The sequence below is a fragment of the Physcomitrium patens genome, chromosome 14, assembly GCF_059467195.1.
Source record: "Physcomitrium patens ecotype Gransden chromosome 14, ASM5946719v1, whole genome shotgun sequence".
NCBI lineage: Eukaryota > Viridiplantae > Streptophyta > Bryopsida > Funariales > Funariaceae > Physcomitrium > Physcomitrium patens.
Window position 1 is genome coordinate 12940733 of NC_143423.1, and position 70189 is coordinate 13010921.

Consider the following 70189-nt stretch of genomic DNA (forward strand, 5'->3'; position numbering starts at 1 on the left):
CATGACTATTTTTTTTATCTTTTTTAGAAATACAAGCTCTAATTAAAATAACATAATTAAATAATTAAAATAATACAAGTTTATTTGAGATTAGGTATGATAATGATGGATGATGTGGTGTTTGAAAAGAATGAAATAAAAATTATAAAAAAGACATGTGTTAAGGACAACAATGTGCCTCTCGCAGGCAGGGTTGTTGCAATAGCTGTAATGCTGAAAAAACGTAAAATCAAATTAGTATTTAAAATTAGAAACTGGAAAAAGATCTCAGAAACAAACTTGTTTTGAAGCATTATAAGAAATTTGTATAGCATATAAATATAAATCAACGAAGTTTCTAAATTTCATATAATGGATTTTTTTTCAAGTAATATATATATATATATATATATATATACATACAGTGACAAACAAAACTGAGTACAAAATCTGAAGTGCCAACTTTCAAGAGCAATTACAGAAATTTCAATGATTGCTTTATAAATCTGAAAGTTACATGGAATAATACACACAGTCTTGTACACATGTACAAAGTTGCACATCAAATTGATAACTAAACATCCTTCTACAAAGTCAAATCAACAACTATGTCTTGTACTCAGTATTATTCAAAGAAAATCTTCAAACTTCAATATTTAGTCCAATAACCTTTTGCTTCCAAAACAGCTGAAATCCTTCTTGGCATACTTTTGTATAGTTTCTCACAATCTTTTGCATCAAAACTAGGGTAAATACTACAAACATTCTCCCACAATTCTTGAACACCTCTTGGCCTTGGAGTGACTTGGCTTAAACGTTGTTTGAGAAGGGCCCAAAAATGTTCTATTGGATTCAAATCTGGAGATTGAACTGGCCATCGAAGGAGCTGAAATGGCTGTGAAGAGAGCCAAAACTGAACACTTTTTGCCGTATGTTTGGGATCATTATCATGTTGAAAAACCACCTTAGTAGGATCTAAGTTGTAATTCTGTGTGGTACTTTGCAAGTAGGTTTCTAAAATTTTTTTGTACAAGTGTTGCTCCATTCTACCTTCAATTTGATACCAAGCACCCAGCCCAAAAGCAGTCATACAACCCCAAATCATAATTGAACCACCACCATGTTTGATAGTTTGACTAACATGTTTAGGTCCAGGTCGTTCTCCTTCTCTCAACCAACACCAAGACCTACCATCTGAGTTGATTAGGTTAATCTTTGTCTCATCACTGAAAATAACCCGTCTCCAATCATCAACGGTCCAATTTTTGTATTTATGAGCAAAACTCAACCTTGCAAGAACATGTCTTTTGGCAAGTAGAGGCTTCTTTTGTTGCACACAAGCACCCAAACCAGCTTCTCTCAAACCACGCCTCAAGGTGATGTCTGAGAAGTGTTTACTTGTTTTTTCTCGAAGTTGTTTTGCAGCTGCACTTGCCATTTTGAGACAACCAGCAGTGACAAGGTGCACACCAAGTTGCTTCTCTTGCTCTCCTAAAACCTTTGGATGTCCTCCTCTTTGCTTTTCTATTTCACCACTAATCTCCCTCCTCATATGAGCTACTAAAGACTGACTCATTCCAAGTGAGTCTGCAACTTTTCTTGTAGAAACACCACTCCTAAGTTGCACCAATGCTTGGTGCTTCAATGATTCACACAACCGAGGCATAGAGATACAATTGACAAATCAACTTTCACTATAGATAGTATACAACAAGAGCAACACAACAAACAAAAAATGCCCTCAAATCTTGCAACAAGGAGTGTACATTGAAATTTTGAAATTCAGCAAGAAGAAGTAACCAAAACTGAGTACGCACGTCTGTGTGCTTCTACAACACTTTTCTCATAAACCCTACCTCAAATGATAATGAGATTTTTCATCCATGTAGAGGACTGGATGAATACACACAATAAAAAAGTAATTCTATCAATTGACTTATGTGTCAGTTGGAAGGATCAATGAACTATGAGTGTTCAGATTTTGTACTCGATTTTGTTTGTCACTGTATATATATATATATATATATATATAAGGTAATAAGATGTATTTTTTTAATAATAGTAGTTTATATTCATTCTATATTAAAAAAAAAAAAAAAAAAACATATATATATATTTATATATTTACATGCACAACAAGAAAATTAGGTTAAATTTTTTCTTTTATAAAAATTTAATATTTAAATTAAAATACAAAAATATATTTATAATGATAAAATAGATAAAAAGCTTAGTACAAAAAAACATATTGAAGCATCATTAGTTTAGTGATACATGTTGATTAGAATAATATTATTAAAATAAGCTACAGTTTTGATAAATCAATAATCAAAATAAATAAGAGTGATATAAAAACTTTCATGGTATATTTTATGTAAAATATATTTTTGTATCTTTCAAAAACATATACAATTGTATTAGAAAAGATAACATAATTGAAGTTGTGAGATATATTTAAGTTAGTTTTTAGTTGTATTTTGATAATAATTTATAAACTTTATTTTATTGTAAATTTTAAATTTAAAATACCATATTTACTAATGTAATAATATATATATATATATATATATATATTCCTAATGTACATAATGAGAAAGGTCATCCAACGGCATGCCCAGCTAAGCCGCACAATAGTAAAAGGAAAGAGTCATCCGGGTAAGTGGTAAGGGCATCAGCATCAGCCTCCTTCTCGATTGAATAGAGAGGATTCTGCGACGAGGGCTTCACGTCATCCCTTCTCGTTTGTGGGTTTGTTTGTTGGTGTGTTGGTCTGTCTCTGTGAGCACTGACCCCCCCTCTTTGTTTGTCATGCAAGCTCTGTTGCTGCTGCTGGTGTTGCAGTGGTTGCTTATTCTTCGTTCATTGGCCCATCCATCATCCATCTGGTTTTTGTTTATTGTGGCTGCTGTGTCTCCTCAATATAAGGAACAAAACCGTGCGTTGTCTGTCTGGCTGTCAGGGCTCCTCCTAATCCTCCTCCACCTCCTGAATTTTGCCGATCGCTCATTACTGCTGTTGGGTCACATTCCTCCACTGGGTTTGTTGTTGGGTTTGTTGGGTCATGGGCGAATTGCGATGGTTTCCTTCGCTGTGTGTGTGTCGATGTGCGCGATGGGTGATGGTCCTGATGGACCTCTCGTGCGCAGTTCCGCTCACGGTTGCGATTGTTTGTAATTTTTACTCCTTCCTCTTCGTGCAGCTTTTTTTGCGTTTGTAGGAGTTGTGTGTTTTTTGCGTTATCGCTTCTGCAATTGGGTTGCAATGTCGAAACATGTTTTAGATATTTTCTTATACGTTTCGTTACCGTTGTAGATACCATTGGTTTATTGTCTTCAATTCAAACTTTGTTATTTGTAGTTTGATTTTATGCTTTGTTATTGTTTTAATTTTACAGCATTGGATTTTGATAGTCGGTTGCTTGTTGTAAACGTTTAATGATGGTAATGGTGTTGTATATTATCAACATTTTTTTCTTTTTTCTTTTCCTCATTTTCTTATTTGTGATAAAAGTATAGTTACCCTCAACCATGTAGTATAGAATAATTATTCAATTGAAATCAGCATTAGCCAGTCTTGCTTTGCTTCATGACTAACATTTAAAACTATGTTCTACAATAATGAATAAAGAAATGCAATGCAAAAAATGTAGCCAAAAATCACAATAACTTACTTTTATTAATATTGCAACAAAAAAATAAAGGATACTGCAATAGTACATATACACATGTTTGAAATAATATGAGAAGAAACATCGTACACATAAATGTGAAAGAGATATATAAACAAAATAGTACTCGATAAAAAAAAAAGGGGGGGGGCGGTTGTTGCCAATATATAATATGTCCTTATTATTATATTTATTTGTAAAGTCACTAAGAAATGGTTCAAAATAAGTTAGCTTGAAAAGTTGTACAAACTTTACTTATTTTTGTTCAGCTGGACATATTATATATTGTTTATGTTAAAACTTTCATACAAAACATGCCTACTTTAACATGTATATATATATATATATATATATATATATTTTATGATCATGTCACGATATATTATTACAATCTTAAGATAAATTCCTTCTACCCAAATTTTACAATAAGTTGTGAAATTCAAAATACTGATACAAACTTAATAATAATATATATATATATATATATATATATATTCACACACACACACAAAGTCAACCCTCATACTACATGTATATATAATATCCACATACTATATATGTATACCCACATATCCATATACATGTTATTGTCTCATCTGCATTCCTAAAATTGTAATATGCTTTATTTAAACCATTTTACACCCCGAAAACTGCCATCATACCTTAAAAAGTTGTCCCCTAACTCCACATAATTTTTATGTTGCACCTTTTTAATTGAATCCAACATTCTGATTCAGATTTGGAGGCAGCAAACAGAACGACAGATCTGTTTTTTCAGCCACTCCACAAAAGCTTAACGAGAAAAATGGAAAAGAGCGTGCAAAGCTGTGGATGGAATGTCTATAATTTGAACAGGCTTGAGGATACTTCACAACTGTATGCCCTTTGAAGCGTGGCAATAATAGCAGATGAAGCAAACATGGATAGTGAGACTATTCCGTTCATACAAGAATATTCACATCTGCTTCGCTGTCTCGATCAACTCTTTAGAGAAATTTCACGTCGCAGTTTTCCAAGATTATAGAATCTTCTCCCTCGGTAAGACAGGGAATGCCAGATGATGTAGTATTGGGGCTTCATCAATTCTACGTTGAACGGTATCGTGCAAGACCCCAGTTGCAAAACAGTATTCAGCACAAATTGCCATGGTTGCTAATTTTCAGACGAATTGTTTTGGATAAAAGCGTCATTGATTTATTGAAATGTGGGTTTTGTTTCCACCGAGCAAAAGGGTGAAATTTCAGCAGGTCAAAATCTGCTGAGAAACGTCAGAGCATTGACGACTTCGAAGATCACCTAAACGTTCGAAAGAATATCCAAAAACTCAGCCAATGCCTTCACTTAACTCAGTGTACACCTGGTTGTCATGTCTCACCAACAGAAGAGATAAAAAAAAGTTCTGCACGTTTGAATATTGAATGAAACAACCTCGTTGATTCTAAACCACATCCCAGATTTCCTACCACACCCAAGCATCGTTGAAGAAGCTTTACCTATCACTGCCTTGTGCCCATCAGGAGCTCAAGGTTGGATTCGGGGTTAAATCGTAAAAAACGAGCCTGAAGCAACTGAAGCGGAGAGGACATCCCGGCTAGATTCGCACCTGGGGCGTCACACAACAACAGCATCTTGGAAGCTACAAGTTAGCATTGACAGGGACGCGTTCGTACATGCTGCTAGAAACTGCAGAGTCCTTCGGACTTGGCAAAGAAATGAATCTGAGTGTTTACTTTACATACTGTATGACAACCTAGACTCTGTTAGATGGTCTTGGCATTATTATCCTGCGTTGCTCCTTGCGAGTCAGACGTATTTGACTATCACCTGAGTTTTTTACACCTACTAATTGCTGGAGCATTGCACGCGAGGATCTGTCGGGGGAAAACCCAGCACGTGTCATCTGGTCAAGGACTATTTGAGCATCGGCAGCTTGTTTCGAATGACAATACGCCTGAATCATGGTGTCGTAAGAAACTGCATTAGGGCTAATCCCTTGGGCTTGCATCCTCCGAAACAAGATAGCAGCCTGGACAGAGTGTCCATATCGGCCATAAGCACCCATCATGACGTTGTACAGAGTCAAATCGGGAAGGCAACCAGAAGCCAGCATTTCGTTAAAGAAAGCTCCTATCTCCTGCATCTTCCCTTGCCACCCGAACGCCTGTATGAGGCAGCACCAAGTAACCACATTTGGTATATAACCATCGTTTTGCAACTGCCTGAATACAAGGGCAGCTTCTTCAGCAGATCCAGCCTTCCCATACACACTTATCATTAGACTATAAATCATCAAATCTGGCTTACACCCTACCCTCCGCATTTCTAGGAACACTTCGATTGCTTCCTTGTGCTTAGATGCACGGCAGTACATTTGAACCAACCCAGTGTAAGTGACTACAGTCGGTTTAAGCCCTGCATCTAGAATCCTTTGATATACCTCCGCAGCCTCTTTCAATCTCCCACCTTGGACATGCATCATGAGCAGCGTATTGAAGGTAATGATATTTGGTACAACCTCCAGCCTTTGCATTTCTATTTCTAGCTCTTTGCATCGTTCTGTGTGCCCTCCTCTACTGAGCACGGATAGTAGTGTGTTGTACGTCTCCACTCTGGGCAAAATCCCGTTTTCCTTTATCTTAGAAAAAATCTTCTCAGCTGTCTCGACGGGGAGCTGCGTCTTCCCAACCCCGCTCAAAAGTGTACTAAGTGTGATTTCGTCAGCTTGTATTCCACTTTCCACCATATCCTCATACATCCTCCAAGCCTTCTTAAAAAGGCCTTTTCTCGCATAAGCTCCAATCATGGAATTAAAAGAGTGAAGACCTACCTCTACACCTGAAGAAAGCATCTCATCAAACAATTCTCGGGCTTGAATTGTCAAACCTGCTCGCCCCAACACCCCAAGAACAAGGGTGTAGGTGTGTCCATTTGGTTTCAGTCGCCCTTTCTGCACCCGCATCCACTCAAAGACTTCGAGAGCAAGAGCTACGTTCATTCGTGAGCCGAGTTCTCGGATGACCCTTGCGACATCTACCCGTGTTATCTTCCCTACCCACGCATCGAGCACAGCCCATGCTCCTAGAATACCCTCTTCTTCCAGATCCGCAAGCATACCATCGACCCTCTGTGCGCAGTCAGCTGATGTCCATGGAGCTTGAGAGGCCTTGGTTCGCGGTCTGATTTTCCCGTTCCAAGGTTTCTTTATCTTTCTGCCGAGGTTTTCAGTGTGTAAACTCGTCTCCATATTCAACACAGAAGCCTCCATTTGTTTCGAACATCGCCAGCAATCCCAGATAATGTCAGCATTTCTGATAAAAATCTACTTTAAAGCGTAATGAATTCTTGAATTTCGTCTGTATCTACACCTAACCAACAAACCTACTGAGCCGAAAGTCACCGACATCTTTGGCAGGTCAATTTCCTTCACGAGATTTTAGCATGGTTGTGGATGGTTTTCTCGGTGATCAGGTGCATTAACGAGAAAAGGCATGATCTCCAAGATATACAGATCTTACAGCCATCAGAAGGATACCCCCTCAATTGCAAAAATCTCACAGCCATGAGCGAGTAATTACCTGAAGCAAGTTATCCAAGTCAACAACGGGCGATTCTGGAATGTCCAACAGCGCTCCAACAGACGTTGCCTGTCCGAGACGAGAACTGACGCAATCACCAACACCGTCCACCACACACGTTGTACTCTACAAACACCACAGACCGTCAAACCCTCTTCGAAAGATCTTACTCACCGACATTGCAGCGCAACACATGCAGTATCGTCCTCTCAATCCAGGAGGCCACAAAAGCAATAGAGCCTGGAAACCCCTCGATAAACTCCCGTACATTCATCAAGATCCAAGGATTCTGCCCCCCTTCCCCCCATTTCACGAAATTTCACAAACCTTCGCAATGACGGACACATAGTCAGGCTTGGTCGCCAGGCGAGTGCAACCAGGCGCACACAGCGATGGCAATTGTCGACCAGCCATTGCACCGGAGTGCAACATTCTGCTTGTCGTGTTTGTATGTTGCAAGCCTCGCATTGACAAGATGGGACGGAATCAGTCCCGCTCGCCCCCCTTTCCTCCCACTCCCCAATTCCGCTCTGCTTCCGCACCTCACCTCCGCTCCTACACTTTTTTCGCTCCTTCGCCGCGCTTCCTTCGTGCCATCGCTCCTCCAACCCTTTGTCGAATTGAACAGCAACCACAGCTGCGGATTCTGAGCCTCTCCCCGACGATGATCGTTTCCAGCTGTCGACTCTGCGATGGCGTAAGAAAGATCATCACTTGGGTTCAGTGGACGGGTGCACTTCTCCACCTCTCCTCGTTCCTCCGCCTTTCGACACTCCCCACCCTCCCCAAGGCAGGATAAAACACCGCATGGATGAATGACTAAGTGAATATGGATGACTTTTATGTTTTTCTTTCTCATCGCAATACAAGGCCAACCACACATTACTAAGCTATTCATTCTAATTGGCCAATCGTGATGCCTGGATGCCCGGGCTCCACCCCCCCCTCTCGCGTATTCCCTCCTGCCCGGGCATTACGCTCATCCCAACCCCCGGTCCTTCTGAGGCCGTGAAGCTCCGCGCGTCGGGCCTTATGCCGGGCCCTCGGAATTCGAGTCTTCGCAACGAGGGTTTGCTTTAAAGTGCACGGGAAACGCCTCCTCTCGGGTGGGCACGACCAAATCCAACACATCTTAAAGTTTCGGTCCACATTTTGAAGAGTGGGTTTCTTTTTGTGAAAATGTTCGTAGAAGTGAAATTAAATAAATTGAAAGGGTGTACACTTTGGAAGGGTTTTGTGATCCAAGAACAAAAAACCCTAAAAAAGTTGTGTGAGCAAGTTTTAAGCTCAGATTCATTGTAGTAGAAACTTGATGAATCAATGGTCTTGGTTTCATTTGGTATAATTTGGTGTACCATTTTTTTTTTTTTTTTTTTTTTTTTAAAGACTAAACTTAGGTTTAAAAATAATGTCACCTTATATAAAAACATGATGGTTATGTATGAAGAAAGTTTATGTAAGTCTAATAAAAAATATCATTTTTGCTAACATTGAATGAATGTTCTTTACAATGTGCAAGTGTGTTTGAATTTGACTTTTGACTATATTTGAACTAATTAATACTTAATATGTGATGTGAGTTCTTTCAAGAATAATCTGTCATTATTTTTAGTTTTTTTGTCAACACAGGCAGTCTTTCGAATATTTTACCTTGATTTGTTGCGATAATTTCCTTTCAAAACATTAGTGGCTAAAAATGTAATCACAAATCTTGAAATCCAATAAATATGAATAAAAAGATATACATGCATAAATTACTTTAAAACATGGGACATTTAGCCGAATAGCTAAACTAGAATACTAGGATGTAGGACTGATCAATAAATAAACAACTACAAAATCATTGGGTAGTCATAGATCAAACACAGTTTTTGTCTTGCTTGTATTTAAATTAATGTTTTTCTTTTTCTTTTTGAAAGGACAGGACACATTTTTTGAGTTCTACTAACATGTTGTATACACCGATGAGGAGATGTTACTGAAAGACTTTATAAGAAAATTTACCTTCAAAATTTTTAGATAATATTCTTTGTAGAAGCTTCATATGAAACATTGTTGATTAAATTTGTAATAGAACTTATAAATCAAAATATAAACCAATGAAGGGCTCCATGAGTAATAACAATATTTTAAAAATAAATTGTGAATGTGAGCAAAATTAAAAGCTACTTATTGTGATACTATTACAATTATTATCATTACTTATTGTTTATACTTATGAACAACTTTGACTTTAAAATTATACTTTAAAAAAGAAATAGTTTTAATCAAATATACAATTAGTTATAGATAGGCAACTAAGCCCACTATTAACATCTATAAATATGAATGGATGTATGTATATATATATATATATATATAGAAGTTAAAGTGAAATTCTACATCTAATTTCTAATGTATATTAATAACTAAATCTGATAATTTTTTAATTATCAAGTTTTCTTTATTTAAAAGTTATTTGCTAATATAAGGGATGTGTTTAATTTAAAAGATATAGTTGATATTATGTAATACAATTAGATAATCTCTATATATTTCAATTGTACTTCTTTTCCAATATATTATTCTTGTGTCTAGTTTAATCTATACCAATAGCATATACACAACATTCAACAATTTTAGTTTTTGGATTGTCAATGAGTCTAGCTTTTTAGGTCTAAAATAAATCCAACTTGTCACAAATTAGTACTAGTAATTTGAACTAATTTATTATTAGAAAAATATTATAAATTGGCTTTTAATGATGTTCTTGCAAGCAAAGTTTAGTCCTTTGTTTTTTTTATACCAAATTCAATTTTCTCTCTTAATTAACCTTCTCAAGAGTAAGCTAAATTTAAAACTTTAATAAAATGAACAAGGAATTAATAATTTTAATAGAACAAGGAATTGGAAAGCAATATAGAGCTTTCAATAGCAATTAACATCAATACTACAAAGTCTAATATGAGCATTTTTTTGTAAGTTTTTAAATATTGCCAATTGATTAATAAGAACATTATTATAATCTATTTCTTATTCTCATTATCATAGTCTATATATAAAAGTGTTGTTTAGAATACAAAGCATTGCAAATATCATTTGCAAATTGCTCAAAACAATTCACATACCATAATAATCTTTGACATAAGCAAATAATAATATAATCCAATCACCTCTATAATCTATATGTGCATTTGGAAATTATTCAAAAAACTTTCTTGATATCTCATCCACTACAAATATCAATAACATGTTCTTATTTTTTTAAATATGTTATTACAAAAAATATAGCTTTTTTAATGCTCAATGTAATAAGAACTAATACTTTAATACAAGATTTTTGTATACTGCACCAATATTTGAGCAAAAACTTGGAAATGTAATGGTGGCATTTCACCAATAGCCACCACCACCACTCAAATTACATTCTAAAAGTATAGGAAGGGCTAAATTCGTAAAAAATAATTGAGAGTAGTTACAAAAAAGGAACTAAAAAGGTTGAACCTAAAATGGTGACTAAAATGCTAAGAAATGGTAAGGAGAACAAAAAGAGGGTAGGAAATGAGCATGATTATAACTTTTTTGATCAATTGCTATCAAACAATTACCAAATAGATGGATAGGATAATGAATACAATGAATAGATAGATGAGACTTTGGATAGGTTCACTCAAATAGACACTTTTAACTTTGATATCTAAAAATATTTTTTATATAATTAAATTAATATATTTAATTTTTCTTTATTTTAATATTAACACATCTTCAAACTAATCTTATTTGGTTACACAAGGATCAATTAACACTCAAAGTGGGAGACGTGACGCGGTGGGCCCGAGGAGGCCGCGGTGCGTAGAGCAACAGCCGCGGCCGCGCGTCTGCGGCAGCCGGCACACCAAAGCTCACCATTTTTCTTGCTGTCGCCTCCTTGGCAACGTTAAAAAGTTGCTCAGAATCCCAGTTTGTGCGCTTCGACGCTGTGGTCGGAGCTAATACGCAATCGACAATCGACATCCCTCGCTAAGATCTTAGCCAGAGTTTAGCAGAGATGGTACGATTCTCATGTTTTTCTTTGGTTATATTGTCTCCAATTTTTTTTTTTTTTTTTTTTTTTTTTTTGATTGAGCATTGTTCGTCTGTCTGGGCGTAGCTTGTGTTGCGAATCGGATAGAACGCTCTTCTCTAATTCTGTGTTATTATTGTTTTTTTCTTTTAGCACTTTAGAAGAGAAACTTAATTGATCCTAAGTTGTGCTCGACCTGGATCTGTAACGAGATTAGGGTTGATGATTTTGTTGAATCAAGGGATTTTCCCGCATGAAGTGGATGTGAGGGCTTGAAAAATGAGTTCAAGAAGACTTAGAAGGATTTTAGGCTGGACTGAAAGAGTCATGGTTGAATGGAATGACCACAGGGCGACTCAGAGCTGGACGCCATTCGGCAGCGCCGGATGCAGGAGCTCATGGCGCAACGCGGAGGACAAAAGGGTGGTGCGGTAAGCCTTTCTGAAACGCGGATGATGTCTGTAAATTGCTAGGGTCGGTTATTGATGTTTTACACTTGATTTGGCTGGTGTTGATAGACGTTCCTTTGTCCTTTCTGATGTTACCAATGCGTGGAAGGTTCTGCACAGGGCGGTGCACAAAGTTTAGAACAACAACAGGCTCAAGAGGAGCAGCAGAGGTGTGTGCGTTTTATTCTGTTTTTTCAGTCACTTTTTGTCTGAGACAGTCATGCTCAGCTGTTGTTTCGCTGCTATGTGTCTACATTCCACGTGTTTTTGTTCTGAGTCACTTGCTCTTGGTCGCTGAGTTATGCATCTATTACTTGGACAGAGAGGCTGCAGAACGCAGACAAATGATGCTTGCTAGGGTTTTGTCGTCGCAGGCACGTGAACGGCGTAAGATTTTACTCCGCTGGCAGCTTGATTAAGTTTCTTAATTAGTCCATCAGATTCCACATGCTTAGGAAGCTGGTAAAATCTGCATTGAAGATTGTATGTATGTCATTTTGTAAATTTGATTACATGGTTTTGAAAGTTAATTAACTCCTTGGATTTCACCATGTCCTGCCCATGGGATGTTTCTTCTTCCTTTTTCTTTCTTTTCTCTCCGCTTTATTTATTTATTTATTTATTTATTTATTCACAATTCTCGTTTTATTTCTTGTTGGCAGTGGCTCGAATTGCCTTGGTGAAGCCTGACAAAGCCAAGGGTGTAGAGGACGTCATTCTGCGTGGTGCACAGTATGGACAAATCACAGAAAAGGTGTGCTTTGAAATGCTATTATCTCGTAGTTGCTGCAGCAATTTCAAAGGATATTCTGCTTGATTGGAGTTGAGTCCTCAAATGATCATCGTATTGTCTACTAGGTCTCGAGGCCCCAACACCGAACGGTTACAACGGTAGGATTCAATTATAATCTCAAAATTTGCACTCAATTTGTGTTTCGGGCCTTTCTGATTTGTTGTTTCAGGTGTCTGAAGAAAGACTTATACAACTCCTCGAGCAAATCAATGAGCAAACACAGAAGAGCACCAAAGTTGTGGTATGTATCCTTCGATGTCATGCAATAATTTGCCGACGTAGAGTGAAGTTAATGGCTCCATAGCATATCGTTTACAAATCATAAACCTCATTCTAAGTCTGATTGTATTTCGTCACTAACTGTTTCTGTTGTCATGTACTACAGATTACAAGGCGAAGGAATGTTTTTGACGATGACTCATGAGCCATGACATCAGAATCAATTGACGCTCTGAATTGAGTCAGAAGATGTGCGAGATTGGGTGCAAATAGTTTGATGGGAGTTTGGTTTGATGTGTTGCAGTGGGTATTCTGACTGGAGGAGACGAAAACTTGGATATCTGAAGGGACACAATGATGTGATATTTAGAAATCTTTGAGTTTCTTATAAGTGCTTTTGTTATTTTTATAGTGATGTTGAATTGGAGGCCCCGTTTTGTGCAAGTTCTTCAAACTGGGGGTTTAGTTTGAAGCTCATACATCTGAATTACATGTGTTTGTTCTGGGTGAACTGCACCTTGCTGAGAAGACTGCAGAAAATTGTGTATGTACTTAACAATCTAGTGATGTGCCAGTCCGCATTGATGACAATATGACTGCAAGTTAAAATTTTGTGTATTACTGTCATATTTAGGGCATAACGTTGTTATTTCTTAAGAAGTATTTGCTATGTGCTTTGTCAAAGAATACAGAGACATCCTTTACTAAATATTTATGAGTTGTAATTCATCTCACTTCCTTGAAGGTGCACCTGCGACGGAATTTGAGAAAGTTCTAGGGCTCTTGTAAAATTTATTCTAAGTTAGAAAATTGCCTATTCTACCCCCCGTTGCTAGAGATTTTGGTTTACATAAATTCCAAACAACGAAGATTATTTCATGTTCAAGAAGATGTTTTGCAACATCTCAGTGTGAATTACTCCAGAATTAATTTGATTCAGACTGATCTCAGTGATTTGGAATGTGCTATAGTACAAGTGATCTTATCATACTCTTGTTTGTTCAACTTGGTATGTAAAAATTTGTGAATGGTTATTTTAAGGTCACTGCACAAGTGTTAAAGAAATTGGCTATATGTCTTCTACAAAGTGGTACATCTAAAATGTTCTACATTACCACAAAGAGTTTAGCACAATAATTCTAGATTAGCTTTGCTTACTGATTTATATTTACTAATAGATGTCTTTTTATTTAAAGGTAAGAGCTTGCAATTTCTGAATCCTTTGATTGGCTAAAATCAGTCTTAAGGACCCAAGTGAAAATGATGAGGTAGAATACTTTTTTTTTTTTTTTTTTTTTTTTTTTGTCTCCCTCCTTTTCATGCCATGAGTAGTGTTCTTTCTTAAAATTTGTGGTAAGTCTACCTCAAGTAGTCTTTAGATTACAAGACCCAATTTAAAAAGCCACCTTACAAAAGTTTAACACAAATGTCTTTCTTAATGAAGAAAATTTCTTTTTATGAAGCCTTGGTCTTTAGCAATGGTATCAAGTCAAAGTAAGGAAGTCTTTAAATTTAAGAAAGAAGGTAAGAAGCTACAATTTTTGAATTGTTTGATTGGCTAAAATCCTAAAGCATTACTTAGTCAACTTATATTTGAAAAAATAAGCTTAAAGGCTCTAAAACAAAAGATGAAATTTAATGTGTTTTTCTTCTATTCAATATGAATATTTTTACCCCTTAGAATTTGTAGTAGATCAACTTTATGAGAGCCATTTGTTTTGTTTTGTTTTGTTCTTTTCTTTTCTTTTCTTTTTAAATCTACAAAATAAAATATAACATTAACTATTATTATCATTGTTTTATCATTCTTATTAGAATCAAGGTATAAGTTGGCATGTTTAGATTCATAATATAAAAAAATATATTATTCTTATTTATAGCATCTTCTAACCCCATTCTATAGTGTATAATTTATAACCTCTAACTTCTAATAATTAATTAATTTTTATTGACTCTTATGGACTAAAAAAGATAATTAACAAAGACCATGTAGCTCCCAAGGCAAAAGCAAGCAACCTAGATTGTAGGGTCCTAATAAGGATGATTTCTATTATGCCTTGAACACACCATCTATGATGATTAATAACCTTTGTTAATTAATAATTATCTTACAATTAATGATATTAATTAACAAAGAAAATATTATATTTATATAAATTTTAATATTTATTGTAAATATGGCTTTTTGATTCCAATCAATTAAATAATTTATAAATATTGTCCTATCTTTTTTTCTTTTTTTCTTTTTTTTTAAAAGATAAATGACTTTTTTAAAGAGAGATTTTGTACAAAAACTCAAGAATTTAAAAAAAATTATTAAAAACTAATAAAAAAAAATAAAAATAAAATATATTATACTTATTATAAGTTTTAAGAGAAAGACATGAGCTAACATATTTCAAATAATAGTAAATAAATAACTAAATTAAGAGTTCATTCTTTAATTTATTTTTACTTTAGACTTGGCCAAGAAACTGGAGTGGTCAGATAAACGTTATAGTTTGCAGAGGAGCAGGAAGGACGTGTGTTGTTTGTAGAAGACTTTGGTTTTTGAGCAATGGCCATATGATCAGACTGGTCAAAGGTGTACTATTCTGGCTTGAGGCTGTCAGGCAGCTTGATGTTCACATGAATTTAATCATGTACTTGTAGTTGAATGAGATGTAGATGCCTTTTCTAGATCATGATAGTCACATAGTTGTAGCCTTTGTCGAAACTTTTGAAATAAAGACTTTCCTATGGATGGAACAAAATTAACATGTATATCTCCACTTGTGATTCTTTCACGAGTAAAATGATAATGTGCAGGAATATGTTTTGTGCGTTGATTATTTGCTTTTTTTTTTCACAATGAATAATCACAAACTTATTTATTTTGAGCCCAAAATCATTAATTAATTTCTTTAACAAAGTTGCTTCTCTTGTTGCTATAGAGAGAGCCATGTATTCAGCCTAAGTAGAGCTACAAACAATTGTTTGTTGTTTCTTTGACATCCAAGTTATAGGTGCTTGTCCAAGACTAAAGACAAAGCCAGTTGTTGATTTTTCATCTTCAAGGTCACCTGCCCAATCATCATCTACATATCCAAAGATGTCAAGAGAGGTATTTTGTTTTTAAAGTATGCCAAAATGTTGGATATCATTTAGATCTCAAAAAATACATTTAACTGCTTGAAGATGAGGAATTTGAAGTATTGCCATAAATCTACTACAGATATCTATAGCATATGATATTTCAAAACGTGTGTGTTGAAGTTGTATCAATTTTCCAACAAGTGATATATACAATTTTGGATCACAAGATAGAATTTTTATATCAATGTGTAACTTTTGTCTTTCATAGCTGGTTTGTTCAACGATGTTGGCATCATGAAGAGCTCGTGAACTGTGATCAATTGAAGGCCGAGAAAAATGCCACGGTGCTTGGCGGTAGGGAGAGGGTGGTGCCATGTGGAGAGGGGCAGGAGCAGGGCATTATCGGGAGGTATGTCCACGCATGCCACATTGAGTACAGAGGAAGGAATCGGGATGTACCTGATTTCTTGAGGAAGAAGTATTAAAACGGAATTGGGTTGAGGGACGGTATCGTCGATGTGCTGCATCTCTTAAGTGCATTACAAGAGCCTCCTCAGAATCCGATTTTCGAAACAAAGGGTGTTGTTCTTCCATCTGTAATCGGGCCCCGAGCTCCTCTAGTGACGGGATGCTCCGTTCTTTGCGGATCTGTCGAGCTAGGAGATTGAACCGTTGCGGCAGCCTACTCAGGATTTAATGGACGATTATCGCGTTACTCTGAGGATGACCAATATACACAAGCTCTCGTTGAATGTCATAGACACGCGTCATGAAAGTCATGACATCCATACTTTCGGGCATCCGTAATGCTTCCCATTTGTTGAGGACGACCATCGTATTGGCTATAGTGTTGATGTGGTACATGCTCTCAAGCATGCGCCAAGCAAGTCGTGGATCAATAACATCTATAACAAAAATGCGACGTCCAGGTTGTAGAGATAGCACCAGTAATGACGATGCACGTTGTCATTTAAGGCGAAGACGTTCGATGTCCAGGGGGTTCCTGCTGGTAGTGGATGACGAAGCGACAATAGGTGGAGTGGAGGTTTCGCTGCTGTCGACAAGGTCAGGGCCGGGTGTAGAGGAGCCTGTAGTCGCCGAAGCTGTATCAATTTCGTTTGTTTGAACAATGGCAGGGAATGTGTCGCCTACGACATCCCAGATCTTCTCGAAGGAAGATGCTCCTCAGCGTAGACTTCCAGAGTCGAAAATTGGAGGGCCCAGCGAGCATCACCTCCTCAGAGACAACGGTATCCATGGTTCCCATGCCGTGCAGAAAGTAGAAGGGATAAAATATAATACAAATGGAATCAAGAACTAGTGTGCAAAGCAGGTGTATAGTACTTACCTAGAGTACTCCTTGTGCGACTAGCGCATAAGAGAATAACGAACCAGGACCTAGCCGCTCTGATGCCATGTAGGAACAAACAAAGCTGTAATTTTATAAAACAAAAACATACTCTGACCCGAGCAGGATTACATACTTACACGCGGAGTACTGGATAGTTTGGTTAGATAGATGAGTCTTTTCATCCATAGCAGATTATGCCAACAGAGGAACTTGCGGGTGGTTTCCAGCTCGCTTAAGGTCCTCGGGGTCGTCGCTGGATGTGATTTCTCGATGTGTACACCCTCGCCAGCAGCTTGCAGACAAAGTCATCTGCTTCCTCGCTCTCTGAATCATCTTTTAAATCAGTTGCTCAAAGCCCTCTTGTAGACCTTCGTAGCAAGACGGTGTCGGGAAATGACGACTCTCCTGACCCTTTCAAAGCAAGGGATAAAATTCCATGGGCAGACATAGGTCCGTATGCTCATGTGTTGGAGGTTTCGTGGCTATCTGTGGGCAAGGATCAAGGATCAGCTAGAATTCGCGGCAAAAGCTCTGCGACCTTTCAAGCGAGCTGCTGTTATTACACGTCTTGAATTTTTAGCCTGCTTCATAAGTTTTATATTGCACCTGGAATTCACCTAAATCAAGTTCGAGTTTCTTTTAGAAAAAATGAGTCACTTGAGGTAAATTTCTGAATATATAGCAATTAAATTTGTAGGAAATTGGTGGAGCATCTGTCAAAAGTGGATCCTTTTCATTTGAAGCACAAAGAAAAGCTCGTATTCTGGCGTATTTAGGTGAGACCTAAACATGAGTTTTCTTGTATTTTAGGAGTTCAATAAACCACCGCTTTTCCGTAGTCGAGTCCTGTGGTTGTCTTGCTGCGTATGCTGACTTCGTATCGAAATGAACGTCACGAAGATCTGGGGTGAGTTCTTGGAGGACATGGACTCTCACTTTGACCCTCCCTTGGACTTGAACTGTGACAAGCATCTGCTCACTGTTTGAAGTCATAGCTTATCACACTCAAGGGTACATTTGCTATTATCAAAACAATTAGGGGTATATTTGCTATTTCAACATATTGCAGGGATGTGTATGATATTTCTCCATCTTAATATTATAAGTGAAGCACTCTTGTAATATTATAAGAACATTTTTATTATTTAAACAATGATCACATTAGAAGTTGGTTGCTATAAAATGATTTTAAAAACTACTTGTTACTGTATTTACTATTTTTAAATATCCTACAATACAACAACCAATTGCTTTTAAACAAATTACATCAATTTACTTTAGTTTTACATAAGTTTAGTACATTTAATTTGACTCTTCATTCATCCATTCATACAAATACATCTATCCATACATACGTTGACAAAACTTTTGTCATACTGATCCAATCCATGAACCAATGAAAGCTCATACAACACTGCACAAATTAAAACCCTAAAAGTAAAAGGCGTGTAGAAATCGATAGCCTTTTTTAAAAGTAGAGAGCAGATGCATCCTCCAGTCGTTTGGGGGGCGCTGTTTACAATAGCGAAGGCCACCTTCCAGTTCTAGAAGCCATCGCTCCTGCAACATTCAGCTGCTACATTCCTTATCAGCTGACCAGGTTTTAGGGTTTAGGGTTTTAAACCCTAGAACCTGGTCTATTTTTGCTTTCAGTTTCTTTGTTTTCTTGGACTTTCTGCCCATGAGGAATTAAAACCACATCTTGCAATTATCCACCGCGTGACAACGGCAAGAATAACTCTGCGGTACGATGGTGAAACATGGAGTACCTGCAGCTGCATCCCACGTTGAAGCTGCAAGTGTTGCCTGCATGAAGAAAAAAGAAGAAGCAGAAGAAGAAAGGGCAGATCAGTTCGGTGAGAGAATAGTGATCTGTTTGTTACTGCCGGAGGTCAGAGGGTTGTGGTGAAAATGCTGGCAGCTCTTGACAACTCTTGGGAAGGTGCTTGTAATGAGCCAGAGGATTAAGTGTGCTGATTCTTTGCCCGTAAGCCATGCTGGTTCAACGTCCCTCCAAGTAACCCAATTGCTGTTGTTGCTCTTTTCCACACTGTTGATAACCACCCCCGTCCAACGTAATCTTCAGACGGTTACAAGGACAACGCTTTGGATCACTCCCTATGTATGATTACTCACACCATCTACATTTCATTGTTTGCATGCAAGAGATTCTGACATGAGCGGTGAAGTTTACACGTAGTAGGCAAATATCGCTGCGACCATTGAGCTTCCACAAGACAATGTGAAATTCTTGTCGTGGAAACATCTGGAAAAACAATGTATCTTCTCCACAAGGATTCCCCCCGTGAGCGATAACGTTAGGGGACCGTTAAGTTGCAGCTCTTGATGGTCGGCAGTTGCCGAAATGATCCTGGTGCCAGGATTTGATATTCTATGTACAAGAATTTTCTCAAAAGAGACCATTCTATGAATTCAGCTTCTCCAAACTGAGAAGTTTAAGAATCAAAGTTATCATGCGGGAAGAAATTGCCTACAACTGAAACTTAATAATTGCAAATAACCTCGCTTGAGAAAGAGGTCGCAATCCTTGAAAACCATTGCGAATACACTATCCCGTAGAAAGGGTGCAATCAAAATAGTTCGGTTTTATCGCCAAAATCTAACCAGTCCCAGTTTGCAATGACTATTTCCTGTCCTGCTACATGAACATTGTCATCGGTAGCTACTGTGGGTTTGAGCTCCTCGTCCTTGTAAGCCTTTGAAACTTCAGCCGCAATTTTTTCCGCGTTTTGAAATACCGCCTGAAACAAAATCACCATATTTGTTGTTCTTGGTCAGAAATTAAACACTTGAAAAAAATCAAGCACTAAATTTTTGGAGCAGGTAGCGTGCTCTGCACCGACCACATTATAAGCCTCATTCAATATCCGTCAGCATTTGGCTTATAGGTTTTTGAGGTGATGCCAAAAAATTTAAGATTTCTGACTGGAATGAGACGGGCACCATGAATACCTGCTTGTCTCGAAGCATCAACCCATCTTCAATCTCCAGATCAGCAGTGCTGGCGCAATAATCACTTTCGAAGGTCAACATTTTACACTAGAAATCACGATTGACGAAAACTCGTCACAACCAATTACATCAGCATGAAGAAACCTTGAATAATGCCCTCCTTGGTAACACTATTCGCTCCACAAATTCGTTTCAACGAAGTTATCCAAGAACCCCAGAGAACCAGTTGCAGACATAACAAGGCTCTGTCCCAACCAGGTAACCTAATTTTACTCAGCGCAATGCACTTCGTGTATCCATGAGAAGAGGATTAAAACGATACCTGAAAGACAATCTCCTCTGTTTGTTTGAAGGAACAACCATTGCTTTAACTTCTTCCCCAATAGAAAATACTCTTGAAATGTTATCGACCCGAGCCCGTGATATGTTGCTGATATGAAGTACTCCACTGCAAAAAAAGGCAAGAATACTTTAAGGTTAACATAAAGGCATTGCATTAAAGAATTTCCCAAAATAAAATTGACTGTACAAAGTATCACGTTAAATGACCTGTAAGACATGCCTTAATAAAGAAATGATACTACGCAAGGTATATTACCTGATATCGGTGTTCTTAATTCGAAGATGTACCCCATAAGGCTGAATAGGATTTGTGACAATTCCTTCTACTAAAGCACCTATGTAGGCATTTTTCGACATCTGGACAACGCACAGAAACATCAAAGACTTGAAAGCAGACTCCAAGACTTATTTGAGAAAGCAATACAGGAATACACAGACCAGGATTTAATACTCGTATTTAGAAACTTCCTAAGGCGTGTAAGTTCAAGAGTCAATTGACTCATTGCTTCATATAGATTTAAACCAGACTCGACGACTACTATGAACTTAAACAAAAGGAAACTACTTAGAGGTCCTTGAGAACATTCAATCCAACGCAGCCGAAAATTAGATTTAAAAAAGGCTTTGCACATTACCCAAGCTTTCTTTTCACTAATAACCAAGCTTCTCCTCTTCTCATCGATACTGCTGATCATCACAGTAAATTTTTGCCCTACCTGTTCACAGTTGAATTGATCGTTAATGCGGACTAATCCAAGCACACAACTATCGTCATACAGCCAACAGAGTGTACCCGTGACTACTAGTAAGTATAAGCAATTCACTCACATATTCTTTATAAGAGACGGATCCCTGAGGTGATGGCTCAGGGGGACGATTAACTAAGTAATATAGCGGTAGAAAAGCCCGTAAACCCTGCCAATCCACAACCACAGAAAGCGTTAGATACTTTTGGATACTGCTGTACAATGAACAGATCCGAAGAGAAACAGAACATGTTAATTATTTCATATGCAGGTTGACGATCACCTACAAATGAGTTTGTCAACCATGGAGTTATGCACACCCAACCTGATTATTGCAAGCGTAAAATGATGCATTGCTACAAGAACGTCTTCATAAGGGGAATTTGTTGTGATGCATAAAGCCGGGCCTAGTATTATCTTATTATTACCTAAAGATCACTAATGCGAGTACCTTTCAATTGAATGCAACACCAATGCGGAGTCCAAGAAATCGCAAAGAAACCCTTCAATGAACCACAACTTAAATGATTGAGGGCGAAAGATTTTTACCTCAATTTTAGTAACGAGTCCTGCAGGTGTCCATTCGGCAATCTGGACCTCAAATGTAGCATTATATTCTAACATCTGCGTTCCAGAAACAAGAAATACAACAATCAATGCCTATTTCTATCTCTACATGAAGGTTGCTCACCCGCAGCCCACAAATTCGACTTTACTACAGACTCATTCTGCTATCTAACAACAGAAGCGTTGTCTTTGAGTGGACGTGAAAACGGTTGAACAACAAGGTACCTGGCGAACCCGTTGCCAGGAATACTCTCGAGCGACGGATCGTGCACAAAGCAATGCTCTCCCACTTGGAGTGATACCCTTCACTTCCATCGTCAAGACTGTGCCCAGCTCGACTGCCATAGGGGCTTCAAGTGCCAAGTTCAGCACCTCCTCGTCGTGGACAAAATAAGGTCCACCAGCAGGACCAAGAGTGACATTGCTATCAGGCGAATTAGTGTCTGGAAACTCCCCAGACATATCTTTGATGTTACAAACGTCAAGTGGCACAACATTCTTCCAAAACAAGTGCCCTAATTTATTTGCGCCAATGTCCATGTCCAGCGTGCCATGATTTCCAGACGCCACAATGCCCATAACATAATCTCCTACCTTAGGGTTATAATAAACCCCTTCTTCATCACCATACCTTAAACGAGCCTCTTGATTTTTCTCCACTAATTCTTTTCCTGCTGCCCTTGCTCTTGCAAACCTCTCTAATGAAGTCATGTCTTTCTTTGGTGAGCTCAAGAGATTCGGCTGATTAACAGCAATTCTCGCAGTTGAAGCTTTCACGTCTGTAACAGCTGAATGCAAGGACCTGTCTGAGTCGATCGAGTCCACTGAAAGAGCATTTATAGAAGAAGTCTCCGAACCATCTGAATCAGGCCTGCCACCTTCTGGGGTGCGTATGGAGACTCTTGCCGGGGGGTCGACGAGGCCAGCACTGGTCGATGAATCTTCGGTTCCAGATTCAGTGCTGGCGTCGACTCGCCCCTCCCCATGATTGAACCACTCGTTTTCGTCGTTCAACTCACTAGCGGGACGAGTGTCACATGTTGCACATTGGGCCGGTGCTCTAATATCATCACCATCTAAATACAACGGGTTTGATCGTCCATCACCAGCTCCTCGAACAAAATCACGTGAATTAACTTGTCTAGGCAGAAATTCCACAGGTTTGGCCTGCATTCCCTGGGAACATACAACCGAGACAGCACGACTCGCTTTTCTGGGACTCACTCGGACCCTTCGCCTCTGCAAATGCGCTTTCCATTCTCGAATTGGTGCCGCAAAGAAATACACAGCCTTCGCGTCTACATTATTCTCCCTGAACGCACAAACTCCCGAGGAATAGCCTTCCCAAAGCTGGATACTCCTCTGTGACAGCATGGAAAAAGGCAGCCGAATATTTCCCACCCAATTCTCTATCCCACCCTCGCTATCAACCTCAATTCAACTCTTTCAATCGCTCCAGCGATCCACACAACCAAAACAATTCAAATTATAGCCAACTCTTCACCAACAAACAAACAAACAAACACACACACACACACACACACCAAAACACTGTAGTTCACTCAATCACAAACGACCCAAATCTTCACGACGGAGACACAAACCGCATAATTCTACTCCCCCAATTAGCAATCAGCTCCTCTACCACGGGTACACCATCATCACACGAACAGAACCCGAGATTCAAATCGCCGGTGGCGGTGAGGACACAACATTGCCTAAACGTTAAGCCATGAGAGGTGGCCACCAATATACAGAGCGAGCGAGCGAGCGATCGACCCCACAAGGCCCCTAAGATTAGGGCTCAGAGAAGCGCCGCGAAGTGGGAGAGTCAGGTGCCCCGGCGTGGCTTGGTCCACGTTGTCTCGAACTCCCCTTGTCCCCACCCCCACCCCCTCTCCCTTTCTCTTCCCCACTCCCCTTCAAGATAAGCTTCCGCGATGATGCTCATCGTCAGACGCTGCCATTCCGCTGCCGACGCGATCGCACCCTTCCTTCTCGTCGTCTTCGCGGAGACGCCCCTTGACGGCCCTTCCGAGGTTGAATCCCGCCCTCCCGCGATGCCGTCCATTTCGAATCTGAACGAACAGCGGACGATGAATCTTTTATCCTCGACGTCGACGAGAACGTCGTTTCTTCGTTCGTTTCTCGGGTGGAAAGAGCGATTCGCAGCTCGGTTTTGGTTCGGATTTTGTTCTCGACTCATGGGAACGACAATCTCCTCGCACGGGCACATGAGGTGGTTGTTTTTCTCGTCACTGTGATTGGAATGATACTCATCACGATTGTTTGTTTGTTTGTTTGTTTTTGTTTTTTGTTTTGTTTTGTTTTGTTTTTTTTTTCTGTGGTGATTTTGAATAAAGTGATTAATTTCAACCGTTTTCTATTTTTAAATATATAAATAAATAAATTTGAATTGTGATTATTATGGTCGTTTATAATTTAAATTTGATTAGTAGTTTTTTATTCTACTTATGATAAAATGTTTTGGAATAGCAACAATTTAGCCTATCTATTCCAAAAAGGACTACATAAAATTTGAATTCTTTTTGTTGATAAGATGAGAATCGAGAATTATTTCTAAAAATATATTATTAAAAACAGTTAACAAAATGCTACACTAAAAGATAAAAATATATATGCACTAAAAAATTAATTAAATTTATTTAAATTAATTTTAATAAACTTTTACAAAAAATCAGATACTTTAAGATATATAATTTTTTATAAATTTTATATATTTATTACTTTATTTTATTATTTAATTGCAATTGGATTTTGAAAAAAATAGATAGAAAATATAATATTAATAATAATAAATCTTTCAATAGCTCACTCAACTTCTTTTCTCGTCTTATATTTAGATATATAATAAATAATAAATATCTTAGCTATTTTTAAATATATATTCAACAATATTCATCCTCTCATGAGTTTAAAATTTTTTTGTTGCAATTAGCAAAATTCTAATTGAGATGCAAAAAAGAACAAAAAGATATTTTGAAGCAAAGGCACTTAACAATATTAAAAGTTACATTAAGAATCTAAATGTTGTAAAGTTTTTAAAGTAGTAGTTATAGTTGCACAAAAAGATTTAAAAGGATGTTCAAGAAACACAATCCCAAATTGCATAGTGTTTTAAAACCTTGTATTAAGTTTCTTGTTCTTAAAACTACATTTTTAAAGAACAAATACAAAGTAATTTTTTTTACAACTCATGATTGGTGTCTTTGACTTAATTATTTGGAGTTATAGTAGCAATGTATTTTAGATGCTTTATGCAAGCATTTGTTATATTTTTATTTTTAATTTATTTTTAATTTATAATTTTTTTAACAAAATTAAAATAAAGTAAAGCTCAAAAATACATACATAGAATAAGTAATAATATCTTAGTATTTTGTATTCTTATGGTTCTTATGATTTAGCAATTGTTTTGTAAGGTTCTTCAATTTCTTACAATATAAATCTATTTTTTATTTTTTATAAAAATATATCAATATAAATTGAGATTAATATCTCATAATCCAAAAAATATATATTTTATAATTTAATAGAATTCTCTCTCAAAACCAATTAGTAAAAGACGAAATAGATTAGAATAATTAAAAATATATATTTATAGTTTCTTTTAAAAAAATATATATATATATATATATATATATATATATATATATATAAAGAAAAAAAAATAAATAATTATTGATATAATTGCAATACCTATGATTTTAAATTATTTAATTAAAATTATTATAAAAATAAAAAAAATTATATTGTAAAATAAATAAAAGGAACCATTAGGTGGACACTTTCTTCTTTACTTATTGCATGACCACTCTCATAACGTGTATCCTTGCATACATCCAATATTATCATTACCATATGCACATTAATATCATTATATGTGTTTTAACAAGGTATTTGTCTAAAAACACAAGTAACTTGATAATAAAGAATTTGAGTTTTGAATAGATGTGTGTTGTTTCTATGTATGTGAGGAATTTAGATTCTAATTGAATCATTTTAAGAATTGTGTGTACAATTGACATTAGGATTTTATTGTATATGTTAGTATTGATGTTTTTACTATCATTACATATACAATTTCAACTTATACATCATACAAATTCTTAGTTCTATAGCCATTAATATGTTGTTTTGTGTTCGTATTTGCATCATGCAAGACAAAAATAATAATGTGGATTACATGTGGGGCTTACAATTGGTACATAGTGCTTTAGAAGATAGAAAGGCACTAGTAATAGGGGCAAATGAAAAACTAGCATTAATAGAAGCTATTGATGAGGTTTTTGTGATCTCCATGACTAACTTGCTTTATGCTTGGCATATCTAAAAGAATGGTTTGGAAAATTTGAGAGGTGGTTTATAGCCAACAAGGATTTCAAATTCTTCACTTAGCATTAAAAGAATATTGTTTATATTGGTATATAAGAAAATTTTCAAACCTTGTGGATAGAGGTACAAAGAGCTGAAACCTTTAAGAGAGAAATTATTGATTACTCATATGTAACTTAGATCCAACATTGGACTTGTTTTATTTGCATGCACATATGGAAAGTTTGTTATTTTGTTACTTCTTTTCTAGAAAGAAATCACTTTGTTATAAAGTGATGAAATGCAATATCCATTGAGAACTTTAAAGATGTATAGGACAAAATTATTCTATTTGTTGAAAGTCAAGACTATGCCATATATCATGGAATTATATATGGTCTACTAATATTTTTTTTTATATACCAACCATTTTTTTTATTTTTTCTATTTATAAAATATAATGCTATTCCATGCATAAGATTCTTAAAAAAATTAAATTAAAATAAAATAAAATAAAACTCACATAATGGATGACTATGCAATTTTAGATTGCATTAGTTTTTTGCAAACAACAAGAGAACATCCATGTTTCTACAAACTAAAAGGATTAATGGATGCTAATGAACCACTTCTTCTTGATTATTTTCATGGGTACTTGTGGCTAAATCAACCTCATCAAATGAAGAAATATCATATAATTTAATCCTAAAAGGTATATTATTGCAAAGTGCATGACATCATGAAGAATTCTTATCACATCAATAACAACTTTTGGAGCAATAGATTCATAATCTTTTACAAAAATAAATAAATAAATAAATAAATAAACATGTTATGAATCCACAAATTGCACAAGAGGAAGACTTGCTTGTAGTTTGACCTCTCTTTCCTCTTTGAGCACACAATAGATATCTTTTGCATTCGAATTGGTAGAAAATAGAAAGAATAAAAAAAATTAAATTGAATTAAATTAACTGAACTTAATTTATAGAGAAAATATAGAAATTGGACACAATAGGTGCAAGTTGTTCATATTTATTGAAAGGGAGTCTCTATGTAATAAAATATAAGTGTATATCTATCAATTCTCTATATACAAATTTATAAATTTTTATGGCTATTTTAATTAAACTTTATTTTTCTAACATATGTGAATAATATGCATTTAATTTATCTTGCATTAAATACTAAAACCATATTTATCTATCTTGTTAAATTACTTATTTGTTCATTACTATAGACAAAAACTTCTATTATAGTTATACACTATTTTTAATAATAATAAATAAATATATATATATATATATATCATAAGACATTAAAATAAAGCAAGACAAAGAAATTAAAATTATATAAAAGATAAGATGCCATAAATAGTAGAATAAGTTATTATAGTACTATCTTTTTGTCCTAGTTAGAAAATATAAAATCAAACATAATATTGTTATAAGAGGAAAGATGATATTATTTAAAAATAATAATATTATATAATTTTTAACTATTACAATATTGATAAAATGGTGTAATATATATATATATATATATATAATCACTTAAAGATGTATACATTAGTAAATAATTGATTTCAAACTAATTTATAAGAGGAAGTAAAATTCTTGTACTATTCTACCAAAAGACCATGTTATAAATTAGAAGTATTTTTATCTGTTAAAGTTTAATATTTTTGTTTGTGAGACAATTCTCTAGAAGAATTAAAACATACAAAATCTCAAGTTTGTTCAGAGAGGAGAAAAATCAACAACGAAGAATATTCTTAGATATGCAAGATTATTCCTAGATATGTACTTTTTAGTTATTTTTATTTTATTTTATTTCATTTTTCTTTGTTTTTAAATTCCGTGCCACTTAGTACTTTTGGAGTATGTCAACATTAATGAAACAACAAATGGAACATTGTTGTGAAGGGGGGAACAACATGTTCACGAGTTCCAACCCACCCATAGAGTTGGTACAACACTCAAATCAAACCTCGCAGCTCCATTGGAGCCACGTCGGACAGCCCTAGCTAACTCGTCCCTATTCATCCATCCACCATCCATCCACCATCCACCCACCATCCATCCAACAATCCATCCATCACCACCATCCATCCACCCATCCATCCATCACCACCATCCATCCACTCATCCGTCCACTCATCAATCCACCCATCCATCCACCCATCCGCCCAGCGCACCTCTACGCGATCCCGTTCATTCACCAACGCAATGCGCCATTTATTCATCCAAAGAACATGATTGCCAGACCCGGTGGACAATTGTAGACCCCATCCGCTAACCAGAACCCAAGCCCATGCCGAACCAGAACCCGAACGGAAACGACGCGTGTGGAGAGGGGGGATAGGGGGGTCGTCGGCCCGTTCCCTGCTTTCGCGCGGGATGCCCCGCTTCCAGCGGGAAGCCAAGGGCCGGGCTGGGTTTTGGCTGATACCGCAGGAAACTACGACGACGAGGGTTCTGGCGTCGATCGCTTCCTGCGCTTGGCAGTGGGCACCTGCACCTGCACCACTGCTTTTATAACTATTCAACTCCGTCGCGTGGCTCTGCACAAGTCATCGCCACGAGCGGTCATCACTCCTCGGGCTCACGTGACTGATGTAGGTGCCCCTTTCTGTCTCTCTCCCCTCCCTCCCTCCCCCATTCTGTAATTGCATGTGATCAGGGCCTCCGTTCGTTTTGATTTCAGGGGCGCTGGTTCGACGTTGAGAAAGTAATTGAAATATGTCTCTTGTTGGAATTAGTCACGGGGTTGTGATTGATTCATCGAGGAGCGGAGGTCGATAGTTAAGCGGGGCCAGGACAAGGAGAAATCGTTCAAGGGCTCTCGGGTTTTTGGGCTTGTGTTGGTTCCTTCTGTTGCTGGTCTCGTGAAGTCCGCCCGTGCAGGGAGGTTTGTGAGTTGTGCATTTTTTTCGGCTCAAGGGACGGGAGTGTAAGGGTTTTGGTGATTGTGACTGTGGTGGTTTTGGTTTGGTTTGTTTGTTTTGTTTTGTTTGTTTTGTTTTTTTTCCTTTCTTTCCCCTCATCGGATGAGCTCTTAAGGTGATTTTTTATTGACCGGTTATTTTTATTTTTATTTTTGCTTCATCGTTCTGTTTTGTCGCTCTGGTTGGGATGTTGTTTTGAACTGCACGAGTGCCTTCAAATGAGAAATGTGTTGGTCCTGGGTTGAGGGATTATGACGAGTCTCAACCCTTGGCGGTTTGCCTGGGCTTCGTTTCCAGCGGAGTTACGTTTTCATTCATTTGTGATTCTCGCACATTTGCGAATGTGGTGTCAACTGTCGCGTCTTCAGGAAGTTGTGTCCCCCATAAACGGTTCATTTTGAGTCGTACTGCAGCATTCACCATTCGTATCGTTTCATCACTTTTAGTTTGGGGAAACAACACTGTGCAGCGGCGTTTTCTTTTTATGTTTTTTTCATTAGTGCGTCGTTCTTTGACTAACTGCACCTTAACCTGATGAATAACACCCGTGTTGCATTCACGTAACAGCGAGAGATGGCAACGAGTGGTAACGCACCTGCTGCTGGTCCAAAGCCAGAGAAACCTGCTGAGGACAAAAACCGCAGCAAGGATGAGCTTATAGCCAAGGCTGCAGGTGCAGTCGTAGCCGGCGGCATTGTCTGGAGCTTGTTCAAATCTGTCACTAGAAAAGAGAAAAGCCAACAGGTTCACACTCAACAATATACTACAAATGACTTCCCTTCTCACGGTTGGAGATTCGAAATTGCTGAGAGATTTTACTTGATCCTGTCTGTGCACAGGAGAATGAAGGTTCGTTGACTAAGGAGGTAGGACACAAGACGAAAGATGTTGCTCAGAGCGCTGAGCACAAGGGAATTAGTGCAATGCACACTTCGGAAGCTGCCGGAGGCGCACTCTCACACTTCGGGAACAAGAAGTTGGATAATTGCAAGACAATCCAAGTGCACAAGGGAGACACTCTCTGGGGCATTTCCAGGAAATATAACGTATGTTCTCGAGTTAGCCAATCCTCTCCATTGACTTGGATTGAGTCGCCGCCCTTGCTGCCCACTTTGCAGCGCTATTTGTACAAATTCTCATTATTTGGTGTTCTGTTGACAGGTCACCGTGGAAGCATTGATGGCAACGAATGGGATCAAGGACGGAGATAACATAGCTGCGGGAGAGTCGATCATGGTACCCAAATGAAGCATCAGCTGATGTTTTTGGGTTTGTAGCAATTAGTGCGCTTCCTTTTAGGATGAAAACACTAAATAGCACAGCATCATAAAACTCCTTATGAGGTTTCCTTCATGTGGATCTCATCCCAGTATGCAACGCCCTCCTAGGAGACTTGTCTTCCATAGAATCGACACTGTTTCCTCGTCCGTGTCTTGGTTTCAGCAGATAGTGTGACAAGGATGCTGCGCAATGCATTGAAGCTTGATTTAAGTTTTCCTTTTGCACAATTCCGACGAACTTGCCTTCTTTTTATTGCTATCTTGTAACTTCTCACATGCTTGAGCTGAATGTGTGAGGATGGTCACCAAAATACGAAGCCTAGTAATTGGTCCTTATACAGTTGCTGCACGAAGCATCGCATGAACACCAACCAACATCATGTCAAAGAGGAGCACAAGCAAGAGAAGCTGTGATATGGCAATAGTCTTGGCAGTGGCCAGGCAGGTGGGTACCAGAACTTAGTTTTACTGTAGAACCTGTAGCCATTTATTTCTGTGACACATGGGCATTGCATCAGAAGAGAATCAACTGCTCTCCATCTCGCAATCACACAGACAAGCGACAAAAGAGGTAAAGCCGATCATCCATTTTCTATACTAAGAACTTCCAAGGAATAATTGACTGAAATTATGTGCACAAGTAGATGACCACACAGGTGTGACGTGTAATTCGCATCGAAAGATTACATTATATTTATAATGAGTTGTTCCCAATGCAGTCATTACAACGAAACTCTACTTACACATATGCTGTTCTGAATCAATAGGTTGTACTTCATTTCTCCTGTAAGAAAATTGTCATGTACAACATTGTGTATGACGTGAAAATATTGAATTAATTTGATTTTTGTTTTTCAATGTATGTGCAGCCTTAAAGCAACTATTTCAGTTTTATCTACTCAAAATGCATTGTATTTTCATGTCAACTGTAGGATTGTAACATTATCATTTGAATTTGAATCTTTGGGTGACAAATGCCCAATATACACAAACATATATATATATATATATATATATATATATATATTCTTCAGAAATGACAGGTTCTTATTTTATGGAATTGAAAATTAGAAAAAAAAAAAAAAATAGCAACACGTAAGTGCAACAACCATGCACCTTAAAGAAGCTGTAGATTTCATGTGTGCAAAACCATGGCTAAGGGCATGCACACCTCCCCCTCGGAGGGTATCCTGAGTGGACCGATACCCGGATCGGAGTACATCCATCCATTATATGTGTGAAAAAACTCATCCATCCGATTCTTCGTCTTCCTCGTTTTTGAACTGAAGATCCCGCCATATTGAACTGAGGTTCCTATGAAGCTGTGTTGGCGCAGGGGAAGATTACGATGTTCATTTCCTCGAGGCCGATGCTGGGTTGCAGTTCAGTGAGGTGAGATCAGTTGTGGCCTCGGGGGATCTCTCAGGGTTTGTGAAGAGTGGAGGTAGCAATGGCGGACGAGGATGAGACAGAGTTGACGTACGAGGAGAAGCGGAAGCAGCGAGTGGAGGAGAATGAGAAGAAGATGGGGGAGTTAGGGCTGTTGAAATTGGCGAAGAGCGTTTCAGAGGGTAATGGCGGTGCCTTACTGAAGAAATCCACGAAGCGGAAGATGATGTCCTCACTAGAGGAGCTTAGACTGGAAGCGCGACGATCATCGCGAGTTGCAGCGAAGCCGGCTGTAACTTATAATGACGCTCCGGTCCTGTCAGGGCTGCGTGAGAAGGTTGAAACGAGGCATGGACTGCCGAAGCAGTATCTTTCAGACAAACCGCGGATGGCGGCCATTGATGCGGCTGAGGCGGTTTTCAAGGATTTGCGAAATCCGGCGTTTATAAAGTCGTTATTGCATTCGCACACTTCTGGTGGATTTTGGATGGGTTTGCAGAGTGCTTTCTGCAAAGAGCATTTGCCCGTTGATGATGAACGTATCATGCTGGAGGCAAACGACTTGGAGTGGGAGTGTATATATCTTGCAGGCAAAGGAGGCTTGAGTGGTGGATGGCGGGGCTTCTCAATTGATAACCAGCTTGCAGATGGAGATTGTTGCATATTTGAGCTCGTAAATCCGCGTAGATTCGTGGTTCACATCTTCCGGGTTTCCAGAGATGAAAGTCTGAAACCGGTGAAAGCAGGAAGGGAGAAAAGTAACAAGAAAGCAGGAAAGCGCTGAACGCTGTCGGCAACTTGGAGGATCAAGTTTGAATTGTGATAATTGGAGCATAATTCGCTTTCCTCCGCTTGCCACTCTGTGATCCGTGTTTCAGGGCGAATCTCAATGCAGCTACCACGCTTGACTCTCATTGTCCTCGACAATTCGGAACTCATTTTACACTCTGGAGTCTTCCCCTTCTGCAACCTTTATGCCAATCTAGAGCCTTGTCTCGCTACATCCATTGGCAGGTAACCATCGGTAGCTCCGCAAGAAAGACACAAGGCAAAACTTGGATGTGTGATAATTGGACTAACGGCCATCTTACCTCACGAGCTTGTGAAGCTTCTTTGTCCGAGATTGGGTGCTCGTCATCTCGATAATTCCACTCACTCAATTCATCATGAAGTATGTATATTCACTGTACTGTCGCCTTATTAGTTGCATTTGAGTTGTCGTAGGTCTAGAACTCCTGTTTTTAACATCGTCACCTAGGTTTTGACTAAACATATTGTGGGGAATTTTGGGAGGCATTCATTTGGAACGAATGTGAGTGAAATTTATTTGATTCTATCATATCCCAATCGGTTGATTAGCTCCCGAATTTGAAACGGTAATCACTAAAAATTCTGCGCAGTCAACAGCGTCGAACTGTGCCTAAATTTTAAAGAAGAAGGCATGTATCAGCTATCATTGTGAGAATGTTACCTTGAAGTGGGTCTCAGGTCTACATGTAGCAATTATACTGCTAAGCTAGCCTTAAACTTGTGATGATACTGTTTCTAATGCCCAGGGTGGAGTTTGAATGGTTGCAATGGACAATTGAATGTCGAATTCGAAATATCAGTAAGGCTGATCTATCTTCTCTAGGTGGCTGTAAGACACGCGCCTGTCCTGCCTAATTGATCTTTTTTTCCTACGAGATTTTAGCTTCTATCCAAGCGTCAGCAGGTTCACGTGCTTAGTGAAATTTCGAGGTCCAAGATTTCTCATAAGGTTCTTCGAGTAGAAGTTGGAATCCATTGTATTGAAGTGGGTTGCCAGCATCTAATGGGGAGAGGGTGTACAGATGCACCTAATAATAAAATTCATCAGCCATTCCTACGATATTGGAATGTTCATATGCGTTGGAGCTAACCAAAATACGCCAGCAAAGTGATCAAGTCTTGGCCATGATTATACGTTCCGTTCTGTACACTACCAGTGTAGCCCGTAGCAACGAGCTGTGTTTTGTTCGACCCAGATGAAATCCAGGTTTACGATCCATTGAGGTAAAGTGGAGTACAGAATGCACCTAAGCAGTTCATGGAGCAGGATTCACAGATGCCCGTCTGGGTGATCTTTAGAGGTTTGACGCGTTTGAGAGCGTCTGAGATGGATAACTGTGGATTCACGATCATGCCTTCCAATGTCGTGATATTGTTGCAGAATCTTCAATACAACAAAACAAGAAAAGAACATGTAATTTTTTTAATTTTAAATATCTGTATTGATTCAATATTCATCTCGATTTTCAAATTACTTTTGTTGCTTTTTTAGCATGTTTTTTTTATCCAAATTGACATTTACAGGAAATAAAACGTAGCTCCCTATGGAATAAAGTATTGTATTTATCCAATTGGGGTAGTTTTTTTTATTTGTTCTTCTAGCTAAGATAGAACTTGGACTTCAATTATATCAAATCTCTAATTGAACCTTTTTTTTTTTTTTTTTTTTTTTTTTTTTCTTGCCATTGTAATGTCATTTTTATACTAACTTTCAAATTTCCTAGCAAATATAAAAGCTATACAGCTACTCAATCTAAGTTTCATCTTTCTCATTAGTTTGTATATCACATTTTAATAGTAAATAATTTAATATTCAACTTTTAAAAATAGTAATTGTTCAAGAAGCTTTGATATTTCTAAAATATTTTTTAATAAGCTCCTCAACCAAAAAATAATATACTATATATATATATATATATTACAAATATCACCATAGTTTTTTCATTACTATTAAGAATATGAACTACAAAAAAATTACAATAATAATAATAAATTCTTATATTATCAAAAAAGAAAAAACATACAATTAAAAAATAGATGTAGAATAGAAACTAGAATAAATATTGCTAAATAAAAAATGAGTCGGAAGTTTGGAATGAAGACAAAATACAAGAAAGATATTGATAAGAGGAAGGTAGGCCTCACTTTTACCTCTGTATATTATACCTATTAAAGAACTATATGGTAATGTCCTATAGGCCATATGACATGTATCTAACTTGTGAAACATGCATCCAATTTGTAAGGCAAATTTCCAATATGTGTGCCACATAACCAACTTGTAATACAAGTCGTTAAATGTGCAATATGTAACCAACTTATTGGCCAAGTTACCAATCTATCAATCATTTATAAAAATATTTAAAGTCTACATACTTTTTAGGAATCTTTCTAATAAAATATGAACAATTTAACTTACTTATAATTACTTCTATTTATTTCTACTTTTATAAATAAATATACTAGTGAATATTGCTATCGGTTGTTGAAGATCCAGAAGATCTTATATAGTTGCCACTACATAGAGTTAAACCATAGTAAGTTGCTAATAGTCAAAAGATAACAAAGAATTAAAACAAATAACTATAGTGGCGGCTAGAGTTTTAGATGGTGGCTATGATAAGAAGAATCTAGGATTTAGCTAGATGTAGCAAAAAAAGATGAATATGATTGTAGATGAAGTCTCCAACTATATGTAAAGAATATTAGAAGTGAGAGTCATCTTACTCCATACTTCTCTTAGGTGTAACCTTGTTGATGCTAAGTATTTTTGCTTCTAACTTCTCTTTCTTAAATAACTTATGAGCCTATTTATATTTTCTTATGGGTTTCTTTGAAGTTATTTCAAGTTTTTGTTGTTGTGTAGAGTAGATCATATTATTGTTATTGGTGTTAGGATTTTGAAACTTCTAACTTGTAGATTGAAATCTAGATCTAGATCTTTGTTTGCTCTTACTTATTATTAAGTGTATCTTAGATTTAGGATTTGATTTATACCTTATAGTGATATAATAGAATATTAGTATTATATTTTCTTACTTAGTTAGATCTTTGATGGACTAACTTTGTAGTTTCATGTATTAAAAAAACTTAAGGTACTTAAAAGACCTCTTATGGTGCTTAGAGGTGATTTGTAAGCATAAAAGTGATAGATGAGTGACAAATCTACTTTGAGATATTTATATAGTTTATTGAGCTTGTGAGAGGTCCTAGAAATGAAATTAAGAGTATTTTGAGAGTGAAAAATTTGTACAATTGGAAGGTCAAAATGGAGCTTTTGTTGGCTTCTTTGGATCTTTGAGATATTATAGATGAAAGTGAAGAGCCTCCAAGCATGTATGCTGATATAAAAGAAAAAAAAGGACTACAAATATCGTGAAAAGAAGGCCTTTGGATTGATTTCAATCAATATTCATGAAGCCAATATCTTCTATATTATCTTTTGCAAAAGACTAGCAAAAGTATGAAAGATTTTTTGTAAAATCTATGAAATTAAGAACTTATCTTACATCATCTATACAAGAAAGAGGTTCTTTACTTATAAGATGGAAGAAGATGAAGACCTCATGGCACACATGAATAAGGTGAAGGCACTTGCAAAGCAACTTGCAATTATAGACAAGTTTTTAAAAGTTGCAGATATTATCCTGATTCTACTCATGAACTTGCTCGAATCCTAAAACTACCTCATTGTGGCTTTGGAATCCATGAAGATAAAAGAAATCACAATGGACTACGTGATATTAAGATTTAGTCATGAAGTGACCAAGAGGAAAGAAAAAAAAACATCAAAGTGAAGATTCAACACTTTATTTATGACAAAACAAGGGCAACTATTTTAACCAACAAAGTAATGTCAAAAATTGCTTAATTTGTGGCAAAGTAGGATATTTTGCTCAAAATTACTATAAAAGTAGTAAGATGAAAAGAAAAAATAAAAATATTGTATAATATGAATTTGGAGGATAAGATTATGCATTCATGGTAGCAAATGGCACCTCTATGGTTGCCATAATAAGATGGATTGTGGACTTAGGTTGTTCGAAGCATATGATATCTTATAAGTATTTATTTAAGACTTATAAGGCTATTTCAGCATCAAATATGATTTTGGGAGATAGAAGCTCATATGAAGCATTGAAATTGGTTTTATTATGGTGAAGGTAGTTATAAATGGACAAACCAATAGAATTAGATTCAAAAACGTCTTCCATATATCCAAGTTGAAGAAAAACCTACTTTTGGTGAATAAACTTATAATAGAAGGTTTTATAGTTCAATTCAATAAGAATGGATGTTTTGTAAGAATATTGTATAGAAACATGGTTACTAAGGGCTCTAGAAAGGCATATTTATACTACTTGAAGTATAAGAAGGTTAATAGAGTGGAGGTAGCTATATTTGCTAAATTTATATCAAACCAAGACAAGTTGAATATATAGCATCACTATCTTGGCCATTTAAATGTGAAGAGCATGACAAAGCTTAAATTTATACTAAATAGCTTAGATCTTGGCAAAACAAGCCAAAATGTAATATAACTTGTATATAAAGGATGCTTATAAGGCAAAAAATAAAAGGCCTTATTTCCAAATGGTATAGCAACATGTGCTATAAAGTTATTGAAAATTATCCATTTTGATATATGTGGTCCTATGAAGACTACAAGTATTCGAAGAATAAGGTATTTCTTTACTTTCATTGATAATTTCTCAAGAAAGATTTGAATCTATATTTTTAAAGCCAAGAGTGAGTGTTTTTAGAAATTTAACGAGTTTAAAGCACCTGTTGAGAAATAAAGTGAGTAAAAGATAAAGGTGATATGAATGGACAATGGATGTGAGTACATGTCTATATAATTTAATGTTTATTTATAAAATGAAAGAACTGCTAGACAAATGAGAATTCTATACACTCTACAACAAAATAATGTTATTAAAAGGACAAATGAAACCAATGTGAAGATGGTAAGGAACATGCTACATGTTCAAAATTTTGATTATAAATTTTAGAAGGAAGTTATGGTGAATGCAATATATACAAGAAACATGTCTTTAATAAGTGCCCTTGCATTAATAACACCACAAGAAGCTTGGAGTGGAAGACGACCATGCATTTTATATACAAGGATCCTTAGATGCATTACATATGCAAAGACATCAAATTGTATGAGGTCCAAATTTGATGCAAAAGATACAAAGTATGTTTTCTTAGGATATTATGAGGATACCAAGGCATATAGGCTAATATGTTTGGACACCAAAAAGATCATTAAAAGTCGTGATGTAGATTTTTTGGAGCATAAAAGTACTTGTGATTACTTAAAAATGTATCTAAATAGGAATAAAGGTGTGTTTATAGATACATCTTTAAATTCAGCAAAAAGACAAGGAAATGAAGAAAATGAAGATGGTGAAGGTGTGAATGAAGATCAAGAGGCAAAGAAGATGAAAAAGAAGGCCTAACAAAATTTTAAATCCAGTAATAAAGATATTGAAGTTTATGATGATGATAATGATGAGGAGTACCAACCTTTGAGTGAAAAAAATAAGCTTTAAAGAAAAAGAAGCTTGGAAGAGAACATAGAATATAATAAGATGAATCTTTTTTAAATGAAAAGAGATATCTTTTGAGACAAAGAAGACCATGAGACAAATAGTAGAAGAACCATATCTTTCTTCAAGTAAGTGAAGAACATGCAAATGTTGTATTCTTTGCTGATCTATTGTCTTTGTGTGATGCTATAAAGTGCCAAGATGCAATCAAGTGGAAGAAGGTTATGAAAGAAGAATATCAATGTCTTATTGATAATGATACATGAAAATTGACACCTCTTCTAACAAATTGATCTAATATTGATTATAAGTAGATATTTAAGACCAAAAAATATACAATGGATGTGGTGGTGAAACAGAAAGCAAGATTAGTTGCCAAAGGATATTCTTAAGTTGCCGATATTGACTTTAATGAGATTTATGCATCCATTGCCAAATTCACCACCATTAGGTTCATTGTAATAGTAATGGGCTTGGAAATGTGTCAAATAAATGTGAAGACAATCTTTTTGAATAGAGAATTGTAAGAAAACATCTACATCGAGCAACCATAAGGATTTGTATAAGAAGGCAATAAATACCTTGTATGTAAGTTGAAGAAATCTTTATATGAATTGAAACAATCATCAAGAATATGGTACCAATATATTGACACATTTTTTTTTGTCAATAAGAGGTTTGTAAGGAGTAAGGCTGATTATCTACAATAAGTGATAGAATTTAAAGAATTCTTGCTGATTGTAATCCTCTATGTTGATGATTTCATCATCTTAGCTAATAATTTGAAAAAGATGGATTGAATGAAGGCCATATTAGAAAAAAAACATGAGATGAGTGATTTGAAAGAGCTCTATTATTACTTAGGAGTGGATTTTTTAAGAGATTGTTGTAACAAGACCACTATACTGAGCTAAACCAAGTATATTGAATAAGTGTTGAAAGAATTCTATACGGAAGAGTGCAAGTCCATTGGAACACCTTTGGAGACTAATTTGAAGTTGATGAAGCTCACAAATAAAGAATATACATAAGTTGAAGGTGAAATATAAAATATTCTATATAAGAGAGTAATAGGCTCGTTTATATATGTAATGGTTGCCACAAAAGTGGATCTTGCATTTAATATGAGTGTTATAAGCTAATATATGTCTAAGACAAGACCTTTGCATTAAACAATAGTAAAGATGATATTAACATACTTAAAAGATAAAAAGGACTTCAAATTGTGCACTGGTGATAAGTACATTGATTTGCAAGGTTATTATGATGCGGATTGGATTAGAGATACAAATGATAGAAGATCCACAATGAATATGTATTTTTTTATTGAAGTTGAAGCCATTTCATAGAATTATGAGAATCAATCTAATATTACAAGATCAACCATAGAGGCTAAGTACATGGCAGTAAGTTATTGTACAATAGAAGCATGTTGGATAAAATAACTCTTAGATAACATTGGACCAGTGCAATTGAAAGCAACTCCAATAAAATGTGACAATCAAAGATGTCTTGCATTTTCCAAGAATCCAAAGCACCATTTAAGAACCAAGTGCATTGATGTTCAACATTATTTTATACAAGAAAAAATTGAAGATGGAATAATAAGTATGAAATATTGTGCTACAAAAGACATACTTGTTGATGTGCTTACAAAAATATTAGTAAAGAATAGACACCACAAGTTGATAGATGCAATAGGCTTGAATGCCTTTTGATAATTAGCAAAGTAGAAGTATTGAAGATTCCAACTATAAGTAAAGAGTGTTGGAAGTGAAAGTCATCTTATTCCATACTTCTCTTGAGTGCAGCCTTATTGATGCTAAGTGTTGTGGCTTCTAACTTTTCTTTCTTCAATATCTATTACAACTACCACTAAAATCTACTATCTATTTGGAATATTTTTTGAATTTTTTGAATTTTGAATTTTTAGTTTTTTTGAGTTTTTTTTATATTCAATCAAATTATTTGAAGGTATTGAAAAAATTTATTTTGGTTGATTTAAAAGATTTTAAACAAAGATATTATGTAATAAATTGGAGATTGTAGTGGTAACAACAAGAAGTTGTAGTGGCAAAAGTAATATCCTAAATTAATTATTATAATCAATATAAAATATAGTAATAGAATAAAAGAGCTAAGATTTTTTTTTAAAATAATATAATAATTCTGTTTTTATAATTATTATTATTAATTTGACATTGAATATTTTATTTATTTTTCTAATTAATTAAAAAATCTATCTTTTATTATGCATATTTATACTTTTTAACATAACTACTTAAAAATAATGATGATAAAAGCCAAAGATATGTAAAGAAATCATATGTATAAATTTTATTGATTATTTTCTATGCCTTATTGGCTAATAGATCAAATTTAACTAGCATGTTTGTATTTTAGATTGCATTTGCACTACAAAAAGCTTCCACCACCTTAGTAGGGCTATAAATTAGTGAAGACGATATAAAATAGGTTAAAAAAACAATATAAATATCTCCAAAGCAAAATTAAGATGAAGTTCTTAAAAAATTAATCATAAAAATATTATGTTTAATACTTAGGAAACAACTATATGTGAAATAAGATCAAAATCTAACTTCAAAGCACTTTAATAAGAACTTAGGATATATACATTTGTTTTTTAGAAATAAAGATGTATATTTATAAATTTATATTTTTAATTTTCTTCAATTTTATGATTATATAAATGACTACAAGAAATTGTAATAAATAAATTATAAAGCTAAATTAATTATTTAATTAATATTATTGTTTCATCATGGTTTATAAATTTGAATTTTAGAATTTTTTATAACTTGCTAAATTTTCTTATATATATGTAAATTTTAAGTAAATTTTAAAAACTTGATGCACATTTCAAATATGTAGATTTAAGTTCAATTATAAAAAGAATGTTTAAAGAAACAAACCAATTAAAAATTCTGATAAATAAAATAATATATATATTATTAAATACCTAATTTCTCTAATTGTTTTATAAACATAATATGTAATTAAAGTGCAATGAAATTCACTTGGTCACCATAAATTATTAGAAAAACTGTATTTAAATGATATAATACAAATCTAAAAGAAAATAATAATATAGTGAAGGATAAAATTTAACCATAGTATCTTTAAAGATATATTTAATTATTATAAAGTACTAAAAATTACTTAATAAAAGGTAAATTTTTTATAAATAAAAATATTAGTTTAAATAAAAAGTTTATTTTTTATAAAAATAAGATACTTTATATAAAAAGCTTGTAAATAAAATAAAGTATTAAATAAAAAATATTGATACAAATAAAAAAAATAATATCACAAATAAAATAACTTGTAAGAGAAGTTGAATCAAAAAATAAAAATAAAAATACCAAAATTTTTAAAAATATTTACTCAAAGGTGGACATAAATGCCATCTATGTAATTTATCTTTCAACTTTTAAATACAAATTGTAAAGAACTAGTTGAACCCGTGCTATTGTTATGGAAATCCATGCCTTTTACAAGTATTACACAATGTGTCTTAAAAACTCAAAGAAGTCTTTTAGCAACATGTTGCCAAAAATTAGAATAATCACAAATAAATTTTATTGTTAATATCTTTCACTACTTTTACTTTGACTCTTGCTTCTGCTTTTCTTATAATCATATCTATATAATTTTAAAAATAAAAAATAAAAAATAAATTTTATTAAAAAAAATGTTAGCATATCATTTTATAAATACACCAAAATAAAAAAAAATCAAATATACAAAATATATGAATCATATTAGATCAAATGAATATATATGTATAAAAAAAAATTAAGAAATATGTATGAACCTCTTTGTTATTTTTACTTTCTTGTATTACATACATATAAACCGATTTCTTATCTATAATTCATTTATGATATTGAACTCTTAGTTTTAGCCAAGAAGTGATTCAAATTGCAATACTACAAAATAGGGTTCATAAAAAAATCCAAACATATCTTGATAATTTAAATTCCCAAAGAGACCCCACATGCATCTTAGCTATACAATGAAATCCAAATGGAGAAAACAACAAACAAATCAAATATATCAAATCAAAACTAAACACAAACAACCTCGAGCTTTGTGGCCCACAACTCCTAGTGCCATGTAATGTGGATCATTACTGCAAGATAAAGCTCCTGAGCTAAGACACAAACACACATAGAAATACAAGTATATATATATATATATGTGTGTGTGTGTATGTATGTATATTTGTATGAAAGTGAATGGAATAATATGAGAAAACACACATATACAAAAAAAATATGTATATATTCCTACACACATATAATGTAAAATCACATTGAATTCCATCTGCAATTAGCTAGTCTATTATATAAGATCGCTTAGGGGGATAAAGAGTTGAGACAAAATGTATTTTCATTTGTTACATGCATCTTTCTTTATTTTCATCAAAAAAATTAATGTTGTTTGAAATTCACATGGCGTTTTACTATTGATTGTATCATAAGACTATATTGTTCAACTAATATTCTAGATTGTTGATAATAGCATTGGAGCATCAAGAAGAAAAATAAGTAGGACAAAAGAGCAACAAAGCTCATAGTTTTTAGAATGCATTGCAATCAATATTCTTACAAAACTATGTTAATTTGCTTAGTGTCTAAGCGCATTGCTAATATTTTCATGCCAATCTTCTTTTTGGTTAAATCCTTTGTGGTCAAAGACCTCCTCTAAAAAGCATTAGAAGGTGACTACATTGAGGAAGACTTAGCAAATAACGATTAGATATCTATTTGCGATTAGGTTTTATCCTACCACTGACAGGGGGGGAGTGGGAAGTGAATAGAATAATATTTTCAGTGAAGATAGGATTGTATATGTCTCCTGAGAACCTGGATCCATTGAATGCCAATCTATACAAAACGGAGTGTAGGAGGGGATATAATGGGACAAAGAAGAATAATACTTAATTTTTAAAGAATCATACTAAATTCCATAAAATGATTCTATTTGAATCTAAATACTTGAAGCCTCATCATTCACTTTGAACTTAGAGGCTTGATTACTCATGAAGATCTACAAAATGGTTTATACATTAGATTGAACACACCATTTGATTCCTTGATAAGGAATACATGCTAAGTGACGATTGCATACATAAGTAGTGGAGCCGTGATGAAAAGCTTGTTTTCCATGCCGTTCTTGTTGTCAGCCATCATGAACTTATAACCCATGTTAGTGTTTTTCTCAAAGAAATACAAATTTAGCTTTATGATATCACTATAATGCTATTGAGTGAATCACCATGTCCTAGAACAATTGGTTACTCACTTCATTTCTTTTGCTACACACAAAGCATCCAAAGCATATAGACACCATCAAAAATTGTACTATAAGAAATGTTTTATATAACCATGAGATCAAAAAAATTTGCAGATTTGAAATGGTTGAAATGTAATCCAAAAGAAGCAAGGAAGTCAAAAGGATTCACCTCCTTCATCACTTCTAGTTTCCAAACTTGCAAACAATGCAAACAATCAAAAATTATTTTAATATTTAACTTTGCTTCATCTTGGTCAAGCTTTTGCTTTCTTTCATTAATCCCTAGGGTTCTTGCAAATCTGCAAACAACAATGTCACACTACCATTAATTGTTGAATCAAGAATCTAGTGCCAATTATGAGAAAGGTATAAAGAGGAAAGGTTTCTTATCACAAGGTGTACATTGCAACTTTGTCAAACGACTTGCACTATACAACTTCTGTTGCACAAAGCAGTGGGTGGATATTAAAAAAAATTGTTTCTTGATTATTTTGATCTAAAATCGATGTTATTAGAACAAAAAGCTAGAAAGATCCAGCCCCAATGCTTGGACAGAGTTCACAACAATGTACTCATTAAACGACACCGAAGAGAAGAAGCTAATGTACAGAGTGATGTCATAAGTACAATAGGCTGCTTTGGCTTTCAATCTTCATCATCCGAAAGTAGATATTCTTGTATTCTGGACCTGCGTGAATTGCACCATAGTAGATAGTTTTTATCAATGCTGAAACATCATAGCGACATGCAGAATTACAGACTGCCCATGAGAATATAATCCAGACTTCCTACGGAATGATTCTATTTGTGGTTCCCTTGAATTCAGAACTTATGTGGAGTATGTATTCGAAGGACTAAGAAGGACAACATCATAGCAATGGACAAAATTAAGCCCCGCAAACACATTCAGCTCACAGATTCGAAGTACCTCATCCAGCATTGTTTGTCTTCGAAGTTTGCAACAGCGCGGTCCCTCATTACTTCTGGTAGAGCCTTAACCATCGACTCTGTCTTTGGCTCATTCTTGGGCAAAATCTGAAACCTACAACTAGGACAACACATGTTCTTGAACGTGTCGGAGGATAACGCCGGTAGATCACCTTTGGAGTTAACAGAAGGCGATTCAGCATTGTTGCTTGACTTGTCTGTGAACTCTACATCACCATGCAGGAAGTCTCGCACATCCAGAGGAGCGCTGCAGATTGGGCAAAGCAAGTCAGGAACTGTGTTTGCTGCTGAGACAGTTTCAGGTTTAGGAGTCTCGATTCCTCTGCGCCTACGGAGTGCCATTTCAATAGGGCCGACTGGTGGTGTGTTGAAGACAAAAGACTTAAGCTTTCCCATTGTTCGTGTGATTGTGTACTCTCGGGAGAAATTTTGCTCCTGTAAAAGGATTAAAAAAAGGCACCGTTAAGGATTATGAAGTGATGTTCGATGGTCTCACTCGGAAAAACCCAATACTAAAAAAAGTAGCCCAATGATTACATTCATCACATGCACAAAATCTTTCTGCCCAGGTTCTTAGATAAAATACCACTCGTTGTAGGTGATGACATCACGTGATTGCTAATCCTTTTAGCCAAGTCAAAGAAAATTCATCTGGCAAGACCTTCAAGGATACATATTAGGTAGTTACTAGGTTCTTAGTTCATTTCTAATCTTAGAATAGCTCCGGCCAAGTTTTCCAAGCCCGAGATTATAAGGTGCCATACCTAATGAAGTGCTATGAAACCATGAGGAATGTTAACATCTTCGAACTAATCCATGTGAGAAAGTACGTTACCTGCAGCAAGGAAACAAATTCTCGCGATAATTCATTGATGCTCTTTGACTTGTCTGTGCCGTGTAATGTATTCTTGTTGACGACCGTTTTAAGGCTGCACAAAAAAATGAATAAAAAATGAATAAGCAGCAAAACAAGCTTACCAAAAGAAGGCCCATATGATTCAGTACATTACAATTCGTTCGTTCGAGGCAAATAAAATTCATTAACTGCTGAGAGCTTGGACTTAGCGCACTTGACTTATCCGTTTGATTTTGTCGGAGGTAAGAAATGGTGGACAGTGACATTATTACGGCCTTAATGGAAAGAAACACCATTGCGACAATCTCAAACTCACTTGGCTAGTCGACAATAAACATCAAGCTCTCGGGCGAGAACATCACGCAAAGGAAGAACAACTGTAACTGGCCATCTTGAGTCCCAATACTGTATATCCGCTGAAAAAGAGTATCCTTGCCCCTGCATTACACTTGATTGCAAAAGTTAATGTTTGCAGGCGAGGGAACAGAGAAAATTTACAATCATAAAACCCTGAACAATATCTTCATGTTGCTCATAAAAGCTAGTGCTGTAGGTGGATGCCTACCTTCGCCGTAGCAGCTATGGAACGTGCGGCAATACGTGACGAACATACACCTAATACAAGTTTTGTGTATCCATGTTCCTTAGCTATCTGCGCCAGACAATGTTTAGTCCATTAAACAAAACAAACCCTCCAATCGTCCAATTGATATGCGGATTCCCGAGCATGGTTTCGTAAATATACCCATTAACACATTGCAAAATGCAACCGATACATTAACTAGCATTTTATTTGAGATAATCTCAACAAAATAATTGATGCCTACGCAAACACACGCCATACCAACCTAATGATATTACGAAATTATTAGCTCTAGCTCTGTGCACCTTTTGAAGAACTTGCATTCGTAAATAGGTAACAAGATCCTCCTTCCCGGTTACGTCTTCCACATTCCTAAGCAATTCCTGGAGCATTTCTTCTGAACTCCTAATACCAACATCCTCATCCAAGCCTGCCAAGCGACCTTAGAATGTCATTCGCTCCCACATTCCCGTTCGTTGATTCACACGAGAATCAAACTTAAACCGATAATAAAAGAACTGGGAAATTCTGATTCACGATGATAGACTAAAGAAAACAGTCTATGGATGTGCCCACGTATTTTGCCGACTCCCAGTTCCGAGCTGTCTTCTAGGATTGACCTAGCATCATGGTTATCGGCAAGTACTAGAAGAAGAACCAGGTTTATCATAAAATAAGCATATTTTTTCCAAAACAAAAAATTGTAAAGAAGTAGTAGAAAAAAGAGGAGGAAAAGAAGAAGAAAAGAAAAGAAAAGAAAAGAAAAGAACCAGTACTTATTTCAAAAATTAGCTCGAGATTCAATAGAACCCACCTACAGATGAACGCAAACCCTCAGCTTCAAATACATCTTGAAGTTTGGCGATATGTAAAGGCACCGGTCTCTCACTTTCAGTTAAAATAATTGAGCTAATTTCTTCAATGGTATGTTCGAGGTCGAGGGACGGACCGGACCAAGCCGCTGCCTCGTCCACAAACACTACACCGAGCCCAAAAACACGCGTTCCTTGGCCTCTGGAAGCATCTAAATCCGTCTGTTGTCTCAACCTAATTTCGCGTAAAAACTCCAAGGCAACTCTGCAAATACAGATCAAGCCTATGAAACACAAACTAATCCTTCCAAAACCTACAGAAATCGAAAGGTAATAAAAGCACATCTTAATTCTACTTGAATCCCTTGCACATCCAACTTCGCATACGCATAAAAAAAAAAAAATAGCCCTATCCTACGCAATGGTATTGCATGACAAAACCAACGAGAAATAGAAAGTTTCTGCAAATGCACGAGCTGAAGGCAAGGTGATCAAACCTAGAAGCTGCTCCCCCGGAAAAAGCCACAAGAACATGATCTGCAGGAGTAACGAGCGAATTCTGATTAACAGCCGTCTTAAATTTGGATATCAAATTCGTGTGTAGGCACGTACAACACAGCTCAAAATCTTCAGAAGTTGGCTGTTCCTTGCACTTCGCGCAAACTCCAGACTTCTTGCCATTCGGAGGAAACACCCTCTCATCTTTACTACACAAATTCTCTGAGCTACAAGCATTCGTTCCACAGCCTTGCCCGGCTCCACAGCCCTGCCCAGACTCACACGCCATCGCTGATCAACTCAAAAAATCCTCATACAGTTCTGCAAGTTGCGCCCCACAACAGCACGGCCGAAGAGAGTTCAACCAATACATCGCAGAATCGAGACTACTTCGCAAAACGACATTGAAGCCCAAGGCGCGCGTTGACAATTCTTAGAATCGTGAATCAACCAGCAGCTCTGGGAATTAGGGCTTCCAGTGCTACAAGGAAGAGGATGAATGAGAACTCAAACTGATTGAACGAGAAATGACCTAAATAAGCTTTCTTCATCTGAAGAAGGAATCAGGGAACAAGCCTTAAATACGTAAAAAGACTAAGTGGAACTCCTCCTCTTTCGGCAAAGCCATCTTTCACAAAACCTAACTTTCTCGTTCCATTCTTTCCTAACTTGACTCTCGTTTTCCGTCACATCTTATACATTAAATTTCAAGACCCCATAAATTTAGGTTTTAAAAAACAAAAATACACATCACTACGGCCACGTCATAATAACACAGCTTGTTGTATACCACACGCCGATTGGCTGACTCCGAGCTTGTGCGTTTCTTATTGGCCTCCTGCCGTCACCTTTCCGTCTGGTCACCACGACAGTTCAAACTTTGTCGACATTCGCGAAAAAACTGTTCAACTGCACACGATTCATCAGAACCATCCAGAAAGTAGGGTTTTCTTCTAGCTGCACAGAACCGTGATCACTCACGGTTATGTTGATGATGTAGTAGAGCACGATTGCGTTCTCGGCTGATTTAATGTGGTGATCAGTGAAATGGTAGAGTAGGGGTCGGGGGAGAGTGCCCTCGCGGCTTGTCGAGACGTCAGTCGCATGTAGAGTGAGGAAAGAATACCTTTGTTCAGTCGTGCTCAGTGTCTGTTCGATTGTGCTTACATTACAGATGCGTAGTGAGCCTGACGTTTGTACACTCCGGTGAAGCTGGCAACGAGCGAGTGAGTTGAGAGTCGGTGATCTCTTCTTGGGAAATTTTGGGGCATTCCAGAGTAGTGAGATATTTCCAAGTAAAGGAGTGATTTCTGGGGTTGGGAAGAATTGGAGAGGACAGTGGGAGCGGGCATTCGAGATGGCGGTGGTTGCTTGCAAGCCACTGATCTGGTGCGCGCTTTTCTTGATTGTACTGTGCAATTACAATGCGCTCGCGGCGCCCGTAATGAGCATAGACTTGGGATCGGAGTGGATGAAAGTGGCGGTGGTGAATCTGAAGCCCGGACTACCTCCGATTTCGATAGTTCCCAACGAGATGTCGAAGCGAAAGTCTCCGGCACTTGTGGCGTTCTCGAAGGGCGATCGGCTGGTGTCCGAAGAAGCGTCGGGAATTCTGGCGCGGTACCCAGAGAGAGTGTTTGCGAGTCTGCGGGATATGGTTGGGAAGCCGTTTAGTGCGGTGAAAGAGCTGCTGAAGTCTCAGCATCTGCCTTATGACGTGGTGGAAGACGCAAACGGGCGTGCGAGGATTCGGCTTGGAGAAGACTCAGGGTATGTCAATTGGTTGGCCGAATGTATATGGTAATGATATTGCAGGAGTGTATGTAGTTGGCAAATTGACGAGCACGCAATTTGATGGGGCTTATGGACTGCACTTGTGGGCTTCGGTGAGTTGCACCATGTGTAAATTCGACTGATGTTGAAGGCACATGTGGAAACAGTTTCTGGCAACGTGAAATTACACGTATTTCAGGTTGTTGCATTTGACACAATTTCTTCGCGGACACATGGTCGTTGGGCAGGAAGGATGACATTGGACAAACACATTGCCGCAGAACATGGTGTTTACATATTGATGGAGTTTGTCGAGTCGTTGGGTTCGAATCTGTGGTGCCGTGAGGTTGCGAAGGCTCTGTATCTGTGCTCGTGTGTGTACGTGTGTCGGTTGGGGGAGAGGGGCGATATTTTCAACTTGCGATTTAAAACCGGGGTGACGAATTCGTAATGTGGAACGTCTCTATTGCAGGGCTGCTTTGTACAGCGTGGAGGAGCTGATTGCCAACCTTTTGAATTACGCACGTGTTCTTGCAGAAGCTCATACGAAGGAGCCTGTCAAGGACACGGTGATCAGCGTTCCGCCGTTTTTTGGGCAGGCAGAGCGGAAGGGTGTACTTGACGCTGCGGAGATCGCCTCTCTAAACGTGCTGTCCCTGGTCAACGAACCCGCTGGTGCTTCTTTGCAGTATGGAATCGACAAGGATTTCTCCGTCGAAGATCGTCACGTGGTGTTTTATGACATGGGCGCGTCAAATACGCACGCAGCGCTTGTGCACTTCACTGCATATACGGCAAAGAGCCCGGGTGGAGGAAAGAACTTGACAGCCCAGCAGTTCCATGTAAGTTGTGGGGCGATTAACTGTTAGGATCGTGGAATGTGGTGAACGTTGGCTGACACAGCGCAGTAGTGAGGAAATGTTCAGTTAGATGATGCCTAGTTTTTGGAGGCAAGATCGAGCACACGGGACTGCTGACATGGGAGTGATTGATTCGGGTTTTGGCTGTTGTGTAGGTGAAAGGAATAAGCTGGGATGCATCCCTTGGTGGACAGAATATGGAGACACGGTTGGTGGATCACTTTGCTGCAGAGTTCAAAGAGAAGAGTGGGATAGACGTTTTTAATCACCCGAAGGGCATGGCAAAGCTGAAGAAGCAGGTCAAGCGAACAAAGGAAATTTTGAGCGCAAATTCGGAAGCATCGATATCTGTGGAATCGTTAGTGGATGACCATGATTTTCGGTAAGATTCAAAGAAGATCCTTTCATGCACATTATGGCATGAAATGCTGGTATATATACTCTGCGATACTCGGGATGGGTGTGTGTGCTACCTCGGAAATGAGGATCACACTCACTGGTGATGTCCGCGAGAATGGAAACTTCTGCCCGAGTGGAGGCAGTTATCTTCGGTGTATTTATGGAAGACATGCACTGTTACACCCGTCGGAGTTGAAGTTGATTAGGCTGTGTCCGTCTGTTTACACTCTACAAACCATGAACAAGCTCTTGTTCAGTTGTTTTACCGTAAGTGTTGGGGCTTGAAAGTAGATGAGGGTCCAGTTCTATGCGAGGCATCTGTGAGATGCACTTTAAGGGTTGGCTTCATTGTGACGTAATGTTGTTTGCAGGAGCTTTATTACGAGGAAGAAATTTGAGGAGCTTTGCAAAGACTTGTGGGGGCGAGCGGTACTCCCGTTAAAAAAAGTCCTGGCTGACAACGGGCTGAAGCTCCAGCAATTACACTCCGTGGAACTTCTTGGTGGTGCGACTCGAGTTCCAATGCTGAAGGTAGTGTTTTTTTACTGTTGTCTTGGTGGTCAAACTGCGAGTCTCTGTCGTGAAACAGGAGAATTAGAGGTCTGGATGAAGAACGACCTAGAGCCCGATTGATGCAATCATGCGTGATGAAATGTATCGATAATCAGACTTTTGTGTTCGGAAAAGCATGCTCGAGAGATAATTCTCGGTTAACTTTGTTAAAGTGTGTTTTCGGATTGGACTTGGTCTTAGTAGAATGAGATGGAACATATACAGGTGTGCTTTGGACGTATATTGATTTTCAGTTCAGAGACTTATTTCTCGAGAGTATTTGCTCACTTTTTTCTTCACAGTTTTAGCGGTTGACTCTTTCTGTGCTGATGGGTTGAGCTGAACTGGTGCAGGAAGTTTTAACTGGTTATGTCGGTGCCCAAGCACTTGCCAGGCATCTAGACTCTGACGAAGCAGTCGTACTGGGGGCTTCACTACGGGCGGCAAACTTGAGTGATGGTATCAAACTGAATAGGAAACTCGGCATGGTGGATGGTGCATCTTATGGCATAGAGATGAAATTGGATGGTGCCATCTTGGAGTCCAAGGATCAGAGTCTCCTTGTACCGCTTCACAAGAACCTGCCCAGTAAGGTGCGTATCTCGGGTTCATGTGTACAATGTGGTATATAATGTTTCGGTTTCAGATGAGGGAAGTTTGTTTACCTGCAACTGATTCGTGCTATGGTGTAGCTGGATCTACTAGGAATTAAATCACAAGCTAACAGCTTTCAGATGGAATGACCGTTCGTTGAAGTGTAAGATGCGATGTTTGCAGTGGTGAAGGGTGACTACCCTGAATATGATGTCTAAGTGGTGGTGTGGGCGGTGAAATGGTAATGCAGATGGGAAGGACACTTAAGAACCAGTTGAAGGATTTCAAAGTGACATTGTCTTATGAGAAAGACGGGCCCTTGCCGCCTTCAATTTCTTCCCCTGATATCGCCGTTTATGAAGTGAAAGGCGTTGCCGAAGCTGTTGAGAAGTGCGTGCCTGTCTATCGTGTTCTATGTTATGAGTTTAGTTTAGTTCTTTGAATATATACCTATCCGGGTATTGTTGTTTAGTTGTTTTGGTCTGATGGCGCATAAAAGGCATTAATTGACTGGGAGATGTGGGATTCGCAGGTACAAGAATCACAATCAGTCTGCTCCCATGAAGACTGTGATGCACTTTTCTCTAGACCGTAATGGAGTTGTGAATCTGGACCGTGCGGAGCAGGTCGTGGAAGTGTCTGAGTGGGTTGATGTGGTGGATCCGGTGAGTAACATTACTGCGTTGCTTGCCAACCTTACAGCAAATGGGTCGGTGTTGGACATGAATGGAACGGGATCAGATTTCAACCTGACGAAGCTGCTGAATGAGAACGGAAATGGGACTGATTCAACAGGTCCGAAGCAGAAGCTGCGGAAGAGGATTCTGAGAGTGCCACTGAAGGTATTTTAGTAATAGGATTAAGAAAATGGGGTTGAAGATTATACCTGAATACTTGTAGGGTTTGTCGATTAAGTAGTATTTGAATACTTCATGGGATGATGCAAGGAATGAGGACCTAAAGGGATTGTTTGGAATTTTCTGATTGAAACGCATGGATTTTTAGTTGGGTCTGGTTTATCACGTAGTTTTAGTGGAACAGGTGTTGCGATCCTCGGTGACTTGGATGCTGATATTACGGGTTGTGGATTGTAATGTGCAGCTTACAGATGTGACGGAAGGGCCTGCGAGGTCATTGTCAAGCAAAGACATCACGAATGCCATCCAACGCTTAGAGAAGACAAATGCTGCGGACGCACAGAAGAGAGCAATGGAGGCAGCAAAGAACAACCTGGAGTCGTATATTTACTCCGCAAAGGATCAGGTATGAGCGCTTTGTGCAGCTGGTTAGTGAAGAAAGGGATTGTGCGTGTTGGAGTTGGCATATGACATGGTTGTTGGGTCTATTGTTGATAATTCTACTCAGGGTAGTGAGAAATGTTACTGTGTTCGTGAACTTTTGATTCTGGATTGTCCTTTTTTGGTTATTCTGCCCACTTTTTACACATGTTTACTAAGTTGAGATCGGTGGTTGCAGCTGGAAACCCTGATCGAGTCTGATAAGGAGTCATCTCAATCAGAGCGCGATTCTTTTATGGAGAAGCTTGCTGAGGTGAGGCTGCTGTATTGCTGTTGCATATGAGCATATGATTAAGGTCGCTTTATTTGAGATATGTATGAGAACTTAACCTGAATGTGTGATGGATAGATGTAAAATCTGGAAAGAAACACTTGGCATGTGGTGCCTGGTTGGTGTTAATGTGGTGTAGTGTTATGTTTTTGATATCCTGTCCTTGGTTGACGAAGATTGAAGTTAGTGTCTGCAATGTGATGATATGTAGGCGCAAGACTGGTTATACCTGGACGGTGAAGACGCTGGAGTGTCCGAATTCCAAACGCGCTTGGATGCACTGAAATCTTTATGGAATTCGATGTTCAAAAGGTTTGCCACAAGTGTTTGGACCCCTGAGAAGATGCTTTTAGTGCTTTCCCCTAATAATCCTGCTTTGCTTGCTCTGGTGGTTGCCTTGGTTGTTTGGTTGCGTTAGGTTTAGAAGTGCAGATTTGGATATGGACTTAAATATCTCTACCTTGTTTAACGTTTGTAATCCTTGGTGATAGTAATTTTCTGAGAGCTGGATCCCACTCATGTACCCTTTCGAATGTGTATTTGATGAGAAACTTAATGAGTTGCTGAAGCTGGGAAAGACGTTGTGTGGTTTTCATTTTGACGTTGGTAGTAAATTGATGGTGGTGACTGCAGAGCTGAACCTGTCAAAGAAGAGTCAGAAGGAAAGGGAGATATACCGTCTGACATTGTGAATTCAGGCGAAGAGGTGACGAAGAAAGGAGAGCGGGCCCCACGTGCGGAAACAGATCCTTCTAGCGCTGGTCACGATGAGTTGTGACCTATTTATGGTCAGATATGTAAGTAGGTGAGAGGGTGGCGGCGTATGAGAAGTAGAATGCAATGGAGGTGGGACCCTGTATGTTAATTGCATTGAGGGATCGATTGGATTAGAGGAATTCAGAATGACTGAAGAGTGACAGATCTTAGATTGGTAGGAATTCTGATAGGCAACAAACTTGCAGACTTATGTGACTTTTTATTCTTGGGACCAATTTGTACTGATTTTTACATTTCGGTGCTTATCAACCTGGAATCCATATTCCAATAACATGAGAATGCATCTATTATCCTCATACAGTTTCAAACGATTTTAATTTTATAATATGCAAACTTGGTAATTAGAGAAAACTATCCGAACCCTAATTACGGGATATAATGTAGTATAAATAAACTAGTTTATAAGTAGAGTTGATTTCTCTCCAGTTTCAGGTTTGCCTACATATTTCGCTATAATCTTACAACAACATCCACATTTTTATTGTGGAGAAAAAGAACCTTGATACCTTCGTCAGCAGTAATCAGCTTTAGACCCACCAAATCATTATTCCAGTCGCAACAATGGGGCAATGAGCTAATATACTCTTGCATTCTCTGTAGCACCGGTAGTGTAGATTTGACGACGAAGTCATTGCTACCAAATCAGAATTTTGAACTTATTGGACAACGTTTTTATACTAAAATACTACGTCCATGAATCTGTCACGATGTGCAACACTCAGTGAGACAAACTCGTTGAACTTTCGTTCCACATTTTTAGACGTCGGAAAGTGTTAGATTAGTATGCAGTAATTTGCAACCTCAGTGCCATTTCCGCTACACTCTGACCAGGCTGTCGCCGAGTCGCAGGTTGTCGCCCTCCAGGGCAGAGTAAGCTCCATCGTAAACAAATCCAACAAGCTCGCCGTTGCGAAACGCCATCCATCCCATGTCGTATTCTCCGTCCGTGACCACCAGGTGCGTGCCGAAGTCTTCAAAATTTGGAACCGATGACATGTCATTCTCCGAAGACGATGAACCCCCGGACGAGTTGCTTAAGTTAACCCGACGCCGCATCAGGTAGTTCCTTCGCTCAAGTCTCTCACCGTCCTTGAGAGCTTGCATTAGGTTTGGAAAGCCTAGTGCGTCCACGAGCATAAACCTATCGTACACCAGCGACCGGAAGTACTTCTCATCCTCAAAGTCCTCCTCAAGGTCAACTTTCTCGCCTGTGATCGCCTCCAGAATGATCTCACATCCCGGCGCGTGAGAGCCACTCCAATCGTAGCGATTGACGAAGACAATATCCAGATCTGCGAACTTCCCGTTATTGCAGATTCCTGCCTCGGATGCCAATCGGAGAATCTCTGGGCCATTCGCATCGACATGGTGGCAAACGAACCCAGTATGCCACGGATTTCCCTCGTAGTTGTCTTGAAACACAGCTTGCACCTTCCATAGTCCAGTGCGCGCCGCTACTTTGTATTCAAGCTCCTGTGGTCTCGGCGCCGTGCAAGTGAAACCTTCGATCACCGTGTGCACTTGTCCCCATAGCAGCTCTCCGCTCGTGCAACTGAAGAATGCAGGAACGGACTTCACATCCTCAATACTTCGAAAAACGCAAGACGAAACCTCTGCATCTGTTCGACGAGACTGAGCACAATTCCAATTAGCGATCTGGCATCATTATTCCGATCTACTCTTGAAACAACGAACTGACGGAAAGCAAAACTGTGAACCCTGATCGTAGAATTATAAAATGAATGTAAGCCAAGTAAGTACCTCTTGATTGTTGTCCATGGTGGGAACCCTAAAATTGTGCCACAAGCAGCTGCTGTTGTTGTAAATGGTGGGTGTTTGTTATCGACCATCCTCCTTGGTTAAGTTTCGGTGGACAAGGAGCTTAGTCCTTGGATTTAATTGAGTGGCAAGATTCATGCGCCGATATAAATGGAATTATTTAATGAAACATGTTATACTCGTGCCGATGTTATGAACCAGCCCCCAATGCTACTTCAAACAATATATGCCCACTCTTTATTTTTGTTTTTATATATAACAACCATTACCTTTCTATACTTTAGTTCCTCATCTCATTTCTTTTGTTTGTGAAAGGTTCAATCATGGACTTTAAAAGGCTAGTTCTAAGTTTATCAAAGAAACTCCATGTTGTTGGATTTAAATCTTCTAGAATCTATCTTATATATGTTATTCATTCATCACTTTAGCTCTCTTCTCCTCCTCTCTTCCATCTTTAATGTAGCAAGCCCTTCATTTGTTGATATTATGTTTTAGTTGTTATATGATATATAATTGCAAGATGGTTCTATCTTATTCTTGGTCTGCCATTATTGTTGCTTTTATTAAATTCTAGCTTAATATTGTCCTTACTAAGTACTTTTGTTACTTTCTAGAAGAGGAGTTGCTTTACATGTTCTTATAATTAGTTCTAGTATGGCCATGACAAAAGTTGCACTATGACCAATCGCTTTATTCTTTCTATTCTACATCATTGGTTTATCACTTTGCAATCATATTTCTATATTTGTACTAAATTGTTTCGTGACTTGATCCATTAGAACAATATATAAGGGCTTGCTTATTCACATAGCCTCTTTTTATTTTGATTTTTCAAGTACCACAATTACAAAATGTTATACATTGCATGGTCAAAGAGGATAGTAATAGAATGACTCATGCTTGTATATTCTTGCTTAAATGGAAATTGAGATTGGAAAAAAAAAACAAGAAAAAGATGATCATATTTTTTGTCTTTAGTTTGCTTGCTCTCTATTGTCAACTTATGTGTTTTTTGTAGAATGCTATATAATACCATATCTTATATTCTATCTTTATCAATTAGTAAAATTTTTAACTACTCTATATCTATTTATTGTTGATTAAGAATAGTACACAAGTTGATTTGTAAAACATTGTTGAAGTACTAATATCCACTCCATTAATATGAATTACAATGGTGGTTTGATTTGTTCTAGTATATATAATGTGTAATATTAGATTTAAATCCTTCTATTATTATCTTAGCTTGTTTGTTATTTTTGTTTCTCTTTGGTATTATAAAGTGTATATTAATATTATTGCACAATATTTCAATATTATAAAATGAAAGATCTTCTATATTTGTATATAGATCTTGATCAACAAACTTGCATGGTTGTACTCTTTATGCAATTCTTTGTATAAATTCAAATCCTTCTTCCTTGAATAAATATATTATATTTTTTTAATTTGAGTTGATTTTTAATTCTAATTCAATGATAATGGTGGTTAAATTTTGGTTGAGACCAATTTCTTTGTAAAGATTTATTATGTCTATATAAATGTTAGATCTTCTTAAACATAATTGATGAATCAATTTCTTTATTCATTTATTTGTTACAAAAGTAAAGCCTTCTTAAATTCTTTATATTCCTTCTTCATTTATTTTATTTTATGTTTGCAAGTCTTAGTATTTGTTTCTTCTATCCATGTTAGTAGGATCAAATGTATTTGGTTTTTTTTATTCCTTCAAGTTATTTTTGCTACTTTTTTAATTTATATTTGATTAGATATTATAATACAAAAAAATAATATCTGATTTTCTATGTGACAATTGATTATTTGAAATGCATCTAGAACAAAGATTTGGTCAGAGAGGAATAAGTCAAGTAATGATTGTAATTCCTAAGTTTTCAAAAACTTATTCATTAAGGCGAGAACCAATGTAAATTGATACAATATGTTTAAAATTTCTTATTGAATAAGAAAAGATTTGTCATTGTTGTCAAGAAGATATATACATATATTATAGGAAATCTAAGCACACTACTCAATATTGTCCAAAGAAGCAATGCAATTATAAAATGAGGAGCATGATTGCCAGAGAGGATGATATGTTGGAAAATAAGTTTCTTCAACTACAATAAGGATTATGTAGTTAGAATCTTATGCAACTCCTAATAAAGATTCTATTCTCTCTTTATATCCCTCATATTGTTTTACAATAGAAATTTGTTTAAGACCAAAAAATCACAAAGGCTTAGCCTTGTTGGATTCAAGAGCTTCAACCTATTTTATAGATTGTCAAGGACATATACTAAGAAGTTGTAGAAGATTCTAGAAGGTTGTAGAGAAGCATTGTACTTTGTAGAAGCTACTTGAGAAGTTTTCAAGCTCATGGAAGCTGCTTGAGAAGCTTCCTAGTTTGTAGAAGCTACTTTAGAAGCTTCCTAGCTTGTAGTATATATAGGAGTCGAGACTCGGAGGATCCTCAATCTCGACAACACACCTCTTGGAGCTCTAGCTCACCTCTCTAGTATTGTTCTTGTACTCATCTAAGTAATCTATTTCTTATCGATTCTTCTTGAGCTTCTTGTTTAGATTTCCAATCAATATTCTAAATATGTGATAGTTTGTCGAGATTACACTCATCTTTCATATCAGAGCTAGTTCCTTCTTCTTAGAGTGGGGATTATCCCTCTGCTTGAAGGTGCTGGTATTTTAGAAGTTGCGGATTACCTTCCTCTAAATTGATATTTCTTCTATTATAATATTGGAGTCTTATCTTTCTTGGAAAAAGTGGATTATCCCTTTTTTTAAAGATTTTAAGGCATTTTAGAGGTTGTGAAGTACCCTCCTCTAAACCAATATTGCCTTCTTCTAGAGTCATTCCTTTCCTTCGCTTAGAATGGCCGGAGGTCAAAATATTAGTATGGCTGAAAATTCGGAGTCCAAGTTGGATGCCATTATGAATGCTCTTGCTATGTTATCATAGAGAATTGTAGAGATTGAAGGAATCATTATAAGACTTTATAATAATAGAGCATTTGGTATGGCACAATCGAGGATTCACCAGCTTCAAGCTTCAGCACCAAGAAAAGCAGCTTTGCCTCTAGTTCAACAAGGACCGTTGGTCTTACAACAAAAGGAGCCCCAAATTAGCCTTCTAGGCAAGTTCGATGGTATGCATTCCAAGTTTCGAGGTTTTGTCAATTAAATTAGATTGATAATAGCTTTACAGCCTGAACGCTATCCGACGGAGGAGTCATGTGTTGGACTGGTTGGAACTTTGCTCACGGGACAAGTTTTATCATGGTTTGCTCCTTTGTTTGAGAAAAGATCGTCAATTTGGAACAAATTTGAAACTTTTTTGGAAGCATTTGTGGAAGCATTTAGCAAACATGACAAGGCGCAATGGGCTACAACAAAGATTTGATCGCTACGACAAAGAGCACACTCCGCGTCAATCTACGCATCAAATTTTAGACAATTAGCGTGTAACATCAATTGAATTGAGGAAGCATTGATGAGTCAATTTTATTGAGGCTTAAGGGATGACGTGAAGGATTTGCTATTATCTCTTTTCGATGCACAAACGCTCAACAAAGCCATTAGCCAAGCTGTGAAGTACAATAATCACCCATTCCAACATCCTCAAGACAACATACGGCTCATCATGCTCCAACTATATCAGCAAGCAGCTTGAATTCACATTCAGAGGTGGAAGATATGCAAATTGACTCGGTATGTGTCAAATTCCTAATTCTAGAAGAAAAAAAGTGGCATATGGAGGAAGAACTATACTTGTTTTGCAGTGAAGAAGGCCATAGAGTTGAAAACTACCCCAAGAAGTAAAATCGACGCATTGTTAGGACCAGAGGTGCATTTGTTTAAGAAAACAAAGATGTCTAGTCACAATAGGGACCGTGCGGCTGGACAATTCAATACCACAATAACAATCAAGTTCCTCTCTTTCCGCTCAACCTGTCCATTGCTTTACCATTCCTCTATCTTTTGGCCCTCAGAAACTAAAAACCTTAGCGTTATTAGATTCAGGAGCATCTGCTTATTTTTTAGACGAAGAATTTGCTAAGCGTCACGAGATTCTTCTAATACATAAACCTAAACCCGTTCACATAGAAGTAATAGATGGACGACCTTTATTATCTAGTAATGTCACCCATGAATCAGAACCTATAGAGGTGACGTTTAAAGACCATAGTAGTTGTATTATTTTCAGTATTATTAGAACCCCATCAAACATTATTATTCTTGGTCTTTTTTGGTTAGAAATGCATAATCCATCCATAGTTTGGAAGTTACGAAAGATGACATTTTCTATAGAACATTTCAAGAATAAGCTTGTTACAAGATTCTAAATCAAAAAATCCTTACTTATTCGAGTAAGAGTGTTTGTAACATTGTCCAAGGAAGGCACAACACTTGTCATTTATGCGACTCTAACTAGCAAAGAGAAGATTTTGACAGCAAGTATATCGGAGCAATATAAGGACTTTGAAGACATGTTTCAAAAGAAGAATGCCGACATGCTATCGGAGCATCGACCATACGATTGTGCCATAGACTTGCAAGAAGGAGCACAACCACCTTTTAGCCCAATCTACAATTTGTCGCAGATGGAGTTAGTGGAGTTGCAAAAGTACATTGACAAGAATCTAGCCATGAACTTCATTTGTCATTCGAAGTCACAAGCTGGGATACCAATCTTATTTGTGAAGAAGAAAGATGGCTCACTGCGGATGTGTGTGGATTACCAAGGTCTCAATAAGGTGACAAAGAAGAATCGTTATCCATTACCCTTGATATCAGGTCTTCTACAGCAACTCAGGCATATAAGGATCTTTACAAAGATTGATCTAAAAAGAGCTCATAACTTGGTGCGAATCAAGGAAGGAGACAAATGGAAGACAACTTTTCATACAAGGTATGGCCATTTTGAATATAATGTCATGCCTTTCGGTCTTAGCAATGCTCCGGCGGTGTTGTGTTTTAACACGAGTATACCGTGAAAATATAAAGAAAGGGGACTTTTATTAATGTTCAGTTACCTCGAATATTGGGAGCAACGACCAACTCCAGTGCAAATACTGAGTGGCCAGGTTTAGTCACCCCGTTACAGTCAGTTGGGGCATACTGAAATGCTCCGTTCGATTCCAATAATGGGAGTCACCTGGAAGAGAAAGGACCAATTCGCACGACGGGTGAGCCTAATTCGAAAAGCCAATTGGATCCAATTTCAAGAATCCAATCCGGGTCCTCTTACCCAATATGAGACCTGCATTGGTCAGGCAACCCAATGCAATCTAATTATGGGAAAATCCAGGTCTTACACGGGCCTCAGCCAGTCTGACGCGAAGGACCAATTTGATCCAATTACGGGAACATCTAGGTCTTACTACGGGCCTCTTAGCCAATCTGACGCGAGGACCAATTTGACCCAATTATGCAAACATCCAGGTTACTACGGGCATCTTACCCAATATGAGACCTGAATTGATCGGGCGACTGAATGTGGACCCAAGTACGGGGTTTCGATTTTGTTTCAGGCTGTCGTATTCTCTGTGCCGTTTCAGGGAACATTGTTTTCGGTAAATGGATCTCTTAAAGGTAAAAACAGAGGAGAAAGCTCTGACGACGAGAGCCAATTTTGGATCTAAGCCTTGACGGTTGGAGCCAATTCCGGATCTAAGACGGAAGATTGAAGAAATTCAGAGGATAAGGTTAGGGGAGAGAATAAGTTTTTGGGAGGAGTTTTTTGTGAAGGATCAGGAGAGCTAGCTTCATGCTTCGCGCGGGGAAAGAAGACAGAGAATTGGGTTTTTTTTCTTCATAGGGTTTTGGGAAGACTGAGGCAATCGTTGCTGAAGTCAGTGTTGTAATGGTGAATCGAGATTTTTAATGAAGTGGGTTTGATTACTCTTAACTGTTTTATGAAATCAAGTTACGTCTGTGATGAAGAGTTAAAAGGGTGTCTATAGGATTGAGTATGCGGAGTGAATGAAATTTATTGGGTTAATCTAACGAGACAGTCAGTGGATACAAGATCGTGAGTATAAAGCGGTATCGAAGATTAGCAGTTTGGGTTGTTTGGGGTTCTCTGTAACGTCTAGAGACCTACCAGCTGGGACAAAAAGGACTTCGGTGAGCAGTCGAAGGGCATTCATATAGATTTACGGTGTATTCTTGCAGTCATTTATATTCCAACAGTCAAAAACTGATATACTGCTTGACTATTGGCGTATCTCCATACTACCTTCTATCGCCAGACGTCCAGCGCGTTCTCGAGCAAGAAAGCACGTAATAGGACATAAGTGGTGAATCTGACGTGAAAGCTTGAGGTGGAAGGTATTGGATTTCGGTTGATTTTATCTTTATTTTATGGAAAACGAAAATAAAAATTTTGAAGGATTTTTGGGAGGAGTTTCTGGTGGAGATTCTTCTAAAGGACAAGGTATGCACATGGATCCGTCTATTGCTAGTATATTTCAAGCCTTTTCATTATCAATGCAGCAACAGCAAAGCAATGATCGAAAGGAAGCTTTGGCAACCAAAGCATTGCAAGCAGTGGTCAATAAAATTGATCAATTTGATGGGAGGAATATTTCAAGGTATTTAAGATGTTATGTTCGTGAAATGGAATTAAATCGGATTTCTGAGAAGAAAATGGTTGAATTATTTGGACTTGCCATGATACCGGAGATAAGAGACCACATTACATCGATTACGGATTGTTATGGGAATTCATGGAAGGTTTTTTCACATGCATTGAAAGACGAATATTTCTTAGAAGATGTTGATTGCGTTACTAAGAAGTTGTTTCTGGAATGGATTGAACGGCCCAATAAGAATTTGCAAGCAACAGAGCTACTAAAAGAATTTGAGAGGAAGTACTTTCAATTGTCGAAGGTAGAAAAATTGACATTGGAGCCGAACAAAGTTGATCTATTTCTTCAAGCTGCTGATGAAAAATTGCAAGGAAAATTAGAACTCCTTCTTGAAGACAAAGAAGAAGATGAAGGATTGACAACGAAGTGGAAGAACGTTGAAGATGCGGTGGGATTGCTTACAAAAAGAGAAAGGAGGAAGGATAGGAGTAATATTCCGAAAACAGTACAAGCACCCAAAGCTCCAATACGTACAACACCACCAACAATGCCTACAGTTCAACCTTCGACATCCTTATCAAAGAAAGCAGATATGGGAATGGAAGAAATTATACGAGGAATGCAAGATCTTCAAATCAAATTGGCAAGACTTGAAGAGAATACTTCTACAAACAATTCGAAGAATGTTTCAAAACAAGGATATGTACAAAGATGCATTTGGTGTGATGACGCTTCACACACTAGAAAAGATTGCAATGAATTTAATAATATGATACGGCAAGGAATTATTTGCTGAAAAGATGGGAAGATAGCATTGAAAGATAGGGAGGATCTTCTTCAAACCAATTTTGGTAAGGGAGGAATGAGAGCATTGATTCAAGATTACTTAAAAGAGCATGAAACACCAGCACGAGAAAGTGCAAGTTATAGTGCTAGAGTAGATGATGAAATTGGTGGAAGTACGGAAACTAGTGAGTTTTGGGCTTCTGTCGTTTCTACAATGCAAGAAGGGAAATTACCTCGAGAAGCGTTATTGAGGACTGCAGCTATAATACGAGGTAGAATAGGTTGGGAGGATCCTGTTGAGTCTCTTTCAGTTCATGCATATATTGCTAAGAGCCAACATGAAGCTTTGATGGAAGAAAAGAGACGAGGAAATTTTGATGATACTAGAGAAGGAAATTCATCTAAGAGGCAAACTCGAGGAGACAAGGTTCGGAAGGCAACTTCACAAGAATTGCCTGTAAAGGATATCTCAGCATCATTGGGAGAAAAAACAAACGAGACAAAAGATAAAGGCAAATCAATTGCTTATAAGCTACTTTCTGACATTGAAGCAGCAACAAATTTGAAAGGGATGTTGGAAGAACATATATTAAATGCTAAGGTGGAATTCACATTGAAAGAAGTCTTGAGAATTGTAAAGAAGGAGTTTCATGATGTTATCATTGACAGCATTAAGCGAAAGAGGCAATTAATGGGCGAAACTAAAATGAGTCATGCTATTGATGCAAGAATATATAGAGATGAAGAAGAGGTTGATATTGGTTACAAGCAACCAACAAATGAAAAGAATGGGTATAATCAACGAGTACGTTTTGAAGATTCTAGTGACAAGGAAATGGAAACTTTGAGCCATTATACTCGAAAGCATTGGGCAAGGGCAACTACTGAGGTATTGGTGAAAGTAGGAGATATAGAAGAACCAATAGTTGCTTTAGTCGACCATGGTTCTGAAATAAATCTCATGTCTAAAGATCTTTATAAGAAGCAAAAATGGCCAATTGATATGGAACATGGATAGGCAATACGAGTAGCTAATAATACAGGGGGCGAATTATATGGAACTTGTCCAGATGTCAAAATTTGGATTGGGGATGTTGCGACGGAGCAACATTTTTTTGTTCAAGATACAACGTCTTATCCGTTGATTTTAGGACAACCTTATATTACGGCAACACGGATGGAAACAAAGGTACTTAACGATGGTTCTGCTTATGCAAGGGTATATAGCGAGGATGGGAGGAAAGCTGTACAATTTCTAACAGTACCTCCTAACCATGAACGGAATCGAGATAGGTTGAGGGAGAAACCATTGCCAAAGATTATTGAAGGATTTAAGGATTTTGGGGAGGTACCACTATAAAGCGAGATTATGGAGGTACAAAAGAGGAGGTACTCTCGCGAGATGAAGGTGCCTTTGATGCGAGTTTTATTGGTATATTGGAGAATGGAAATATTATGTATAAGAAAGTTGATGATTTTAAAAGAAAAGAAAGAAAAAGATTATATGATATTGAAGGACAATTACGCAGGTTAGGTACATTGCAAGATGATGAGAGGATTTTAGGTGTTTATGAAGAAAATGGACTGGAAGATTCATTGGAATTGATTACATCTATTGGGTTAGGGGATAATGATAGGATTATTGAGATTCATTCAAGAGAGGTTTATACCATACTTGAATCTTTTCAAGCACCAGAAGTCACTGTACAGACGAGATATAAAACGACAGATAAGAAGGTAAAGCTTGTTGCTGGACCATTACCAAAAGATTCTAAAGAACAAATGGGAGAAGCATCATAAGAAGGAAATTTAAGAGATCCAATGAGTATTGGACATCAATTTACTAAAGAGACTTTTGAAGAATTGAAGATTGGTTCTGATGGTTCTTTATTACTGGAGGAAATTACTTGCTTCAAAAAGATGTTGGCTAAACAAGGTAGATCGTTTGCCTTCGAATCTCATGAAATTGGGTGGGTGGATCCAAATATTATAACACCTATGGTTATCTTCACTGTACCGCATGTACCTTGGAATCTAAGATCGATTCCAGTACCGAGGATACATTTACCTAAATTGGTGGAACTATTAAAAGAAAAGATAAAGATGAAAATATTGGAATCCTCGTTTGCGCCGTATTCTAGTCGATGGTTTACGGTACCTAAGAAGAATGGGTCACTACGGTTTATTCAAGATATGCAACCGATGAATGCAGTAACTGTCAGGAATGCAGGAATTGGACCTATTGTGGATGAATTTACTGAGGCGTTTGCTGGAAGGGCGATCTATTCAATGGGTGACTTGTATTCAGGTTATGATCAATTTCAACTTGCCGAAGGGAGTAGAGATATGACAACGATGAGGACACCACTTGGATTGGTTAGAATGTGCACTCTTCCTCAAGGCGCGAACAACTTAGTTGCGCATATGATGAATGGGATGAATAAGGTATTGAGAGATTTTATTCCAGAAAGGACTATGCCTTTTCAGGATGATGTTCTTATAAAAGGGTGCAGAGAAGGAGACAAGGATGAAACGTTAGATCAGAGGGGGTGTCGCAAATATGTTATTGATCATATACAAGATAGTGAAAAGATTTTAACTCGGCTTGGAGAAGTTCATCTTACATTATCGGATATGAAGTCCGTATTTGGAGTACGAGAGGTTGTGATTGTTGGACATTTATGTGGATCTTACGAAAGAAAACCAGATCCGACTAAAGTTGATGCAATTGGAAGGATGAAAGAGGATTGTGATTCTTTAACAGAGGTTCGTAAATTTTTGGATGCATGTGTATTTTATCGAATCTAGATCCCTCATTTTGCTCACATAGCGGATCCATTATATGAACTGTTACGCAAGGGTTACCGATTTAAATGGGAAGAAAGGCATATTTAGGCAATGCAAAGATTGAAGAAATTATTGATGTCACCTCCAATATTGAGGAAGGTTGATTATAAGTGCAATAGACCAGTGATTCTTACTGTGGACGCTAGTCCAATTGCCATTGGATGGGCTGTGGGTCAAGATGATTCAAATGAGAATAGATTTGCAGTTCGATTTGGGGCTAAAGTTTTAAGTATTCGTCAGCGTGTATATTCGCAAGTCAAAAGAGAACTTTGGGGAGTCGTTTCGGCTATGAAAGCTGAAAAGGACTATTTGATTGGGGCAGTAGTAGTAATTGAAAGAGATTGCTTGCCATTGCTTGGAATGATTATTAACTGTTCAACGCCAGATATTGCAATGTTGAGATGGATTGCTTATATTAAGTCACTAAATCCGGAATTTAAGCATGTTACTGGGAAGGACAATTTAGTAGCAGACATGCTATCTTGAACAAGATACGAGAGGGAGGACGAAATAGTTGAAGACATTGATGACGTAGGATTGAAATTCTATTCAATATCAAATCTCAACAGAGAAGACAAGCTATTTCTTGAAAAATCTTATGAAGGAGAATTATTGGATATTAGTCATTACTTGAATACCTTGACTAAGCAGGGGAATTAGTCTACAGAAAAATTCAAACAAATAAGAAAAAAAGCATATGGATTTTTACTTCGAGATGGATTCTTATGGAAGAGACCAAAGAAAAGAATTGGGATGCCATGACGAGTGATAGGCAAAAAGGAAGAAAAACTAAAATTATTAAAGGAGTTTCATGATAGTTTATGGGCAGGGCATAGAGGAATCTGGGCTACTTTTGCTAAACTCAAGGAACGATATTGGTGGAAAAATATGTATTGAGATGTGCTCTCATTTGTAGAGTCATGTGAAATCTGTCAATCGTATTCTAATATCCAACATCGAGATGGTCTTCATCCTACGTATCCTCTGGCTATTCATTTTAAATGGGTTGTTGATTTGGTTATTATGCCAGTTGAGTTATGGCATATGAGATATTTGGTTTTAGCTCGTGAAGATTTATCAAATTAAGTAGAAGGAAGAGCATTGAGGACAAAATCTACAGAGGAGATTTGTAGATTTTTGCTTGAAGATGTCATTTGCCACTACGGATGCGTAGGAAAAATCACTACTGATCGTGGAGAATTAAATGCACAAGAAGCTCGTAAGTTCTTTGAAAGATGTGGAGTTAAACTATCACTGAGTACTGCTTATAATCTGGAAGGGAATGCAAAAAGCGAACGCGGTCACCCACCGATTGTGAAAGCATTAGTTAAAGCTTGTAATGGGAAAGTTAGAGAGTGGCCACGGCTTTTGTCATTTGCATTATGGATTGATTGAACAACACATAGTTCGGTGACAGGATATATGCCAGTAGAACTTATGACACGTCGAAAACCAATTATGCCGATTGAAAAAAAGGTACTTACTTGGAGTATGCTACCATGGGAAGATGGATTGACAAGAGAAGAACTTCTGGCTATTAGGATTCGACAATTGGAGCAAAGAACGGAAGATGTCCAGATAGCATTAAGAAGGTTAAAAAGAGCAAGGTTACAAAACAAGGCGCGATTTGACAAGCAACATCGATTGAGACCTAAAGCAATCGAAGAAGGTGACTGGGTACTTCTTTATGACAATAGTCTGGATAATCAACATAGTACTTTGCGGAAATTTTCAAAACGTTGGTTTGGACCATATGTAGTAACAACTGTTCATGATAATGCGACTTACTCATTACAGGAGTTAGATGGTACAAAATTAAAAATACCAATTGCAGGGAAGCGAGTAAAAATATTTAAACGAAGACACGTGGAGATGAATATGGAAGACCTTAATGAAGGTATAGAGATTCCATAGTAAGAAGATGAAAGTGATTTAGATAATGAAGGTGACGAAGACGAACTGGACAAAGACGTAGAGGATATATTCTGAATCAAACAACAATTGGGTAAATTGGTGCATATCGGAGGATGCACAAGTTCAGAGGGGGTGGATGTCGTGTTGTAACACAAGTATACCGTAAAAATATAAAGAAAGGGGACTTTTATTAATGTTCAGTTACCTCGAATATTGGGAGCAACGACCAATTCCAGTGCAAATACTGAGTGGCCAGGTTTAGTCACCCCGTTACAGTCAGTCGGGGCATACTAAAATGCTCCGTTCGATTCCAATAACGGGAGTCAGCAGGAAGAGAAAGGACCAATTCACACGACGGGTGAGCCTAATTCGAAAAGCCAATTGGATCCAATTTCAAGAATCCAATCCGGGTCCTCTTACCTAATATGAGACCTGCATTGGTCGGGCAACCCAATGCAATCTAATTATGGGAAAATCCAGGTCTTACTACGGGCCTCAGCCAATCTGACGCGAAGGACCAATTTGATCCAATTACGGGAACATCTAGGTCTTACTACGGGCCTCTTAGCCAATCTGACGCGAGGATCAATTTGACCCAATTATGCAAACATCCAGGTTACTACGGGCATCTTATCCAATATGAGACCTGAATTGATCGGGCGACTCAATGTGGACCCAAGTACGGGGTTTCGATTTTGTTTCAGGCTGTCGTATTCTCTGTGCCGTTTCAGGGAACGTTGTTTTCGGTAAATGGATCTCTTAAAGGTAAAAATAGAGGAGAAAGCTCTGACGACGAGAGCCAATTTTGGATCTAAGCCTTGACGATTGGAGCCAATTCCGGATCCAAGACGGAAGATTGAAGAAATTCAGAGGATAAGGTTAGGGGAGAGAATAAGTTTTTGGGGGGAGTTTTTTGTGAAGGATCAGGAGAGCTAGCTTCATGCTTCGCGTGGGGAAAGAAGACAGAGAATTGGGTTTTTTTTCTTCATAGGGTTTTGGGAAGACTGAGGCAATCGTTGCTTGTAGTTTGTAGTATATATAGGAGCTGAGACCAAGGGGATCTTTATTCTTGACAACACACCTTTTGGAGCTCTAGCTCACCTCTCTAGTGTTGTTCTTGTATTCATCTGAGTAATCTAGTTCTTGCCAATTCTCCTTGAGCTTCTTGTTTAGATTTCTAGTCAGTATTCTAAATTTGTGACATAGACAAGACTTTGTCAAAAAACAAGATATATCCCTAGTTAAGAAAATCAAACATGTACATATAGAACTAATAGATAGTCGTTCATTGTCTTTTGGAGATGTTATACATAAAATATTCTTATAGAAGTAGCAACTAGTAGTCATAATAGTTTAATAATATTTAATGTGATTTGATTTCTTTCTAATTAAATTATTTTAAAATTATCATGGTAATAAAGATATAATTCTTAGATAGATTGGATTTCTTACAATCTTGATTTTTTCCATAGTTTAGTCTAAGATTCTGCTACGCAAGTAAAAATCCATAAGACCAATACATCCAAACTATTATTGATAGGTGCAAGAACTTTCATGCATATTGCAAAAGAAAGATCAACTTTTGTTATATATGCCACATCTATTGTTGATAGAAAAAAGATTTTAAGTGGCATTCTAAGCTATTATCAAGATTATGAAGATGTCTTTAAAAAAAATACAAATATTCTTCTAAAATATTGTTCTTATGATTGTTCCATTGATCTTCAAAGATGAGCTCAACTACCATTTAGACAAATCTATAGCCTATTATAAAATAAGTTGGCTATTTTCAAAGAATACATTAATGAAAATTTGGCTAAAAACTTCATATGCCATCTTAAATTTCCAATTAAGGCTCCTATATTATTTATGAAGAAAAAAGATGGATCTTTACAAATGTGTGTGGACTATTGAAGATTCAACAAGATCACCATTAAGAATAGGTACTCTCTATCATTAATCTCATGACTTCTTAATCAAATAAATCAAGCAAAGATCTATACAAAAATAGATCTAGAAGGAACATATAATCTAGTATAAATTAAACAAGGAGACAAATAAAAAACTACATTTTGAGTCAGGTATGGACATTTCAAATATAATATCATGCCTTTTGAATTCAAAAATTTACTAATTGCTTTTTAACATTTAATAAATGATATTTTTTGCAAGTTTCTTAATATTTTTTTTGTTTATTATTTAGATGATATATTGATTTTTTATAAGAATATTGAATAGTATAAATTTTATATATGTTGTATATTATAAAAAATTAGAGATGTAGAACTATATGCTAAAAATAGTAAAGTATATATTTCATACTACTTAAATTGACTTCTTAAGATACATCATTTCAAACAATGGTCTAATGATGGATCTTGAGAAGGTCCAAACTATCATAAATTGAAAGATCTCAAAAACAGTCAAAGATGTATAATATTTTTTTGGGATTTGTCAATTAATGACTTTTTTTAAATTAAGGCCCCTCTTACATGACTGACATGTAAAGATAAACTTGAATAGAGCAAAGAAGCTAAAGCATCTTTTGAAGCCTTAAAAATAATATTTATTTTTGCACCAATCTTATATTGAGTTGATTCTTTTAAGGCATTCTTCATGAAAAC

The 70189-nt window shown here is 37.0% G+C and overlaps 9 protein-coding genes across 12 annotated transcripts; 5 read left to right on the forward strand and 4 right to left on the reverse strand.

Moving 5' to 3' along the window:
• Positions 1-2710: 2710 nt before the first annotated feature.
• On the forward strand, positions 2711-4630 carry LOC141046167 (uncharacterized). Its single transcript, XM_073538636.1, has 2 exons — positions 2711-3149; positions 4384-4630. The coding sequence occupies exons 1-2, from the start codon at positions 2788-2790 to the stop codon at positions 4490-4492; spliced, it is 471 nt and encodes a 156-aa protein (XP_073394737.1). The 5' UTR covers positions 2711-2787; the 3' UTR covers positions 4493-4630.
• A 403-nt stretch (positions 4631-5033) lies between these two features.
• On the reverse strand, positions 5034-7979 carry LOC112291358 (uncharacterized). The gene is made up of 3 exons (XM_024538637.3): positions 7549-7979; positions 7222-7347; positions 5034-6905 (listed from the first exon to the last, which is right to left on the reverse strand). Exons 1-3 carry the CDS (start codon positions 7687-7689, stop codon positions 5397-5399), a joined length of 1776 nt encoding a protein of 591 aa, XP_024394405.1. The 5' UTR covers positions 7690-7979; the 3' UTR covers positions 5034-5396.
• Positions 7980-11151: 3172 nt separating this feature from the next.
• LOC112291359 (uncharacterized) lies at positions 11152-13342 on the forward strand. The gene is made up of 7 exons (XM_024538638.3): positions 11152-11251; positions 11614-11694; positions 11833-11882; positions 12035-12099; positions 12375-12466; positions 12675-12746; positions 12891-13342. The coding sequence occupies exons 1-7, from the start codon at positions 11249-11251 to the stop codon at positions 12927-12929; spliced, it is 402 nt and encodes a 133-aa protein (XP_024394406.1). The 5' UTR covers positions 11152-11248; the 3' UTR covers positions 12930-13342.
• A 6151-nt stretch (positions 13343-19493) lies between these two features.
• On the reverse strand, positions 19494-23644 carry LOC112291752 (protein PIGMENT DEFECTIVE 338, chloroplastic). Its single transcript, XM_024539613.3, has 8 exons — positions 22004-23644; positions 21761-21835; positions 21294-21380; positions 21101-21181; positions 20722-20822; positions 20446-20571; positions 20124-20172; positions 19494-19912 (listed from the first exon to the last, which is right to left on the reverse strand). The coding sequence occupies exons 1-8, from the start codon at positions 23150-23152 to the stop codon at positions 19742-19744; spliced, it is 1839 nt and encodes a 612-aa protein (XP_024395381.1). The 5' UTR covers positions 23153-23644; the 3' UTR covers positions 19494-19741.
• Positions 23645-28049: 4405 nt separating this feature from the next.
• Positions 28050-30568, forward strand: LOC112291840 (uncharacterized). Its single transcript, XM_024539752.1, has 5 exons — positions 28050-28082; positions 28398-28730; positions 29628-29804; positions 29900-30106; positions 30222-30568. The coding sequence occupies exons 1-5, from the start codon at positions 28050-28052 to the stop codon at positions 30306-30308; spliced, it is 837 nt and encodes a 278-aa protein (XP_024395520.1). The 3' UTR covers positions 30309-30568.
• Positions 30569-31652: 1084 nt separating this feature from the next.
• Positions 31653-33128, forward strand: LOC112291721 (B3 domain-containing protein At3g19184). The gene has a single exon (XM_024539539.3). It carries the CDS (start codon positions 31791-31793, stop codon positions 32511-32513), a length of 723 nt encoding a protein of 240 aa, XP_024395307.1. The 5' UTR covers positions 31653-31790; the 3' UTR covers positions 32514-33128.
• A 10348-nt stretch (positions 33129-43476) lies between these two features.
• On the reverse strand, positions 43477-47689 carry LOC112291872 (cytoplasmic tRNA 2-thiolation protein 2). 4 transcript variants are annotated; one of them, XM_024539806.3, is made up of 9 exons: positions 47110-47689; positions 46615-46877; positions 46106-46230; positions 45783-45869; positions 45534-45655; positions 45197-45290; positions 44342-44796; positions 44041-44101; positions 43477-43712 (listed from the first exon to the last, which is right to left on the reverse strand). In XM_024539806.3, exons 1-8 carry the CDS (start codon positions 47397-47399, stop codon positions 44059-44061), a joined length of 1479 nt encoding a protein of 492 aa, XP_024395574.1. In that variant the 5' UTR covers positions 47400-47689; the 3' UTR covers positions 43477-43712; positions 44041-44058. The 4 variants fall into 4 exon arrangements, with proteins under 4 accessions (XP_024395574.1, XP_024395573.1, XP_024395576.1 ...); XM_024539805.3 differs by having other exon boundaries at positions 44022-44101; XM_024539808.3 differs by lacking the exon at positions 44041-44101 and having other exon boundaries at positions 44514-44796; positions 47110-47652.
• Positions 47690-47979: 290 nt separating this feature from the next.
• On the forward strand, positions 47980-53930 carry LOC112291871 (heat shock 70 kDa protein 17). Its single transcript, XM_024539804.3, has 11 exons — positions 47980-48880; positions 49356-49725; positions 49899-50125; positions 50514-50673; positions 51048-51287; positions 51539-51678; positions 51821-52130; positions 52390-52551; positions 52765-52839; positions 53069-53169; positions 53491-53930. Exons 1-11 carry the CDS (start codon positions 48468-48470, stop codon positions 53633-53635), a joined length of 2343 nt encoding a protein of 780 aa, XP_024395572.1. The 5' UTR covers positions 47980-48467; the 3' UTR covers positions 53636-53930.
• Positions 53931-53932: 2 nt separating this feature from the next.
• LOC112291873 (uncharacterized) lies at positions 53933-55453 on the reverse strand. Its single transcript, XM_024539809.3, has 2 exons — positions 55396-55453; positions 53933-55266 (listed from the first exon to the last, which is right to left on the reverse strand). The coding sequence occupies exons 1-2, from the start codon at positions 55411-55413 to the stop codon at positions 54451-54453; spliced, it is 834 nt and encodes a 277-aa protein (XP_024395577.1). The 5' UTR covers positions 55414-55453; the 3' UTR covers positions 53933-54450.
• Between the last annotated feature and the right edge of the window lie 14736 nt (positions 55454-70189).

Coding starts and splice junctions, on each gene's coding strand:
- LOC141046167 (XM_073538636.1), top strand. CDS start 2,788: ATGCAAGCTCTGTTGCTGCTGCTGGTGTTGCAGTGGTTGCTTATTCTT. Junction 3,150..4,383: donor GCTCACGGTTGCGATTGTTT/GTAATTTTTACT, acceptor ATTCTGATTCAG/ATTTGGAGGCAGCAAACAGA.
- LOC112291358 (XM_024538637.3), bottom strand. CDS start 7,689: ATGCGAGGCTTGCAACATACAAACACGACAAGCAGAATGTTGCACTCC. Junction 7,348..7,548: donor ATGTGTCCGTCATTGCGAAG/GTTTGTGAAATT, acceptor TGGTGTTTGTAG/AGTACAACGTGTGTGGTGGA. Junction 6,906..7,221: donor ACTTGGATAACTTGCTTCAG/GTAATTACTCGC, acceptor AAACAAATGGAG/GCTTCTGTGTTGAATATGGA.
- LOC112291359 (XM_024538638.3), top strand. Junction 12,100..12,374: donor GTCGCAGGCACGTGAACGGC/GTAAGATTTTAC, acceptor TCTTGTTGGCAG/TGGCTCGAATTGCCTTGGTG. Junction 12,467..12,674: donor ATGGACAAATCACAGAAAAG/GTGTGCTTTGAA, acceptor TTGTTGTTTCAG/GTGTCTGAAGAAAGACTTAT.
- LOC112291752 (XM_024539613.3), bottom strand. CDS start 23,152: ATGCTGTCACAGAGGAGTATCCAGCTTTGGGAAGGCTATTCCTCGGGA. Junction 21,836..22,003: donor CCTGGCAACGGGTTCGCCAG/GTACCTTGTTGT, acceptor TCTGGAACGCAG/ATGTTAGAATATAATGCTAC. Junction 20,823..21,100: donor TTAGTGAAAAGAAAGCTTGG/GTAATGTGCAAA, acceptor TGCGTTGTCCAG/ATGTCGAAAAATGCCTACAT.
- LOC112291840 (XM_024539752.1), top strand. CDS start 28,050: ATGTTCACGAGTTCCAACCCACCCATAGAGTTG. Junction 28,731..29,627: donor CTCGGGCTCACGTGACTGAT/GTAGGTGCCCCT, acceptor TTCACGTAACAG/CGAGAGATGGCAACGAGTGG. Junction 30,107..30,221: donor GCATTTCCAGGAAATATAAC/GTATGTTCTCGA, acceptor TTCTGTTGACAG/GTCACCGTGGAAGCATTGAT.
- LOC112291721 (XM_024539539.3), top strand. CDS start 31,791: ATGGCGGACGAGGATGAGACAGAGTTGACGTACGAGGAGAAGCGGAAG.
- LOC112291872 (XM_024539806.3), bottom strand. CDS start 47,399: ATGGCGTGTGAGTCTGGGCAGGGCTGTGGAGCCGGGCAAGGCTGTGGA. Junction 45,870..46,105: donor GAATGCAAGTTCTTCAAAAG/GTGCACAGAGCT, acceptor TGTCTGGCGCAG/ATAGCTAAGGAACATGGATA. Junction 45,656..45,782: donor CCATAGCTGCTACGGCGAAG/GTAGGCATCCAC, acceptor AGTGTAATGCAG/GGGCAAGGATACTCTTTTTC.
- LOC112291871 (XM_024539804.3), top strand. CDS start 48,468: ATGGCGGTGGTTGCTTGCAAGCCACTGATCTGGTGCGCGCTTTTCTTG. Junction 51,679..51,820: donor GTTGCCGAAGCTGTTGAGAA/GTGCGTGCCTGT, acceptor TGGGATTCGCAG/GTACAAGAATCACAATCAGT. Junction 52,131..52,389: donor TTCTGAGAGTGCCACTGAAG/GTATTTTAGTAA, acceptor TGTAATGTGCAG/CTTACAGATGTGACGGAAGG.